The sequence below is a fragment of the Epinephelus moara genome, chromosome 9, assembly GCF_006386435.1.
Source record: "Epinephelus moara isolate mb chromosome 9, YSFRI_EMoa_1.0, whole genome shotgun sequence".
NCBI classification, from domain to species: Eukaryota; Metazoa; Chordata; class Actinopteri; order Perciformes; family Serranidae; genus Epinephelus; species Epinephelus moara.
In genome coordinates this window covers 28,807,177-28,879,265 of record NC_065514.1, presented here as the reverse complement: position 1 = coordinate 28,879,265, position 72,089 = coordinate 28,807,177, and the positions used below count along the sequence as shown (strand labels likewise).

The 72,089-nt window shown below is 40.1% G+C and overlaps 4 protein-coding genes across 5 annotated transcripts in view; all 4 read left to right on the top strand.

Moving 5' to 3' along the window:
• Positions 1–23,251: 23,251 nt before the first annotated feature.
• On the top strand, positions 23,252–37,538 carry ppp1r26 (protein phosphatase 1, regulatory subunit 26). The gene is made up of 5 exons (XM_050053638.1): positions 23,252–23,583; positions 28,518–31,821; positions 34,992–35,106; positions 35,955–36,040; positions 36,132–37,538. Exons 2-5 carry the CDS (start codon positions 28,589–28,591, stop codon positions 36,190–36,192), a joined length of 3,495 nt encoding a protein of 1,164 aa, XP_049909595.1. The 5' UTR covers positions 23,252–23,583; positions 28,518–28,588; the 3' UTR covers positions 36,193–37,538.
• A 112-nt stretch (positions 37,539–37,650) lies between these two features.
• Positions 37,651–41,582, top strand: mrps2 (mitochondrial ribosomal protein S2). Its single transcript, XM_050053635.1, has 4 exons — positions 37,651–37,729; positions 37,977–38,093; positions 39,815–39,935; positions 40,431–41,582. Exons 1-4 carry the CDS (start codon positions 37,705–37,707, stop codon positions 40,975–40,977), a joined length of 810 nt encoding a protein of 269 aa, XP_049909592.1. The 5' UTR covers positions 37,651–37,704; the 3' UTR covers positions 40,978–41,582.
• Positions 41,583–53,426: 11,844 nt separating this feature from the next.
• Positions 53,427–65,153, top strand: dipk1b (divergent protein kinase domain 1B). Its single transcript, XM_050053634.1, has 5 exons — positions 53,427–54,199; positions 56,453–56,587; positions 61,693–61,800; positions 63,452–63,628; positions 63,713–65,153. The coding sequence occupies exons 1-5, from the start codon at positions 54,134–54,136 to the stop codon at positions 64,523–64,525; spliced, it is 1,299 nt and encodes a 432-aa protein (XP_049909591.1). The 5' UTR covers positions 53,427–54,133; the 3' UTR covers positions 64,526–65,153.
• A 4,819-nt stretch (positions 65,154–69,972) lies between these two features.
• ttll11 (tubulin tyrosine ligase-like family, member 11) overlaps positions 69,973–72,089 on the top strand; it is a 40,918-nt gene continuing 38,801 nt past the window's right edge. The window contains exon 1 of one of the 2 annotated variants that reach the window (XM_050053633.1): positions 69,973–70,205. In XM_050053633.1, the coding sequence (XP_049909590.1) occupies positions 69,978–70,205 (228 nt within the window). In that variant the 5' untranslated portion in view covers positions 69,973–69,977. Of the gene's footprint in view, positions 71,248–72,089 lie in introns of both variants that reach the window. The other variant, XM_050053632.1, reaches the window with a different exon arrangement.

The window sequence follows — 72,089 nt, the reverse complement described above, 5'->3', positions numbered from 1 at the left end:
GTTTTATTAAAAGGGAATATGTGGCTGAAGCCCACCGGGGAGCCGTTTTTCTGTTTTTGGACTGGTGCAACTGCCACAGGATCTGTCCTATAACAAGAAAAATGGTTCATTAATGGAATTTACCAAGCTGCTGCAGGGCTTTTTTCTCAACCATAAAAAAAAGTTGATAAATAACTAGATTCGATGTTTGTTTCAGCTGAACCAGACGGTGCATTATAGCTGATTGTCATCTGAAGATAACGATAATAAATGGATGTCTCCTGTCAGTGTGGTTGTAATTTCTCCTTGAATACCTAGAATGAAAATAAACTCTTGAAAGCTTTTACCCTGGAGCCACACTGGATATTTACATGGCCTGACACTGAAGCAGGATGGAGCACTCAGGAACAAATATTTTCCCTGCACACAGCAGCTGAATTTATATGTCATCTTCCTATTGAGAATCCTTTCAGTAGAGATCTCATATTTTCACAGTACAGTACAGCAATGTCCTTACGTTTCTTTTTTGCCTTGTGTAAAGGTTGAGTTGGTGCTGTTATGCAGTCGGATAAATGTGGAAACAATGAAGGGCAGCGTAACTCAGCTGGGGGCTTCTGACTATCACTGTGCCTGCCAGGTACCTCTCATCCTGGAACTCCAGAAAAGAGAGTCCAGGCTCATCTGAGAGTTTTGATCCAGAGCCGCAGTTCTCTGTAGAGGTGAGCTCAAATGTATCACTCAGCTTCCTGCACTAGCTCTGGGAGGATATTCTGTGTCCCATCAGTCAGTTATAATCCAGGGATCAATCAGTCAAGGCCTCCACATTCTCCTGTCATCTAACACACTGCACTCCTTGTGGGTCATGAGCTCATGTGGGAGTAACCGCATGTTGTTTCAATGGGCTCAGCTTGACCTGGCCCCATGTATACAGGCTATAGAAGCAGATTCATCAGGGCCAAGGAGCCCCTGACCTCAGACCAGTTTATCTTGAGACACCCTCCGAGGAGCTGTTGCCCTTGACAACATAGCTCTCAAGTTCATGCGGGCAGGCAGGCCTCTGGAAGATATTGTAGTAATCTCTGCAGTTGTTATGCGCATTATCTGCCTATATCAAAATGCAACTGCAACGTCTATATGACATTTAAGCTGCACTGATTACAATATTTATATCAACAATCGATAAAATGAGCGTGCCCAAAGAGATCCCCCAGAGAATTATCATTCAAGTTGGCAGTTCCCCTCCTTTACAGAGCATTTTAGCGTGTCTCAGCTAATTGTTTTAGTTTTTTTGGCCTGCAGCTTTACTGTTTAGGTCTGCTCTCACCATTCTCCTTAACCCTGTTTAAAGCTGCAGCAGGCTGCTGTTTTCTACAAGTTAGCAACTAGCTGGTGAACCAGCCTGGTCTCACTCCCAGGTGGTCAAATACCCACGCTTTGTCATGCCACTCCGCTCCCTTTAGCATCTGTATAAGTATCAATGGGCTCTCAATTAAAGGTCCAGTGTGTAGGATCTGAGAGGGGTATATTGGCAGAAGTGGAATATAACATATCATTATTTTTAGAGTGGTCCTTGTCCACGAAGTCCGCTATGTTGCACCCCCATGTTTCTACAAGAGCCAAGAACCAAACACTGGCTCTAGATAGGGCCATCGGCTTCCAGTAAAAACCTCCAGAAAGTGTGGATCTTATGTTATCAGAAAAGAAGTCGAGCACACGTTAGCAGGTGCTGGGCTAGCAGCCAGTGTTGGGCAGTAATAATACTAGTAATACTAATAATAATTACAGTAATAATATTACTTTTTCCAGTAACAAGTAGTGTAACTAATTACTAAAAAAAATTCCCATTACTTTGATTTGGTCAGGTGGAAAGATGGTAAGAATACTGTTGCTACAGGTAGTCCCACTAAAACTCTTTCCACTGTAAAAACACGCCCTTAAACCCCTGGTCTGAAACACCGACTACGACTGACAGCACAACATCATGAAGCTCCAGGAAATATACCCCACCAAAGATGAGCCCTCCAAAGCCACAGGCGTTGGCTGTAGCTCCACACAGGCTGAACAACAAAACTGGATTTTACTCAAGTAGCTGCAGCTACAAAGAAGTAATGAAGCTTGTGGTTGAATATGTTGTGGAAAAAATTTTGCTTCACGAGTAACTCACCGTCTTTCAGGCAGATCTTGTCACAGGGACCTGAATAATTTGCATGCTATCTAGCCTGCGCTACATTTACTGGCGATTACCCTGACATTCTCACAGAGGCACACATCGGAATTTTGGGGAGATACGCAATAACCAGTTTTAGGGGGTGTAATAGAAAAGTAATATAACAAGTAGTGTAACGAATTACTGTTGGCAGGGAGTAATAAGTGACATAATATTCTTTTTTTCTTTTTTTTTTTTTTTACAAAAAGGAGTAATGAGTAGTAAATTACATTTTAAGAGCAACAAGACCAACACTGCTAGTGGCACATCCCCGACATGCCAAATAGTGCGGGAGAAGCACTGATTTGTAACATGGAACTGCTTTTTTCAGTGTTTTTACTGGTTTTAATCACCTAGTTCATTTGTTTTGGAGACGAGGAGACCTCTGCGGATAATTTGGCTACCACTAGAAACCTCCTGAACAATGAGCACTGAAAGAATCCTAATATAAGGTCTACATCCTAAAGGCCCATTTATGCTCAACGTTAAATACGGATACGGATACGGACGGAGCCTTCTGTCCGTGCTCTGTGTTCATTTCGTCCATATTTCTGCACGTTTCCATAAAGCTTACGGATACGGGCCAAACGGAGCAGTACCACCGGGAACTGTGGGGGCAGTGTTGCTGTCACTACCCGATACGCAGCTCTAGTGAGACACGAAGAAGAAATAACAATTCAATTTCTCTCATCGGCAGTACTAGAGAAAAGAATTCTCCGTCCTCCAGTCGCGATGTATTTAACGGCCTCACCGACCACCGCCTCCTACAACGCTGCATCTGTTTTTGTCTTTTATGTAAGAGGTACATTATCAATATCTCCTCCACAGTCGCCATGTTTGTTTTTGAGTTTGTTGTTGTCATAAACTTTTGATGCTGGGCTGCCTCCTGGTGGATATATTGGTTAACATCCATGCCAACGTAAAGGGCGCATGGAAGTATATGGGCAGTGAGGGTAACATCGTTTGAAACTGACGTATACATTTTCGTACGTAAAGGGAGCATAAATGGGCCTTAATTCTGAGTTTGAGCTTTGCACATGGGAGAAGTTTCAGTTGGTTGCAATCTGATGTCCTCACCACTAGGTGCCACTAAATCCTATAAATCCTACATACTGCTCCAATGGAAACCCATCCATGACAGTCTTAGATGGGGTTGGTCAAACACAGACCTTTACCTAAGAAGACTGTTTTTTGTGTCCTGTGTTAAATCAAAAGTTGACTTACTTTAACGTAACATTACGTGAGTCACATACATATGTCATAGACTGATGTCACATCTTTATGTAATGTTTTATGACTTCTAACCATAACCTTCAGTGATCTTTTTTCTAAACCTCACCAAGTATTTTTGTTGCCTAAACCAAATCTTACAACTGTTTCACCTAAGACACCACTGTGCATCTAATACAGCTGCTAAAAGTGCCTTGTGTGTCAGTATCAGATGTTGAGGGGGCGTGACAAAGCACCAGTATTTGACGAGCCAGATATTTTCCTCAGGAGTTGGTGGAGACCAAAACTAGAGCTAAAAGGAGTGTGATTATTGGATTACTCATCAGGTTGCCAGAAACGCAACTCCAAATAAATGCTACTGATGCTGTGCATTTGCTGAATATGTAAATTCACAACTGTTTGCTAGCAAAATTTTGTCAAATCAGTTAAAAGGGGAAAAGTATGTCAATATTATGTTTACAGCTTGTTGTCCCCCTGCTTTAAATATACATTTAAATTCATAGTCATTATTCAAAAACATTACTAGGAACCATCATGTCATTTAAAAGCCAAACAGGGGGTTTAACTACAGGAGCTAACTCTAATAATGTAAAATAAAGAGCTGCTGTGGAAGTCGCTGTGTGAGTAAAAGAGACGTGGGGGCTTTTACATCCTGTTCTGTTGTGCACAAACTGCTATTGTGGGTATGCAGGTTCTATTGAATTATGGCTGTATTATAATTCCATACAGTCACAGCATCACTCACAGAATGTGAGAGTATTTTAAAATATGGCTCCGGTTCTCAAGTAATACCTTAGCACTCCGCCCATCACACAGACACACAGAGAAAAAAACACACAGACTCACACTTACTCCACCACTGGCCCCTAGTGTGACATGCATATTTTATAGACAACCTTTCACTCAGATCCCAGTCCTGAACCCAGGGGAGCATTCTGGTTAAAAGTCACATCGACTAGGCAAACATTTTCTTCGTCACTGCCAAGAACTCAGCAGGATGTGTGTTAACTTCAACCAGTGGTAATCTTGCTGTTTTATTGGCTCATACAGGATCTGTGGAAATGTGTCAGGCAATCCAACACAGTGCTGATATTCAATCATATCTGATATTTGCTTTTGACAGTATGTGATGATAGAGTAGTGTTGAGGCCGCAGAGTTTTAATACACAAGGTTAAGCCTGTTTATTTTTATATATTATGTTAAGTGATATTTCATTTATCATCCTTTTTATGGCAGATTTTTTTGGCCAGGTCTGGGATAGGGGGCAGAGTATTTTGTTTGAGGACTGAGCAGTAAAATAACACGTACTTTGGACTGATCACTGCAACGTCATTGTAATGGTGTCTTGCAAACCCATGAGGGTTGGGCACATGTTTGTGTGCATGACACAAAATAAAAGAAAATCATCAAGTCATCATATATTGTTTGATTTTTCACATATGTTTCACATTGATTCAGTGTAAATCTAATTGTATATTTGTTACATTTAGGTTAGTGTATATGTCAAGTGATGACAAAAACTCTCCTGTGTTTATCAGTGATCCTGGAAACACTGTTCCATGCCGTGCCTTCAGGGAGAGATGATATGATGTCATTCTTACTTATAATGAGGTTGGGTGTAGTTATGAAAGCCCTAGAGGAGGGGTTACCAGAAAACAATAAAGGACACATGGGGGTATCATCCCTATGGGAGACATACGATTATACTTTGTAATTCACAAACACTCCCAAAGGCACTAGGTGTCAACTGCTAAAAGCTCAGAAAATGTAAAACTCAATTTTCACTTCTGGAACAAATACCCTTTCTGAGTATAAAGGTGAATGCCACTTTTTTTCAACAACTAATGGTTTCTCATATGACATCAGTTATATTGCAGAAAATTGATGCCCGTTGCTTCCCGGAGCAAAAACAAAAACAAGCACATAAGTCTTCGTAATGCACAACTTGGAAGACCTTTGTTGCAGACTAGATTCTACATTTTGGAGAGGTATTGTGGATGATCCTGGAACGGTTTTCAATAAAAGTTTTTGGTTTTTCTTTTTTGCATTACAAACCCAAAAGAGTACACTTCAATGACATTGTTGGACTTACTAAGAACAGATAAAAGAAATATCAACCAGAGCTATCATCTTTTCTATTCCATTGTTCTTCTGTTCTTCACAGGAGACCTGTGGATAATATGAACTTAGTAGACATGGATTGAATTACCTGTGCTTTCTTTATACATTCTGTTTAGTGCATTGTTAATGTTTTTTGGTTATATGTCACAATGGTATCTAACATCCTGGAAAAAATAAAGGTAAAAAAAAAATTGTCCTTGCGTTACCCGTACAAATACGGCTGTATTTTGCAACTTGCAGTATTTGCCCTTCAAAGCTATGCTAATGGTTGTGCTAAACGGGTAAGTCGGCTAATGCTAACTTCAATGCTAACTTGGTTAGTAGAAAAGGATTCTACAACTGATAACTGAAATCAAGTGATGTGAACGTGGCGAACATGGAGGCTCCTGCTCTGAACCAGAATGACCAAAGACAGCAACTTATTATTTTTCACACTGACTACAGCAGCACATTACCGCTTCCTTCCATTTTTTAGCTTTCACAATAAAAGCCGAACTGAAATTACCCAGAGCATTTTGCTAAGAGGTAACCCAACATAATAGCTTACACAAGTAATAAATACATATTTCCAGAGTTTACCATGTAGTCCTTTCACTACACTCACTTTTCTTCAAGCCCTCTCCTTTATTGTTTTGTCTCTGTACAGTACTGACGTTGAAGACAGAGTAGTTGTGCGCACATCCAATCCTGTTTTTGGTCAGGTGCTGGATAATAGGGGTCCATGCAGAAAGAAGGAGGAAATCTGCACACTGAATTATAGCTCCCATTTTACTTTATTGACTAAAATGCAACGTTTTGACCCAAATGGTCTTCCTCAGGCAACTTCTGAAGTTGTTAAAGGTCAGGGGAAAGCTCAGTGGGACAACAACGTAAGTTAAGGGGGGCAGAAGTTAAGTAGGATGGTTGGTGGATGTTTCCAGTAACCACCGACTTTCACACAGGAGGCCAGTGTTCACTTCCTGTAATGCCGGGTTCACACTACACAAGATTTTTGTCTGTTCCGACAGTCACTCTGTCAGATTAGGCGACTAAAACTGTGCCGTGACTTGGCCGACAGACATGACAGACTACACGATGGTCCACGACCAATCATCCCTGGCCTCCTTCAAGACGTGTATGATGTCATCTGGTTATTCTTGTCCTGTCTTATTATTATTATTTCAGTCACAATGGCTGGTCATGTCCCAAATGTAATGTTATTGTGGTAACTTAACGTAGCAACATAGCGCCACCGGTTGGCAGGAGCTACATTTGAAGCACTGCATGCAAATGGTGCAAGTCACTGAATCTTCCACACCAAGTTCCTGCAAATGTTTCACATTAAAAGCCTATTTAGAAAATGAAGGGACTCTCTCAACAAACATTATAAGGAGCTTTTAACTTTAAACAGATATAGTAAGTGTTGAATTTGAAATGACGGCATGATGCATTAACTTTCACAAGGCAAAAATAGAAAAATACAGAGGGAATAATAAAAAACTTGCTTCTATCTAATGTTGTCTGTTTCAAATGAAGCTGGTAGCCTCTGCAGTTGTGGTGAGTAAAAGCCCCGCCACTATTTGTGAATTGTATTATATTATATCCTTCTCCATTATGAAGAAACATTCTTAGCCAGCCTTATGCTAATGGAACCACTCACTGGGTTGCTAAAGTGCTGTGTGGTAACATCCCCAGAATAAAAAAATATAAAAAAGGCTGCGGTGTCGTTGCCATACACCTGTCCACGGGAGCAGATCGCTCTGTGTTTCTAGTGGTCAAAGTGACGACTGTGACAGTAGAAGTCATGAACGACAAAAAGAAAAATGAACATGCTATACTGTCCGTCGGGAGGTCGCGAGGCATCCCAGATGTGGCATCAGTCGTCATCTATTTTGACTCACTACACAAGATAAAACGATGGATTGTCACACTCGACACTCATTGTCACTCACAATCCAAGCCGACACTGTATGACGCTGTGCCAGGCTATAATCAGGCTGATATCATGTAGTGTGAACCCTACATAAGATTGTAAAGCCAAACCCTGTAATTTTTTCCTCAACACAACAACGTGCATTCATTCATGAAGGATAAAAATGTGAATTTGCAGTGTTGTACCAACGTAGTGCATTATTTTGAAAGAGACTGAATGCAAACTGTACATTTCCTTTGAAAACAGAAGTGTACTTTGAAAACAGACAATGCATGTAAGTGTGTGTGAAGTTGAGACTGCATCCCAGGATGTCAGCAACCAACACACCCAGCATACCTCCACGTCATGTTGACGTGGAAAGTCCATGACCAAATGTCGATATGTGACGAGGTTGGAGTGAGAATGTGTTGCACTTGAGGCAATTTCTCAGACTTTACACAGCTCTTTCTGGAGCTTCAAAAGGTTTTTTTTCGAATGTACACCAGCAGCACTCCCCTAGACCTGTAAACAGATGGTGGTGTGGAATACTGACACACTTTCCTTTGAAAGTAGCGATTTGAGGCATGTTTGTATAAAATAAATAAAAAGATACAGATGTAGACCTACTCCTACTGTCACCCAACTTTAATGCATACAAAGATATCAATAGATATGTCTATTTTATAATGGATACAACACAACACTGACCTAATATGTACACACTTCATGAATCTTTTTTTACTCTGTCTGATTTCATGGCAAAATACAAAATTATGCATTTCACTCTTTTCATGCAAAACACCCTTTGAATTTCAAAGTAGGAGGTTGTTGTCAAGGAGAAAGCCACTGCTTTTACATATTGTGGAAAGGAATACCACTTCATTTTGTTCCCTTTTTTTGATGCGATGTTTTGTTGAGCTTTTGAAATGGTTTCCACTGTGCTGGGGAAAAACACTTCTTGTTGAATGCAGAAATACAGATGATTTACCATAAGCATCATCCTACACAACAGATAACTCATATTCAAATGACAGGAGGAATGAGTGCCAGAAAAACTCCCCAGTGTATTACTGCCATGTGATTTCCATGACAGGAACTCATCAAATCAGCATTCCCTATGGAGTGGAGGTGTTGAAGGCACACATGTACTCGCTCTCTCTACTCTTTCTGGAATATTCCATTTGGGTGGAGAAAACAGGATCTGAAGGACAGCTGGGCCCAGCTAACCTGCTGAGAGAGAAATTAAATGTACTTTCTACACCAATCAATACCCCGCTGTGTGGGGATGATGGAGGGTTGTTGGGGTTAGAAATAGAGTGTTTATGTGACATGACATTGTCCTCCGAGCTCTGAGGGTCATCGCACTCAGCATCTGCAAACTGTAGTTAAAAACACACTGTATGTGTATGTTTGCTAAATCAGCCTTTATCTCATCTGTTTGTGGGTGACCTACAATAAAGTATTAAAAAATGTTGTGTTTTTGCATTCTGTGGTGCCCCCACATCGTTTGTTAGTTGTTGTTAATGCTACTCTTTTTTATCCTGTCTGCATATGTGTTTGAAATGTCAGGTTATTCTAGTTTATTTAGTTGCCTCCACAGTGGAAATACTATGGCAAAGAGTTACAGCAGTCATCTCCTCCCACACATGTTCAACCATGGTACACCTGACCATCACATTCCCATACTTCACATGCCCTCAGATGATTATAGGCAGCACAAAATACACAAATAATGAAGTGTGATTTAAAAAAAAAAAGGGAAAATGCATTAAAACAAACCCTGATTTGTCAAAATATGAAAATCCTACAAGATCTGTGAGAAAAACAGCAGTTTTGCTGCATCAAGACTAAGGTTGAGAGTAAAAAGTGGTTATGCAACATGGCCTCTGTGCGACATTGCAGAGCATCACAATGCCCCAGCTGGGGAAAAAAAGCAAGGACATAAACTTGTAATAACACAGAAGCATGCGGTGAAAGCCAGAGAACACTGCAATAACAGGAGAGCCAAATACAAATGCTCACGTTCACTTGTTGGTCAATAGCAAACATGCTGACAAACACTACTTCTCCCCGAGTGGGATACAAGAACAAATTAAACACTGCACAAACTCCGAGCTCAATTAAGCAGATTTCTCTCCCTGATTACGTTGGAATTTTTACAAATTCATTTGCGGTTGCTGTGGAGAAGGTCCCATAATACTGAGTGTAAACTGAGAAGAACAAGTTTAATTGCTTGATTCGACAGTTTGTGTTTTCATCTCAGACGTGGTGCCACGGCTCTACCATCAGGCTTGAAGCTGGGAGCAGGCAGAGATCTGGAGAAGGCAAAAAACAAACAAACAAAAAAATGGCAGAATTTGAAAATACACCCCCCTCCTGCAGCTCCCCCCTCTCCCCGTCTCTGTCCTAAGGCCCTCCCACCATACGACCATGGGCATATGCTTCATACATTAACCTAGTGTTTCCCTTACACTGATTTATTAATCTTACTTTATTCTTCTGTTGCACGCAGCTCATTCACTCAGCACCTTCTTTCTCTGTTTATCAGACCACAAATGAGACAAGAATTAGCTGCCAGCCACCTCACGGTCCCTCCACCTCACTCCCCAACGCTGTGGACTGTTTCCCTGGGAGGAGAGCAGGCAGTAGCTCCAGAAACAGACCCTTGTTTGGCAGCTGTAGTGTCTCAAATTCGGCCAGCAAAAACCCCCCAGCTCTGGGTGTCACAGCAGGCTGGTGGACAACAGCAGTGCTAAATCTAACCTGTGTAACAGCAGCAACATAAAGTCTGTTGATCCGAGCTTGGATTTGCACATGCTGGATTTCTGTTCCTGTGGCCGCTCAATGGGGGTCCATTTCTGGAGCTGCTGTCCCCTGGCAAGGTGGTCTGTAGCAGCGGGGAGTGAGGCTGAGGACATACTGTGGTTTGAGGCTCTTGCTAACGTTAGCTACATAAACATGAACTTGAAGCTGTACCTGTGAGCCTTTGGCTCCAGTTAGCAGGAGGCTAAGCTATTAGCAATATTTTCTCTCCATCTCTAAAACGCTTTGCACATATTTACATGTGTTTTGTTTTGCTTATTGTCATGTTGTTTTTTAGACTCTCCTTTTGATAAGTCTGTCTTACTTTATTGGGATGCTTTGCAGTGTCTGCAGTTGTTGCCGATGCTGGATTAGCAACTTTCTCTGCAGGATTCCACACCTTTGAATCAGGTTTTTACCCAAGGGACGTGCAGACACATCTGCATTTGTAGAACAGCCAATAGAAACACCCTCACGGCCGCTCGACTGTTCACCGGTTACCGTGTCACGTCGGTGTGTGTAGATGTGTGTAGAGAAGATCAGCGCCGGCACAAAAGAACCGATACCATTAGCGCTGATCAATACTACGGTCTTTAATAATTTAGCTCCGGGGCTAATTTAGTACCGGGTTTCGGTACCCATCCTAAATCAAAACAGAAACAAAGTGGAGCTTGTAGAATGAAATAAAGCTTGCAGCGCCTGCCCATACCAGGAAGTGCGGAACGCTGCAAGTGTGTGCTCCACCGATCAGTGTTCTTCAGCACACCGCCCCACCCCTCAAGAATTATGGGTAATCTGAAAAGTCCTACCCCCCTACTAGGTACTTTTTCCATGGTAAATTTGGGGTTGAGGGAAAGTTTTTGAGGTGTTTCAAAATTCAGGGTAACTGAGAAGGGGCAAATGTGCTCAAAATGTATCCGATTTCTTTTCCAAATGACGCCCAAATTAAACTGCCTGCTCCAGCTTTTAAGTCTGTGCTGTACATGTTTGGAAGCATTCATGTGAATAGTATGTCAGAGATAAGTGAATCACTGAATCATCCTATATGTCACACCTGACAGGCAAAATAGAGTTTTCTTTCTGCAAGGATTACATCCACTCTAAGAATAGAAACTCCCATGGGACTATAAACTGCCAGGATTTAAATCAATCAAAAAAACAATGTTATGCATTATGGCCCGAGCCCCTGGAGACTGCAACAACAGAGCTGAGTCGGTGTCTTTAATAAGTATTAATGCCTTTACATAAATTACATATTCAGCCACCAGGGTATGTATAAGACATTTAGTATTTCACTAAAAGATGTATATTGGCTATTGAAATACAACGTACACTCACAGAGCATCATCACACCTCAGCCTGGTAAGCTGAAGAAATACAATTAAATTGAATCATTTTTGTTTGACTTGCAGACTATATTAAAACAAAAATATTAGCTTTCTCAGTTGAGATATTGTGCATGATGGCTAATTACGGATTTAATGAAAATTTGAGAGAATGGTTCTCCACTGAGATTGAGTTTGATCATTCTGCTGTTTGTGCACTCAGTATATGGTAAGAAGAATCACTGGTATATCTTGTTGGCTTAAATATTCTGCTTTTTTTTTTTTACACAAATCATTGCTGGCCCACTGTGTTTGTGTGTGGGTGGACCTGCATATGTGCAAACTGTACATGTGTGCTGAGTGGGAGCAGGGGCACCGCTGGGGTCTTGGCTTTCTCTCTGAACACCATCTTCAAGCTTTTTTACATCTGATCGTGAAACCTCCCCTTACTGACTCTTAAGCTTGCCTTATTTCTGCAGCGTCTCTATCGGCCTCAAGCATGATAGTCCTTTTTCTTTGTCTCCTCTTACTACTATGTTGTTCATCTCAAATGTGTAGATCGTGATACCCCCCATATTTCCTTCTCCTTCTCTCTGACCCCTGGAAACTGACAGATCTACTAACAAGCGCCAGCAGACACCTGCACCCTCATCTGTACGGTTAACCTGGCGAGCTTTGCTGCCCGCATTTGAACTTGGAGAATCTTCATTTCAGCTCTGAATGCACATACATGCCAACAAGACATGTGCACTTTTGGTGTTTGACAGGCGCATTAAGAAAAATAATGGCCCTGCCGAGTGGCATTTCAAGCTCTGGAACCGTTTCATCTTGGTTAATAAACATCAGCCATCATGTCACATTGTCAAGCTGCTCTGAGGAGATGGTGCAGGATGGGAGAAGACGAATTAAGATTGAACTTTGTGTTGTAATTAAAGCTGTTACTGTACTACCTTTCTCTTATTTGATCACTTCAAATACTGCTGAGAAAAAAAGCTGAAGATCCACAGTGGGTCTCTGCTGCCCCCTGTAGGAGCAACATGAATTATGACTACTATTAATGTGTCTTATGATAAACCCAGTTTTATATTGGAGGTTTTACAAGAAATATACTAAAGATGGGACAGTTTTAATGTAAGAATGAAATATTATAATAACTGAATCTTGGTGCTGTGTAATTACCTCAGTAGAACATGACGACCAAGCTATTTTTTAGACTCTGTCTTAAGGTACACATGTTTTTACACTTCAGGGTTTCTCATAGAGTGTATACAAGTTATTATATCTATAGTTATATCTATGAATAATTAGAAATTAGTCAATCTGCTGTAGAGAAAAGGCATTATGTCTGGCTCAGTTGCAAACAAAGTATGCAAGAAGATGCAAAATCTTCCTGTTGTGTCTCCAGACACTATAAAGATGAAATGTGAGGCCAAGACAAAAATACATTTCTTATATGCGTATGTTCACCAGTCCCTGGACAGAGTGGCTCTAATAAAATATTTATTTTATGGTTCTGTAAGTAAGATTAAGTTCTATATATTACATATTCACTTGCTATTTATTTTCATCATTTTTCTTTTAACTATCCTCATGCTGCACTCAAACTAATGATAGATGAAGTACATGGGGTCTGTTTTTTCATGGGTTTACACTGCCATCTAGTGGTACATTGCAGGAAAACCTACTTTAGTGTAATGTAGTCATGTTTGCTATGACATTAACTGGAATTGCTTTATTATGTGATTGCAAATTAAATTTGACAGGGCTACAGAGTGGTATATTAATAACCCTACCAATCGAGCCTGTGTGTTCATAAAGTATCATATGTTAAAGGGACAGTTCAGCCCCTAATCAAAAATACACATTTGTCCTCTTACCTGTAGTGCTATTCATCAATATGGATTGTTTTGGTGTGAGTTGCAGAGTGTTGGAGATATTAGCCGTAGAGATGTCTGCCTTCTTTCCAGTATAGTGGAACTAAATGGCACTGGGCTTTTAGTGCTCAAAGCATCAAAAATAAATAAATAAAAAATACATTTGAAAACTCAACAGCAATGTCTTTTTCTAGAAATCATGACCCGGTTACTCAACATAATCCACAGACCTTGATGTGAGCAGTTTCTTTCTACCAAACTACAGCACCCAACCATATGACAGTGCAGAAGGAAGAGTGCATCTACTGCTCACCTAACACCACCAAGCTAGCTAATGCTACACCTCAGCAGAGGAGGATGTCACTAATGTTTACATTTGCCCTGTCACAAGCATGAGCCTCTTGTCCATGAGTAGATGCACGCTTCCTCCTGCATGGTGAAATGGTTGGTGGTTGTAGTTTGGTAAAAAGAAAATAGTTCCTACATGACAGCAAGGTCTGTGGATTATCTTGAGTAGCTGGGTCATGATTTCTGTTAGGACACATTGCTGTTAAGTTTTTTAAATGTATCTTATGGTGGTTTGAGCACCACAAGCTGAGTGCTGTCTAGTTCCATTATATTGGAGAGAAGGCAGACATCTCTACAGCCGATATCTCCAACACTCAGCAACTCACACCAAAACAGTGTAGACTGATACATAGCACTACAGGTAAGAGGAGAAATATGTATTTATGATTTTGGAGTGAACTGTCCCTTTAACATATGTCGCTCCACCTAAACACACAGGTTTGATTGTTAAGGTCGTGACTAGAGCACTCTGTAGCTCTGTCAAATTTGAGTCACAATCATATAATAAAGCAAAAACAGCACTACAGGCAAGAAGAAAAATATGTCATTTTGATTATGGGGTGAACTGCCCCTTTAAGCTTGAGGCAGACTGCTTCAGGTGTGTCTCAAGGTTAATCCCCGTTTTATTTTCTTAGTAACATTGGGAATCAATACAGCTTTGTAACAGGATGCGATTTAACTGCTCTGTTTTGTGTTCCACACCAGTCTTAAACCTCTCCCTTTGGACCACAGCGTTTCTAAAGACAGTTTTCATGTTCTTCCACAGGATGGTGAGGAGACATGCAATGAAATCTGAGCTAAGCCTCTTTTATGTCTCTTTACACTCTTTCAACAGAGTAGTATTTCCAGTTATTGGATGGCTTGTCCACTCTTGCTCAAACTTTGTGGGTATTTTAGAAGAGTTACTTTCTCTGCTGGCATTAATGGTATTAACTTGACTGCTTTTACTCCCTCCACCAAATTATGGACTTCATTTGATCCATCCCAGCTTTTATGAGCACTCCCGAGCTCACTTGCTAATGAGCACACAGAGAGGTGGTAAAAACTAATGTGCTATGACTTTTGTGACAACTCCCTACTCAAGAGTTAAGGCAAATGTAATGTCTGTGTAAAAAGCAGTTTTAACTATCCTAGATTAGTGCTAACATTGCTTTTAATTTTTGGCCCGTCTAGGAAACCACTTCGAACTTTTTGACAGTTTAATCGCCTTCCTCCACCATCTTCCTCTAGAATAATTTAAATGCTCCAACCTTGTTTATGTGCTATATTAATATTATACTGATTACCAGCAGCACATCAGCATGTTTGTAAGACCTTAAGGATACAAAAGTAGACTTTGACTACTCTCTCGAATGTTCCCATATTCTTTCCCTTCGAGGCTGGAGTGAGCATGGCTGCTGTCCATGGTGCTGAACCTCTTTTTTCACTTAGGTAACTTCTGTGCCCGCATGGCTGAGCAGCCCCAGCAGACAGCAAGTTTCTGGACAAGAAGCAGCAGGAGAGACACAAAGAGAGACAGAAAGTGAGAGAGCTTTGGATTTCCGTCACGTACCTTGTTTTACTATCAATTGGATGATGTTTGTTTGAGAACTGACGCAGTCCTCTGACGTCTATTGTCGGTGCAACGTCAGAGTCACCAAGTACCAAGAACCAGCCCATCAGCATCCTGATTTGCATGCAAATGAAAACAACAAATGACCAAGCAAAGTGCATTTCAAGGTCAGGGACGTACAAATATTTTGTACTGCTGCTTGTGCCAGTCTTTGCCATGAAAATGGGGCCAGTTGGTTCAGTCACATTACCATTAGTGCCACTCAGATCACTTCATTTCCTGCAGTGAGGCAGAATAGAGGATCTCAAACAGTATGCATTTAGAATAGTGTAGGTCCAGTATATCAGCTCCTTGTGGTCCAACCTTTTCCTATAGTCCGACAGACATGTGAGGAGACAGACTGATGTTGACTGCTTGATTATAACATGTGAACAAAGTCCTTTAATAGAGAGGATCCCAAGTCACTTGTTTATAGATTATAAGGGAGTCAGATTACTTTACTTATTGAAAATAATGATTAAATGTTTGATAAACTGATTTATAAAAAGGCATCTTCCATGCATTTATAATGGCAGTCAAAGGCAATGTTGACCATTAACCATCATTTGCACCTTTCACAGGCCTCTTTTTCAATGATACATGTTTCCATCTGGTTGACTGTGTGGGAAGTTGACAGTGCGGCCGGTGAAAAACTCACAAATAAATGAAAAAAATATAAACCCCGGCTGTTGCCTAACTCAATTTCCAACATGAATGTCTATTGTTTTTCACACTGTTGTAAATATACTCTGAAATTCAGTGGACAGAGTAAATTTACATACTCAGCACTGCGGGCTGAATATCATCACTCTATCTATGTAAATAAAGGGTGATCGGAAATAACTGGCACGGAGCCACACATTAAGAGCGTAGCATAGCATGCATCTGTTTAACACTTTTGGTAATTATAAGTAATGTTTACACGGGCAATGCAACTTGTTACCATGTTAAAAAAAATTGATCTCTTTTCCGTGCTCAGTGCAATACAGTGTAAGAAACAAAACTGCAAATGGCTGTTTTGAATCATATAATACACAACATCAGATCCACAGAATTACATTTATTCCATTATTGACCTATGAGTGTTTTTATGTTTATGGTGATTAATACATGTGATTAAAACACATTGGACTCATCATAAGTCAAGACACGAGATGAGGATGAGTAGGTGTGTGTGTGTGTGTGTGTGTGTGTGTGTGTGTGTGGAGAATGTGAAGATGATGGATAGCGATAAAAACTGAATTCCATCCTGGAGACGTGTAGTGAAATGTCAAAGGTGAAGTGAGAGCGTTTCAGGCCTGAGAATCTGGTCTTGCATTATGTGGATCACTGCACAGCCTGACAAAAGTCACAGTGTGGGTGAGTCACTCTGTTTCTGTTACTGGCTTGCCGTAGTTGATTTATACTGACCTGAGCCACTGTCTTAGTAACTGGTGTAGGAGAGACCGGGAATGGTTGTAACACAGAATTACTGTAACGCTCCAAAGCAAGCTATCTGATTCACTCTGCAGACACAGCCAGGTTTATAAGGAAAAAAATAATACTTTCAATGTAAGAAAGTATTTTTTTACTTCGTTTATTTTTGCTATAGCACTGCCTGCTTAGTAGTTAGATTCATCAAACTGCAGTCACGTTTATATCAGTCTATGTATGTCTTTCATGCAAATTGTTAGTGCTGATGTTTTAGCCGTTAGCTGTGAGGTAAGCTAGTTTGTGGCTACAGGAGTCTGAGTTAAGTTGTAACAATGTATGTAAAAATCTAACATGTCCCAAAGAAAATTTTAATATACTTGGTTCACACACACACACACACACACACGCACACACACACGCACAAATACAGTACAGACAAGCACACATAACCAGACACTCACACACCATAATTTTCATAATCATTTTTTATTAAAGGACAACTTTGGTATTTTTCAACCTGGGCCCTATTTCCCCATGTGTATGTGTGCGTATTGTGCGTATGATTCATGGGTACCACTCGTTCTAAAATTGGTTCAGTATTGAGCTGCGAAACGAGCTGAAACGGTAATGGGGGCAAATGCGTCCCGGGGTGTTGTGCGACATCCTGTTCTTGCGTTCGGGAAAAAGGCCCGTTTATTTGAGCACTCCAAAAACTCCGGTAACACTCCAGGGGGTAGCACGTAAAAGACTCCGTCCTCTGACTCTTCTAGCGTAACACACACTTCACACACACATACTCATTTACAATACCGAGCGGGGACAACCAACACTGACTGACAGCTGACTCTACTCATTCACACTCACCACTGCCCCAGGGCCGCTACCATATGCTATTTACAGAGATAGCACTGGCGATCTGAACCGGTCAGTGGCGAAAAAAAGCACTTTTATACGGGACACATTTGCCCCCATTACCGTTTTAGCTTGTTTCACAGCTCAATACTGAACCAATTTTAGAACGAGTGGTACCCATGAATCATACGCACACATACACATGGGAAAATAGAGCCCAGGTTGAAAAATACCGAAGTTGTCCTTTAATGTCATATTTTACCCCAAGCTATGCCACAAGTAACACTATGTCCTAATAGCGAGCAAGTGTCTGACTATCACAATGGATGCTCTCCAGTAACCACTGAGGAGATGGGTGAGTACATACTTCCTCATTATTCATATTCACAACAATACTATCGCAGGTAACTTATAGACATCATTGTTGTTCCTCCCATACAATACTATTATAATACCACCATCTCCACTCTGTAAAACAAGCTGGCTCGCCAGCACAATACTTACCAGTAACTTTCAGCTCCCTGGCAATTTCCCTCCAGACAGAAGCCAACTCATTTAGGTTTTTGTTGTAAAATGAGGATGTATGATATAATAACTCTTTATATCAACCTTGTGAATCAGCCATTCCTCGTCCATTTCAGTGCTTTAAATGCAAGCATCAGGAATAAAATAGATAAGGGGCATCTAGCAAATGTTTTGCTCAAACACCAGTTTGCTGTGTCACTCGCAAACAGGACAGTCCAATAGAAAACAATACAATCAAAGTGATTTAGTCACTGACATTCGCTCGTGTCGCATCCAGTTAGGACACAGTGTATTTCTATCCTTGTGTTTGAGACTAAAACCAGATATATTCAGTCAGTGTTACAGAGATAACAGCTCCACCATTGAATAGCAAAAACATGTAACTAGTTGGTGTCACATTTTTGAATGCACTGGTTTAAGAGAGCTCCAAGATACAGAGAGAAATGTCAAAAAGGTTACAACCATACCCCGTCTCCCCTACTCATCAACAGCACACTAGCCATGGGCTATAAAGCAACCATACAATTTCAATAAGTTGCCTGGGCTGTTATTTGCTTAAATCACTGAACTCAACAGGCTTATATTAGGGACACATGTCTATATGGAACAGGCCTTTAATTCCTTTTACACAGAAATCAAAATTCAATTATGTGTTATGTTATGACTTTTGTTTCATGGTACCCAAGGATAACGACACCTGGTATACCGACACAACATCATTTTATCCTGTTAAAACAATATTCATAACTTGGATTAATTGTTGTGAAAAAAAGCAGCTTTGATTCTTTGGATTGGTGGACCCTTACGAACTAAAGGAATAACTTACTGGGTAATCGAGGAATACACACATATTCTGACTTTATACAGCTTCAGAAGAAGGGTGTCACCACTTGATTTCTCATCATGCAGGTAAATCTGAATGACTTGCGGTCCTCTCTTGTGCTCATGGTTTCAGTGAAATGAAATCAACTGAGCTAACAATGTGCAGCATGTCCATATTGACAAACATTTAAACATTTATAATTGTATGTGTCATCTTAACAGCTAACTAATGTTAGCTCAAGTGGGTAGTCAACAACCTGTTTTTTTTTTACATCCAAACAACTTGTATAAAAACTGAGACAGGCCTTTATTTGTAAAACTGTGTAACTACACCCGGCTAGTAAAAGGGACTGGGTTTAATTGGGACTAGGCTTTTAAAGCTACTCTTACCTTACTTGCATTTCACACAGCATTCAGAAAAAAATTGTTGTGGATGTTATGCGAGCGGTTACGTCAGTTGGAGGCCTCCATGTGGGGAGGACAGACAGGACGCTTGGTCAGAGTTTTCTTAAAACCATATGAGAATGGTATAATTATGAGTTTTTATCTCTGGTGGAATCCACTTACATTATAGTGTGCCATCAGCTTATTAATAGCATTTTAACCTAAACAAAGAAAAACGTAAAATTTCCAGAAAGGTAAGTGTCACTTTAATTGAAGTTCTATGGTAAGTGTATATTTTTGCAGCTTTATATATGTTTTTTTTTTTTGTTGTTGTTTTTTGTTTTTTTGTAAATTGTTTTTATTAGGTTTTGCAGTTTTTTCACTGTTCCTCCAATGCTAACTTGAACTGAGCTTTGATGAACTTTGATGTTTCGAAGACTAATCAATTATTTAAATTAATCAATAATTAAAATACTAGATGGTTGCAGCCCTAAATCCCTCTGTTTACCATTAGAAGCATTCATGAATAACACAAATATCAAGGGAAATCCTGGTTTAAACTAGCACCAATTGGATGAAAATACTAACTACACTTTACTGACTGACTCAAAGCCAAACAGAACTGGATGTTTACTTACAGGAGGCATGTAGCCAGACACTTTAGTGGATTAATTGCCTCTTGAGAAGCTGTGTTGCTTTTTGGGATCAGGATCAGAGGAACAACCCTGGAAAGAAACCCATCAAACTGCGGCATATCCCAACAGAAACAATGGAACGTGACTCAGAGCTCCTGTAACGGGAAAGGATGTGCGCCAACAGGAGTGGCACTGGTAATAGTGCAGCATGGCGACAGCAATCCTAAGTCACAGATACATCATAATAGCATAAGGTAACATGCATCAGGGCATATATATCTGCTCTGTATCCCTCTAATTTATTAAGATTAAGAAAATTTAAAAATAGGACTTATAAAGACATTTTTTAAGGCCTTTTTTCCTTTATTTCCTCATTCGATACTTTTTTTTCAGAAATGTATCCCACATTGTATTCCTACATCCCATCCTAACATGTTTCAAGAGGGCAAGACAACACCCATATCATACTGACTAAAAAGCTATAATATATTTGTTATCTGTGTGCTTGTTACCTTCTATTTTGCAACTCCAAGATGGCTGCTCAGATGTTTTGGCTGAAAATATATTCTGAAAAACATTTAAAATATTTTCGATAAACAGGGGCATGGCTGAAGTCTATGGGTGACGTGCTGGTCCTGTAGGTTGTCACAAATACTTTTACAAGCTTAGATATTGCACACAAGGCAAGACTTTAAATTGCAGTAGCCTGAACCGTGCACAAGATAAGCTTCTATTAACCCCATTCAGGGTTAATGAGAGAGAGGAGAGTGAGAGGACTCTCAGTCAATGTGTTGGATGTAAGATATGAGTTCATCAGGGGCTGCTGGTGTCTGGGTGTAAGATTTGAGCTCATTCGGGGCTGCTGGTGTCTTGAGAAGAACTAAGAATCCAAAACGTGAAAGTTTGAGAAATTTGTAAGGCAAGTGAAAGCAAGTGATCAATTTTGGATGTATAGCCACAGTGTTTCAAATTACATTTGTGTAAATAGTTCATGTCAAATGACAAAAGGTGCTACATTTTTATCTCAGAAGTCATTTTGTACTGTATCTAAAGAGGTTTGCATCGACTTAATGTCATTTTCATTTCATTTCATTTATTTGTTTATTTGTACAGGGACAGTGCACATTAATGAACATTTCTGTAAATGGGCCAGTTTTAGCTGAGTAGCTAGTTTCCAACTGCAGTCCCCAGGCAAGGTGTTAAATGCCAGCTAAAACATTACAATCGACATTTCATAATAACAGTAAAATATACAGCACAGCACGTATAAAAAGCAGGCAAATGTATGTATTATCTCTCATGAATAGTTTTAACACAACTTTAAATCGGTAAAAAAACAATTTGTTTTGGGTCTGGGCTGGTAGGGTCACTAATGCATTGCATTTAGTATGAATTGCCCATGTGTTGACATTTTAAATAGTACACACATTCCTCTTTGTAATAAGGTGTAATAAGGAATACCTCACCCACAAAATGACCATTTCTATATCAGTAAGTCATGCTGTGTTATTTTGAATTTGTGAAGAAAACTTCATTTCGCATGCCTCCTGTAGAGCGTACTTATTCACTGACTGATTCGGGACCACGTTTAACAACAGTAAAACTCATCCATTTTGGCTAGCAAACTTTAGCATTAGAGTCTCGATTAAAGAGATTTTAGATAAGTTTCACTTTCAGTTTAGTTTTTGTTTTTTTTTAAGTTTTACCTAAATGCATTTGGTTAGGAAGTACTGAGCATATGGCTGAATAAATGAGACTTGGATTATACGTTACGAGTGGTGGGAGAGTTTGAGTTTGTGGAGCCAATCCCAGCTGACATTGGGTGAGAGGCAGGGTACACCTTTCAATTTAATGTATTTACTGGAGTTACAAGTATGTGAGTAAATTTTAGGCATCAGCAAATCTGATTTTTTCAACCTTGCATAAAGTACCTATATCCATTTAGATCAAGCCACAGGGGATGAGCCAGAGTGGTGTAGTGGTACTTGATGAGGTGGTGTACTACTATGTACATGGGTAGGTTACAGAGGAGGAAGTTTAAATGCTTTCTTATATATTCCAACTGTTCTATGGCTGATAGGTGGGTGTACTGTGAAGGGTCAGTATTAGTAGCATAAGGTAGTTGCCATGGGCTCCAGTGCACACTAGTTACTAGTTATCAGGCACACACACACACACACACACACCGCAGGCAACTTTCTAGAAAAAAGCCAAGTGAATCTAATTTAGGGAGCTTTGCTACTTTTTCCTACTGTTGGTTTCTCTCCTCCTTACAGCTGCTTTTCTGTTTAAAAGACATGACTGCTCACTGGACTTGTTGAGGTGCTCAGCTTGAAAGAGTTGCATTTAAACTAGTTACCAGATTGTATCATCTTGTACATCTTGATCAAATAGAGACTTGACATTAGACAACGAACATGTTACCAACAATCATCATTGCATACCTGTATGTCAAAATTAGAAAATAAGAAATTATTTATTTACTTTAACAGATTTTTAAATAGTTCATTCATAGTTTATGTAGAATAAGTTTATAAATTGATGTAGGTTGCTACTGACTATTTCACCAAAAAAAAAAAGTGAGAAAAGAAAAAGAAAATCATGACAGAGATGGGTTTATATTTTTGAGGGAATGTAGTCTATAGCAAATGGCACCATTTATAATCTGAGCTCTTCTTTGAACACAGGGGTCATTCCACAGTGGCAATTTAGGTCATTCGTGAGGTCCCCCACCCTCCCACCCCAGGGGCCCCAGTGCAACTGCACTGTCTGTATGTACACCCCTGCTGCTTATACCCTTCACTACACCAGTGGTGGACCCTAACTGAGAATAAGAGCGAAATGCAACAAAAAACAACTCTATTTCCTGGATCTTTAATGCAATTAAAAACACACTTAAAAAGTGGTTATACTCTATTAAGGTGGTAACACACTATTTAGCTGCAACCCTATAGACACATCTGGGCTGCTTTACAGAAAAACTTGCAGGTATCAAGTCGAAGCTGAACTAAATATTACTGAAAATGATATGGTAGGTCAGTATTTTGTAGGATTTTACTCCAATATAACATGGTTTAAGCATACTTGGAGTTGTCCCTATTTAAATAAATAATTTATCAAACTACTCTGCCGTATGGGAGTTAAAACTTTCTAATAAGAAGGCGTATGATAGTGACAGTGTCGCAAAGTCCTCTGGGATACGCATTTTTTTAAAAAGTATTTTTAAGGGATATTATACATTGTTCCTGGAAAAGCCTGTTTCGTGTATTATTGCAATATTAACAGATACATTAGACATATCACTGTTTCGTCGTGTGATAATGTAAAATATAAGCGTAGACTACACATTTTCCGGGTAAACTACCGATGTCACATTTGAAAGGGTCCGTGCTTGGCTGGACTCTGGGTTGAAGGAAGCTTGTCCGCCCGGCAGTCGGAGCGGAGGGGGACTCGGCTGAGGGAGCTTCAGGCGGAGAGTGAGCTGGCGACGGACACCGAAATATCTCCACGGCGGCTTTCCTAACATCTTAAATCACCGGAGCGATGAGCATACTTTCACTGTAGCGGTTTCGTGTCATATCCAGGTGAGTTCAACTTGTGCACTGTGTTTTGTGGCTGTAGCTGTGTGGAAAATAGCCGAGGCGAGGAGGGCAAGCTGTGGCTCAATACAAAGGCTTTCTTTGCCGGAGAAAATGCCGGGGCTGCAGCAGCCGGGAGGCCCGCCTGTGTCTTTCAAGTCACCGACTAGCCACGGTTATGCCTCCGATGTTTCACACCATCTCGCCTATTTCTTCTACAAATGTAACCATGCTGTTTTATATATAAGTGTTACCTGGCTACAATTGCATTTGGCGCTGTTATCGACCGAATATCGAGGGTTTTGACAACCATGGCCGGTACCAAGAAACATGGTTGCTCTGCGGAGTCTCCTAACGCTGCACGCCGGGCATCGGTGCAGTCCGTGCCGCTAGAGGGTTACGGGGACAGCCGGGGTTTCTCTGTAGCAACCAGGAAAGCGTCCGGGAGGGACAAAACACGCAGCACCACGGTTGCTTATGTAATACAGAAAATTCTACCAGCTAATGTTGGCATGTCTGGTGAAACTTTGTTCGTACACATGATATGTCAAACAAAGTTGGCATACGACTACGTTATGCTACGTTTTTAGCTCGGTTTTTGTATTTCTCGGTATTTTTTCGGCGGGGCGTCTTTGGTGAGCCACACTGGTTTCCTGTAGTTATTTTCCACTTTTCTACCAGGTTTAGCGGGTTACAGTCACCGAGGAGGATGATTAAGAGTTGGGCATATTGTCTCATGGTGTCACGCTGTAGTCGGGTTGCCCAGTCCCCCTGCAGGGTGCACACACAGTCGGAAGGGTGGCTTTACAATTTGGGTAGGACGGCTAGCAAAGGCTGATGCATAGCGACTCCTCGGCTGGGTTAATGCCCAAAAGCATGCCTGCTCACGGGGGCACAGTACTGGTTGTTGCAGGGTTTAACTTTGGACTTTAGGTTACTCACAGGACAGTCTCATAGTCGTGCTAGGTTCAGGTGCCACATTACCATCCTATATCTACGGAGCCTGGCAGGTACCATTTCGATTCATGTGCAAGAATTGTGTTTGCATCATATAACCGAGCACAAACGAGCTGCAGTCAAAACATGTTAAACAGCGTTACTTTGCGCTTGTATCAGTCCAACGTAAGGATAAACCCAGTGGTGGAAAGTAATAAGTTACAGTTAGTCAGGTGCCACAAAGAACTGCAGGTTAAGGGACTGTTCGTAACTTATGAGGGGGGAGGGGTGGTGCGAGGGGGGGGGGATGTCAAATAATTTTTTTAAGCACTAGAAATGGACTTGTTTTTTTTATTTTGGCTTATGGGAGGGGCATACGACTTAAAATTGTTTTATTTTGTATTGATTTAGCACAGATTTCTTAAAAAGTCATCCCTTCTCAACCTGAAGGCATGATTTCCTTAAACATGACCAAAGTTGCACTATTTGTTGTAGCCAGAAACGGCAAAAACTGAAATTATTAAATTATTACATTAAAAAAAACATGAAAAAATGTCATCAAAATAATTTTATTCTGCCAAAATGTGACCAAAAATAAACCATTTGCCCTAACTAAATCCAGCATGCATGACAAGAGTGTCATGCATGCTGGATTTTGTCTTTAACTTTTATTTTTTATTTTTCATACACCAAAGGGTAAGTTTTAAGAATTCAATAACTAATTTGTGGTGGAGGGAGGGTCATGCATTTATCACCAAAAATATCTGTACCTTCAGTGAGGGTCAAAATGTAAAAAAAAAAAGTAAAATTAAAGAAAGGAAAGGAGTCACATGCCATCCACCCCCTCATCTGATAAGTTAAGAACAGTCCCTAGGTTACTTGTATTTTATAGCATGTTACTAGTTACGTTTCAAATTAGTATTTAAAAATCTATGAGCATATGAAATTTGGGGTTTTCAAAATTCATAAAGTGGCTCAAAAGTAGCTCATTAAACTTCTGTTTACACATTGCTGCATCAGTAATAATAATCTAATAATGTAATAAACAATTGTTAAATAATAATAATAATTGATATGGACAGGTGCCATTCATCCTGCATAAGGAGCAATTTTACTTTAGATAATTTAAATACATTTTGCTGATAATACCTATGTGCTCTATCTTAAAAACTTGAATGAAGGACTTATACTTGTATTACGATACCTTTAAATTCTGAAATTGCCGCTTTACTTGCATGAAAAAGATATGAATATTTTTTCCACCAGTGACTGAACTCCAGCCGCCCAGCTTGCTCATGACGTGATAATGTTCCATATTTATTCTGCATTGCATTAAACAGTTGGACATGTGCACAGTCGAATCTGTCCATCAGTGAGACCTTAAAGAACATCTGATGTAGCGTTAAAACAGAATGAGAGAAAGGGTGTTGAGGGGACAAGGACCAATTAGATAAACATGATGATTTAACACTGTTAATTTGAGGGAATTGATATAGTAATTAGAGGGCACATTTGTATCAAAGCACAGCTATTAGCATGTCACAACAACCTTTAACTTCAGGTCCTACTTCTACAATATCGTAACAGTAATAATTAGGAGGGCTAAATTAAGTAATTCAAGGGCATACTTTACTCATTTGTGCGCACAAGTGATCCAAAATGTTTCCCGTGATACCTGCCAGGCTCAGTAAATTCACATCAGCTGTTCTCAAAAAATACAGTGGGGCCAGGGGACCCACAGAGGCCCTTTAGTGGGTTCCGTGGGGCTTCCAGAGTGGAAAAATGTACAAAAATATTTTGTTTGTACTCCATTCTGAGCATTTTTAAACCTGTTTCTCCCAATGCCACAATTAAATCATCAGCCCAATCACCAGAGGCAAATGTTGGCATTGTGCATTTCTGCAAACTACGATTACATTACATGTGTACATTTAATATGTGTCATCAGTGTTCCTAAAGTGACATAGTTCTGATTGCATATGAGCTGACTTTGTCATTAGGAGGTGGAGGGAATGGTAAATGGTTTGACACTTAGACAAGATAACTGCTAAGCTGTCCGTTGTCTTTTGGACATCGTGGCATTTCCAGCGGTGTTTTTGCCACCAAAAAGCAAGTATTTTAAACCAAAACATGATCTTATCCTAACCATAACCCAGCGGTTTCTGTACCTAAACATAACCACATGTTAACCACAATATTGTCAAAATGTTAAGTTTCAACATATCCAGTACATAATAATGTACAAATATTACATATCTGTGGTTTGCATAAACATTCAATACTTACCATTTATTCTGGTGATTGGGTTGCAATCATACATGACGACAAAAAACAAACGGATCCAAGAATATACTGTGAGAATAGTGGCATTACATTTTAGGAGTTAAATATTGTTACATTGTTTTATTTAGTATTAGTACTGCAATAAAATTCACATTACACTCCAGTCACAGCTTCAGGGCAGCCCTCAAGGCTGGATCACTTACTTGGCAAATTGGACAACTGCCCTGGCACTCCACCCCCTTGGGGGCCCTGAAAGCCCCAGGTTCACAGTGTGGCAATTACTTTGTGGTCATTTGATTAATTGCACATTTGCTCGGTCATATGCACCATATTAGATGGCGAGGGCCTTTGGTTACTCTTGCTTTTTTACCTAATCTAAAGCTCTGTCTTTTAGATGGGTGTCAAAAACAACTTTTAATACTTAAACATTGCACAACAAATAGCCCACAACGTACTGCCGAGTGGTCACATGGAGTTCCTCCACAGGATGGCAGCATAACATTGAAGTTACCCATTGTGCTGCATATTCAGGATTTGCAAGGATATATATAGTGATTGGCCAAAGTGTAGGCAGCTGACAAAATGACATGTTCAGTAGCAAGTGCTAATACAGAGGTACTTTTTCTACATTAATATTTATTGTGAAACCTCATGTTTGCCTGTGTTTGTCAGGTGAGAGATCAGCAACAAGGGCAAATATAAAATGTATAGAAATAACAGAGACAAGAGTAGTAATATATTGTACCATTTTCTGTAGTATTGAGAGGCAATATTGTAGTTCACTGAAATAAATTTGTATCTGTGTATATGTTAGCTGAAAACTAACAAAATATTGCTATGTACAGACATGCTAAAATTGTGTTGAGGTAATTTAGAAACCACTAATTCGAGAGAGTCTTGATATTTTTTAATGTTCTGCGTAGAAACTTCTGGGGATGTTTTGGTTCCCAGATTTAGCTGCAGAGTGTCAGCAAGAAATGTTTTTTGCACATTTTCAATCTGTCGTTAGTATAGTTAGTTTTTTTTATTATATAAATTAATTATATTACATATACAAATAAAAGTTTCTGTAGCCTACTTGAATAATACAATCAGTTGCTTTTTCAGTCCACTACATACATTATACTGCTGCAAAAAAATGGCATAAGTGAGACGAACAGACTGAAAACTTTATCTTATTAGATAAAACAGATGTTGACAAAGGTTTCCTTTGGGGACATAATTTACAGTTGAAAAAAGGTAATAAATCGCAGCATGTCACAGTACATTTTATCGCAATACTCAGCATATCACAGCATTTTTAAAGTCACAGTAATATTGTATCACAACCCAAGTATTGTGATAATATCTTAGCATAAGTCCTCTGGTGATTGCCACCCCTAATAGCTAGCATGCGTTAGCTTGGAGGGCTAACTTGGGTTGTTTACTATATTACATGAACTTTGCTGTCATCTTGAATGTTCTGCTGAGCCTTGTTCAAACTCTCCATGGACGTAACAGTTGAATGTTCATATTGAACAGCCAAATGTGATTTGACTGACATAATTCTGAGTTGGGTACAGACCTAGATAAAATGTACATTTTTGGGGGGATTTCTTTGGCAGATGATTCAGTTTGCAGTATTCCAGCGACTTAATGGAAAATTCCACCAGGGGGGCTTTAATTATCAGTGTAGTCTGACTTGCTAGTTTGACCTGACTCTGTTTCTGTTTTCTTCTCAGATTGAACAATGTGATTGTGATCGGAGGCAGCTGCACTCCAATGGTCGAGGACCTCTCCTCACTTCACTAGAATGTACTTGATGAATGTGCCTCCTGTCGCAGCGACGCAATCGGAATGGAGAACATGTGGTCCACCTGGAGGCTATAGCCTTCCAATCTGCTTCAATGACTCTGACACTGAGTTGTCCACTAGAGGCGCACCTATCTCCGATAAGGTCCAGATGATCATAGAGAGCCTTAGGAGCTCCCAGTCCTCACTCGAGATGGGCGACGAGATCGAGGGAAATGTGCCACCAGGACAGGAAAGTCACCCCCAAGTCTGCAAGGTTGCAGTGGGCTCTTATGTGGGAGCCAAGTCCAAAACTAAAGGTCCCGCTGAAAACCAACATGTAGATGTTTCCTCCCCAGTCAACCACAAGAGCACTGACTCTGACAGTGATGATTCTGTGGACAGAGGAATTGAGGAGGCAATCCTGGAATACCTGAAGGAAAAGGATGATCACAAACGCAAGGGGGAACCATGCTTCACCTTTCTCCAATCATCCAAAATTCCAAGGAAAAGCCCACCTATTCCTGAGGTTTCCAAACAGAACTCTGACAGCAATACATTTTTGATTGCCAGTAGCCAGTTTCCCAAGAGTATCAAAGTTGAGACTCCTACATCATCAGCTGTAATACCTATAAAAAAGTATATCAAAAACAAGGCTGCCCTAAATGACAACACAGTTAAGAAATTGGATTCAAATAAAAGTACAGCTACCAAAAGTTTAGTCTTGCCAAAAGAGCAGACAAAGAGCCCCTCTAAAATAATTAGCCCCTTCAACAAAGTAAAGTGCCCAGTCACCATTAGGGTGGAGGAAGACTCAAATGATTCCAGCAGTGATGACGGCATCGAGGAGGCCATTCAGAGATACCAGTTAGAGAAAAAAGAGCAGCAGAACAAAAGGGAAACTTTTAATCCACACGCATTCAAAGATGAGTCTGACTCTACAAGCGATGATGGGATTGAAGAAGCTATTCGCTGCTATCAGCTTGAGCAACTCAAAGAGAAAAGCACCCTGAAACCATTCATACACAAGCAAAAACCCTTAACTAAGTCATTAATTCATAATGTTGGAAGTACAAGCACGGAAAACATGAAGAAACACAAACTGAGAAAGAAAAAGACCAGAGACGAGAGAGAAGTAAAATCTGTTCAACTTCCTCCTCCATCTGTTTTCACACCCAAGAACACACTTTCAGAGAGCTCAAAGGGTAAAGGAAATGGACTGCTTTTGTTCAAAGTAGAAAGTTTTAAGGATCAACCTACCCCTGCCCCTCCAAAGGTTAATACAACTGCAGAGCTCATGTGTGCTGAGGCAATACTGGACATCTCAAAAACTGTTATGCCTGGGGCCTTCCATCATGGTGTCAGTCTTAGCACTTGTGCTCTGACCGAACCTTCCCTGCTATCTTCACCTCCTGACAACTGCCCAGATGAAGAAAGTGATGCCAGTTCTATTGATAGTGAAGACGGAATAGAGCAAGAGATCAGGAAATTTCTTGAGCAGAAGGCCCAAATGCACAAACAGCCACTCACTGCCATGACTCAAGAGCCTCCAAGTGTAAATGAGCCAGAGAAAGTAAAAGCAAAACAAGTTGCAATCCAAAAGAAACCTCAACGATTGTCTTTGCTACAGCAAAGAAAACACCAAGAGGAAAATTGTAGCATCTCCAACACATCAGGGACAGATAACAATGTTAAAGAAATGGCCCCTAAACCTTCACTTGAGCATGGAAAAGAATCCAGCCCATTAGTGCTTTCACAAGGAAGTCCAGCACATCCAATAGCTGGATTACACAAGAGAGAGCAAAGTGGAGACAAAAGCAGCTCGCTTGACAGTGATGAGGACCTAGACACGGCTATAAAAGACCTGCTCAAGACAAAAAAGAAGTCGAAGAAGAAAACGAGGGATTTAAAGCGGAAATCAAGGATGTGCCTCAAGGATGAAGAACCACTGCTGGGGAATGCTTTAGAGACCAAAAAGTTGAAAGCTGATCCTATTTCAAAGCGCAGTTCTTTGAAAAAAGTAGAAAGGAGTAAGGATGACATGAAAGACAAGTGTGGATTGAGTAAAAAGAGCATTTTACAACTTAAACAAACTAATAAGAGTAAAGAGCATGAAGGTCAAACAGCAACTGAGCGTCAGGACCCCCCGTTGCAACACAATGCTCAGACTGCTCTTGAGATAAAGGAAGATAGCAGTTCAGTAGACAGTGATGATAGCATAGAGCAAGAGATCAGAAGGTTTCTGGCTGAAAAGGCCAAAGCAGAGAAAAGTAAAGAAGGAGATGTATCGAGAAACGGTACCATCTTGGCTTGTACTCCACTGCAAGATGAAGACATTAAACAGGAAAATCAGCTGGCTGAAATTCCGAGAAAAAGTATCAGTCCTCTCCCTGGACAATCTCCCCTGAGAAGTCAGCCTCTTCCAGCACCACAGAGTTTGCTGCCAGATGTCTCCACGAGTGCACAGTCCCATCTGCCGTCAGTCCAGTCCTGCAGCCCCAGTCTTTTGGAGCCAGCAGACGGGGCGGGGGCTGCTAGAACTGAGCAAAGGAGGCCTAGCTCTGGGAGAGGTGACGGCCAGGACGCCACCCCACAGACGGAGAGAGTTCGGCCAGTTCTGAGTCCTAGCATTGCTCATTCTCGCTCAGAGTCAATCAAGTGGCGCCAGAGCTTTGGACTCCCTGCGACTGACACTAGGACTCTCAGTCGAACTCCATTCCATATCACCTCATCTAAAATCAGCGAGGCTGCATCAGCAATTCCACCATATCAAAGCGGGGGCCCCAAATCACAGACTCCAGTCAATGTTTGGTCCTCTGCACGGACCAGCAGAGCACCTTTCCCCTGCTCTGCAGAGACAAATGTAAATACCACATTCAGATCCCCTGTTTTGAATTTTTTGTCTACTGCCAGGCATCCAAGGATGTCCTTTGCACGGAGCCTTGCGCCTGGCCACAGGTCACAGTGCCCCGTAGAAGGAGAGACTGAGAGCATGGTACATATACCTAAGGACAAGAGTGTGTTTGTTGAACTGGAATCTAATAGGACCAACCATGTGCAGGTTCGAAGCAGGGAAAGGAACGAGGGAAAGGAGAGAGTGGACTTGCTAAGTGAGAAAAAAAGAGAAGGCGAGAGCATGAAGATAGATAATAAAGAAGTACATCCAGAAAGAACAGAGGAAGAATTTATAGACGAGGCAGATTGTGAGTCAGGCAACAGGAGAAATCCAGACAAGAAGCAGGGCTTTTCCACAGTGTAAGTATTTTCTTTGGCCTTTATGTCCCATAGCATCATAATCCAATTTTATGAGTTCATTTCTTGATTGCGCCCTGCTAATGAATATAGTGTAGGTAATGATCAAGCTTATTCACTTATAGGCTCGAAGGGAACGCTTGTTAATAAGACAAAACAGGCTTTTTTTTTTTTTAAAATGTGTTTGTACATTTATACGGCTATGTAACACAGTGACACCATCATGACTTTTTTTGTGATCTGAGGTTAATTCATATCATCAAACCCTTGAAAAGCAATACAGTGACATTTTGCTACAAGAAGCAGACAGCGTCAGTAATACCACCATCAAAATGCAGCATACATTCTTGCAGAAAATGACATCATCCTAAATATGTTTCCCATTTTATGTAAAAAGAAAAACAAAAAAAGTGACCAAGAAAAATAATCTCTTAATATGATGAAATAAAGATTTAAGTTTAAGACCAAATGCGTAAGATTTGGATGTATCTTTTTAATGTACCAAATTAGCAATGTTACTCAGAAAAATACATACTGTTGTTACATAATCTTACCCAATTTACTGTACATGTGGTATGTGGGTTTACTTTAAGAAGACATTTTATGTGCAAAAGTTAAAAAGTAATTATTGTTGATGTTGTAGGTTTTTATGTTTCCGTCACTGCGTTCATTAGAAATATCTCCATAAAAGCAGGAAGACAACATATATTGTATGATTACATCCATTTCAAGCAGCAACCTCCAAGGTAACGAGTAAGTGCCAAAAACTGCAGTTCCTTGAATGGCCACTTGAGGTCGGCTCCAGAAGCAAGTCAATCCCCATAGATCTCCATATTAAAATGCCCAACTTCACAGCAGAAATAAACATGTTTAGCCAGGTACAAAAAAAAAGGTTTTGGTAGCTAAACATCCATGACAACTGTGCAGGGGGTGAATTTATATATATCTCCCCCTTTTTTTTATTTTTTTTTATTAAGGCTTAAAGTTGCACATATTCAGGGGCGGGGCTACCTGAGTGACAGGCTGTCTGTGGGACATTGGTACAATCTATGTGTCAGATCCAGTTCCAGCCTTTCCAAATATTGTTACTTCTGGCTCCATAAAACGAAGATGGCGGCTACCAAAATGCTGACCTCGAGGCTTCAGACTGGGAGTCCACAAACAAGTGGGTGACGTCATGATAGCTACATTTACTATACTTATACAGTCCATGATCAATTCATGTTCTTCTGCACAGTAAATCAAAATGTCAAATCTGTACTCAGCGAGTGAAACAAAAAGAGACTTGTGCATGTGAAATGCTGTTAGACCTTTGTTGCTTTTTTGTCATACAGTAATTCAATCAATTGAGCAAGAAAATAATAAGTTAGTAATAAAAATAAGCATGTGTAGCAGCCCTAAACACTGTTATTGGAAAAAACTCATGAACTTGAGAAATATGTGCTAGTCAAATTTTCTGTAATATGCAATTACATTTATCAAAATCTATGCTAAGTCTCCTAGATGCTTATTTTTTTAAGCTGCTTTCGCATGATAACCACCTGTCTGCAAGAGCATTCCCCTAAAAGCAAAGCATTGTTAAATAAGCTGCCGTTAGCGTCCACTACTGCAATGACAGGCAGGTCTTTCAGTAGACACTGGCAGAAGAAGTGCAAGCTAGCTTGTAGCTGCACACTGTAGCAAGACAACGGAAATTTCTACAATTTCCCAGTCATCTTAAGTTTGATGGAAATGTTATACCAGGCCCAGTTTTAATTCTGGTTGTCAAGTTGCTTACGTTGTAACTCTGGGTATTCAGATACCAAAATTATCAGCTCCTCCATCTTGTCACCTTCTGCTTCCGCGATGCCTGCTGTTTGATCGGCCATAACCAGGCGGCAACCACCAGAAGTTCAACATGGTGAGGTCAGCATGAATGCGCAAAATCTATGTGCGTTCACATGTATGGCAAATGCACCACCATGTTCAAAACCGCTTCCCCTCTGCTGCCTTCCCCTCACTGAAATGACCACAGGCTGCAAGTCATAGCACAGTGGTGTGAAAGCCCCTTTAGATTTATAATGAAAAAGACCAGTCAGATGCCATCTAACCTAACATAATACAGTTCACCATGACTTTACCTGCCCAAATTCATGCCAACCATTTATCATGTTTATCTCTGCAGCTGGGTCTGCTTGTCTACAGACCACTCTCAACTCTGTCCTCCATGTTGTACCTTACCAATCAAGTCCAGCAACCAAGGGTCACTCTGTATCATCAGCGTCAACTTAAAAGCACTTCTCCTTATGTCACCCTTCGCCTTATCCCTCCCTACCCGACCTCTTTATGTTATTACCCCCCTGCTGCCGAATCTCTAAATCTAGGTTGTTCTAATCACAATAATTCCAGAAGATGACTTCTCACCTCACCCGCAGATTGAGGATGACCTTTCTAACTTTTGCACATAAATAGAAAAGGCCAGGGTACATGTTGAAAACACATTAAACCATTGACCCTTAATAGGCACCATTTTAAGAGCAATTTTAGAACACCAGGTGGTACTGGAACAATCTTCTCTCGACTACCATGGAGATATCATAACACATCTTCCCAACAACATTTGTTTTTCAGACGCAGTGGTTTCAGGTCACTGTACGGTTTAAACTCATAGATGGGAATTTAAAGCTTAGTTGTTGATGAAAGCCACTATAACTTGGACTTATTACCTCTATCACTAAATGGTTGTTCCAGATTCCACAGAAGCCACATAGTTACTCCTCTCTGTCTTGCTAAACTTGATATTTAGTGTGTTCATTTGTTTGTCATGTTGAAGTTTCCTTGAATTTCCTATGTGAAAAAAAAGGCTATTTATTTTTGTTTATAAAAAGAAAAAGTTACTGAACATGCTGTGCATCGCCAGGTTTTGTAAATATTTTGTAAGAAGTGTTTTCTTTTTTTCTTTTACTCTTTCAGAAAAAAACAAACAAAAAACCTTTGCTGTGTCTTTTAAGTGCATCTGTGTAATAAAGAGTGGAATCCGAGCAACAGTGGGTCGTTCTCATTAATAATGGAAAATACATCATAGTAACGCTTGCTTATGTTCACTGGCTTGAAGATGGACTTTGGGATGAATTATTAGCATTAAGTAATTGTTGGAAATTGGTCTGATGTGTGTCCCGCTGTGCCTTGCCCAGGTCTTTGTCCACTGCCATTGACCCTGGCTTCACCTTCAGACCTTGCATAGCTCTTACCACAGAGGAGAGAAGCAGCATGTTCAACAGGAGGTACCTGACTGAAAAATGCAAGGAGGTACAATTATGTAGAAACACGAGTGTTTGATGCTTCATTATTTGTATCCCTTTATGATGAAACCAGATGTTCATTGACATGATAGCTAAACTCACCAGCCCCATCAATGTGGACAACTGGGGTTTTCATGCCTCCGCAGCAGCGATAGCTGTACCAGGAGGCATTGTGTTTTCGGGTGGTCCGTTTGTTTCTCGTGAACTTGGTATCTCAAGAATTTCTTTAAATCAGGCAGAAACTACAACAATGAATTGATTAGATTTTGGTTGTCAAAAGTCAAGGTCACTGTGACCTCATCTGTCTCATTCTTGTGAACGTGATATCTTAAGAACACTTTAAGGCGGATTTCTTCAAATTTGGCACAAATGCTTAGGCCCTAACTCAAGATTTCATATGTTAATGATGAAAAAATGTCACATAAATGTTTAATTAGATAAAATGATGAAGTGATGACAATTTATGTCCAAAGGGTCTTTAAAAAACTCTTTTTTGGCCATTATTCACTCAGGAACAGAAGGGGAGACATTTGGATTGTGAACTGGTGACGCTAATCTTGAGTACCCACATTGAGACTGTGGTGATTGTGTAGATCTTGTGTGCTGCCGAGTTGAAGATGTCCAAGTTTTAGAATTGGCACCTTCTTTGCAGCAACATCCATATCTGAAGCATTGTCTACTGTCACAGTTACATATGAGTCTGGACAGACTTGGATGTAAACTGTAATTGCAGCTTCACTGGTTTGCGGAGGTACACATCAGCAAGGTGGTAATTCTAATTTTTTGCTGTTGTTGTTTTTACTTAAATTGTCTGTATCCAGAGAGTGTGAGATCTGTATTACTTGATGCTTGCAGGAGGTATCTTCTCACAGGAGAGCTCCTGTGCATAACAAGACTTTGAAACATGTCAAAAGGAAGCTTCAGTTTGTTCCAGTCAACAGGTATGTGATTGGACCCAAATGGTTTTATCTCCAGTGAGCGATCACAGTCAAATAAAAGCCCATTCATCTTGGATTCTCATCTTCTTTTCAGGAGCAATGAAGCACCCAGCCACCACAGCATAACAGAGCAGAAGACTGAATTCTGCATTTGAGCGATGCACATGGATGATGTGTGATTGAACAGTATTTTGCACTTTATTGTTTATTTATGTAAGGGTTGCTGTCAGTGTTTATATTGTGGGCTAGTGGCAATTTTATTTTTATTTTATTTTGGTTTTTGGCCATAGTACATAGGAACAAGTTTAAGATCACGTTTGCCGATGCCAGTTAAGGGTATTTCTTGACAGTGTTAAAGAACACAGCCCCTAAACTTGCACCTGAATATGGAAAAGAATCCAGCCCATTCACAAAGAAGTCCAGCACACCCAATTGCTGGATTACACAAGACAGAGCAATAAAATAAAAGACCTGCTCAAGACAAAAAAGAAGTCGAAGAAGAAAACGAGAGATTGCCGCTGCTGAAAAATACTATAGAGACCAAAAATTTCAAAGCTGATCCTGTTTCCAAGTGTAATTCTTTGAAAAAAGTAGAAAAGAGTAAGGATGACATGAAAGACAAGTGTGGATCGAGTAAAAAGAGCATTTTACAACTTAAACAAACTAATAAGAACAAAGAGCAATATATGTATGAATGTGAAACAGCAACTGAGGGTGAGGACACCCCTGTTGCCACACAATGCTCAGACTGCTCTTGACATAAAGGAAGATGGCAGTTCACTAGACAGTGATGATAGCATAGATCAAGAGATCAGAAGGTTTCTGGCTGAAAAGGCCAAAGCAGAGAAAAGTAAAGACGGAGATGTGTCGAGGAACAGTACCATGGCATGTACCCCACTTCAAGATGAAGACATTAAGGAAGGAAAATCGCTCTCTGTCACTCTCAATCTCTCTGGACAATCTCCTGAGGAGTCAGCCTCGACTTATTTTTAAGTAAAGGGTTGCTTTTATTTTTATAGTCAAGGCAATTGGCAATTTCATATTTTGGTCTTTGGCTCTTTTTTGTTTGTTTTGTTTTTACCTTTTTCTTACAGGACAGATTTTTTTTTAAGTTGAGATGTTTTGCAGTGTTGCAGTGTTCTCCAAAATACATAACAGTACATGGAGGAAGGTTTAAGGTCACTTATTTGATTTACTAGTTAAGGGCATTTCTTATTTTTTTGCAGTTTAGACTAAAACGTAAATCTGAGTATTTTGCCATTCTTTACTCATGTTTCTCTTGATTGTGTTTCATGCTGTTACTAAATAATTGTAATTACAGGTGTCATAGTTTGAGTGAGTTGCTGTTCTTTAAAATTGAATTTGAGTTGTCCTGAAGAAGATAGCTGCCATGAATTCTTATTCATACTGTTGTCTTTCTAAGAAGTGCCATCTTTATTGAAAACAAAAAGGACTTATTGCTTTACATGAATGTTGTTCGTTTGTACCTGTTTGAGCAAAACAACACCAGAGCACTGATGTATTTTTTTTTTTCAATAAAGTTGTGAGTAAAAACAACTGTGTGGCATCATGGGTATTGTAGTCTAATGCAGAAAGCTGTCACGACAGAACTTTACGACAGTCCGTGAACGGCAAACACGCAGTCGCAGTTTGACCTTCCAGCAAGCATGGCAGCCCGGGCTATCACCAAAGGTATGTGCACAAAATATATTTAACTGTCCGTCACAGTAAGTTGTCGTCTTGATATGTTTGAGTGTATGTCACAGGACCTTGAGATGTGTACCGCAGTTTTAGCATTGCTTTTTGTATGCTTGTCCTACCTGACAAATTAGCAACTTAGCTTACAGCTAGCATCCGTAGCTAGCTGGGAAGCTAGCCGTAGCCGCTTGTTACATGTTCATGTCGGATGTCTTGACTGACATTTGTGTCTTATATTTAGGGTTTTTGGGGCTGCGACACTCCCGGGCTGGGATAATCGGATACTCCTGTGGTGGACATCACTACGCCACTGCAGCCTCCATCCAATCACCCCAAGTCCTAAATGACGAAACTTTAGGTGAGCTGGAGCCTTTGGCACTCCTTTTCTCAATGTTTTTTTAATTGAAAATGTACAGAACAAGTATGGCAACATTCATTTTAATTAAGTACAGTAAAGTACAGCGAAATTGCCAAAACAATACAATACAAGAGGTAAGATTGATTACATAGGAAAGTGCTTCTAACTGTACGTTTTAGATGGAAATGTACTGTAAGACAACAAAAAAGGGGAAAGTAAATAAAATGAAAAACATACAAGGGGAAATAAAAAAAAATCTCAGTTATTTGATAAAGAAGGAAACGTTTTACAATATCATAACTGCTTATTCCTTTTAGCAGTTGTAAAGATTGTATGTACGGGTTAAATTCATAAAACAAAATGTCGGGATGATTTCAGGATGCTGCTCTTATGTATAAAATATTTTTCCAGACACATGGTTGCATTACTACTGAGTTAATCATTTTAGTTTTTCAGGATCATACCAAATGTAATATTTTCTCTAGAGACAGAAGCTGTAAATGATGAGATATTTTAATTTATCCATTTGTGAATGTTAAGCCAAAGTGTATTTACACATTACATGAGGAAAAATATATGGTCTGTGCTTTCAATATCTTTTTCACAAAACCAACATATATTATTATCAGTATTGAAATGCAGCCTAAGTTATTTCTTAAGCAGGATGAATTTTCATGATTTTGAAATGTGTTTTAGGTTTTTGGGCGCAAGTTGTGTTAGATACATAGTTCTTAGGCCTTTTCCAAACCACCACCTACACCAGCGTGTCCAAACTTTTCTGTGGGCCAGATAGATAATGTGAAAATGCCTGGGGGCCCGTTGCTTCTCACATCATACGGGTTATTTAAAAATAATAATAATAATAATAATCACATACAAATGAGACAGACACAGCTGTTTTATCTTTAAGTGTAAAGGTATTCAAGTTTACATCCCTCCTGAAGGTGCGTCCCCTGGCATGTCAATAGTGAGTTTACAGCATCCTTTCGTCCTGATGACAGGACGCAGTTAGTTTCGACCCCTGCTTTTCAGTCTGTGCTAAATTGAAGTGACACAACGGAAAAACATCGGCCATTGCAAACGGTGAATGTCATCTTATTTATTGATAGGCTGATTCCAGTCAATAAGGGGAACATCAGCCGATACCAATACACGGTAGATAAATTGGTGCATCCCGAGTTTGCAGTTTACAGGGACTGTTGCAAAACCAGGAAGTTTATTACCATCACAGTGAAAACCAAGGTGTTTACAAAAAAAGAAAAGAAGTATTATCGATGAAGCTAAGGAGTAAGTTTTATTTCTGTTTATTTATTTGTATCAATACATTTATTTGTTTTAATGCCAAAACAGTAATACTCAGAACTTCAGGTAAACCGTAGCAGCACATACAGATCAAATAATGCAAATACATATGAAGAATGTAAAAAATGGGACAGAGTTTTATCTCTCTTCAGTTAGGAAAAGTTGCAACAGTTCCTTCCTCTTTCCAGCGCAGAGAGGGAATCATTTTCTAAAGCTTGCTGCTGTATTTATACCACACACCCTAATGAAGGTTACACCATTCAGCTGTGAAGGTGGCTACAAACTGTGATGGAGTGGGGAGGGTTTGGTTTGGGAAAGGCCCCTAACATAACAAATATGAAAAAAGCAGCAGTGTGTATGAGTGAAGTCAGTTTTGTTTTTCTCCAGACATTAATCGATATTATTTCTTCTTCATGCAGAAAAAATACTAAAAAAGCCACTTGAGCATCCAGACTTTTTCCGTGTGTCGGAGTTCTTCTCTTTGAAAGACCTGTTCAACGCCAGAGTGCATCTTGGTCATAAAAGCACTTGCAGGCACAGGTTGGTATGAATTCCCACAGCCCTTTAACTGTTTAAGTTTTTGCTCTGATGCTTTGAGTCAACCCTGTTTTTGAGTGTGAGGAATAAGGCTGCAACTGATGCTTCATTTCTTTGTCAAGTAATCTGCTGACCATTGATCGATTATTGTTGTAGATCCTAAAATAGTGAAAATCAACTTAGTTGACTATCACAATTTTTTAGAGTTTAATGTGTCATCCTCAAATCACCTGTTTGGTCCGACCAACAGTCCAAATAAAGAAAAGATGTTCAATAAATTATCAGAAAAGATTATGAAAGCAGCAAATCCTCAGTCAAGACAAGAACCAAAGTGTGGGGCATATTTGCATGAAAAATGTCTTCAGTCATTAATCAGTTATCATGATAGTTGCTGATTAATTTTCGGTTATACAACTATTAACTATTAGACGACTAATTGATTTATTTTGAGTTTTGATAAGACTTTATGTAAGCTAACTGTAATTCTCTCTGTCTCAGGCTTATGGTGCCGTACCTCTACGGCTGCCGTTTGGATCAAGATATAATTGATCTTGACCAGACTATGGAGCTCCTTCAGCAAGCCCTGAACTTCACAGCCCACATAGCATATCGTGGCGGCGTCATACTGTTTGTCAGCCGCCGACGCCAGTTCGGCCACCTGGTGGAGTCCACTGCTAAGTATTGCGAGGAGTACGCCCATACGCGGTATTGGCAGGGCGGCCTGCTTACCAACGCCCCCATCCAGTACGGCAAAGGAGTCCGCTTACCAGACCTCCTCATCTTCCTATCCACTCTTAACAATGTGTTCGAGACGCACGTTGGAATCAGAGACGCGGCAAAGATGAACATTCCCACAGTTGGTGTGGTGGACTCAAACTGCAACCCCAGCCTGGTGACGTACCCCGTGCCCGGGAACGACGACACTCCAGCTGCAGTGGAGTTGTACTGTCGCTTATTCAAGATGATCATCAAACGTGCCAAGGAGAAAAGGAAACAGATGGAGCTACTGCACGGCCTGTCGGCACCCTCCACCCCAAGCTTGTGACAGAATATATTCTCAAATAAGAGACGCTAAGAAATGCATTCTAAAGTCAGAACCGTCTGCTGCTCCCCGTCACCATTCATCTGCATTTTAGAGAGGCAAAATCTGATGCTAGTGCTCAGGGGTGGATCCACAATACTGTCTTGTGTTAAGACCGGAGCTGTGTGAATATTGCTCTTGAATGAATCTTGTTTCTGTGACATATGGTCTTCTGATTCTAATTTAAAGGAACAGTATGTAAGATTTAGGGGGGCTGAAACTTCTCCCAGCTTCATTGTTTATTATATATATATATGCTCAGGAGGTTTTTACTGGGAGCTGAATTATCCACAGAGGTCTCTTTCTCTCCAGAACAAACAGACCAGGTGATTTAAAACAGTAAAAACACAGAATAGCCAGTGTTTAGTTTGTCCATTTTGGGCTGCTGCAGACACATGGCAGTGCATCATGGTGTTGATTATACTCTGAAGAGAAGACACTTCTTATTATATTCCATGTCTGCCAGTATATCCCCCTAAACCCTACACACTGGACCTTGAACATTTTTCTTACAGTAGTTTGTTCAAATGTATGTTATGCACCACTGATAAAACATTGACTTATGTTAACACGGACTGCCAGCACTCTGTCTCACTGTTGCATCCATATTTAACAGTCACAGGTTCCTATGATAACGCTGCCGACCCCGTTTCAGTTTGAAATAGCCGGGGTACAGAGACTTTTTTGTGCACAACGTGTCAAGCCAAAACATTATAGGTCATTCTGCTTACCTTTAGTGATCCTTTTTGTGTGGGTCTGCCTTTCCCAGTCCCACAGCTACATCCCACTACTGCTCTAATGTGTCGCCATATTTGCTTTGGAAGAACTCCTAGTATGATTTCCACTGTCTTGACCACCTTATACTCAGAGTTTTACTTTCAGTAACAGTTCCACCTCGTCTTCAGCCCAAGCAAAGAAATCTCTCTTACTTTTACTCTGCCTTACAACCTTGTAGTATTTTCTGCAACTAAGCAACCAACCACTGTATAGACAATCTGCCCTGTTTACACCAGCACACACATGCTCAGTGTGTGTGTGTGTTCATGTGAATCTAAAATGCTCCACAGTTGTTTAATAGAATTACTAAAAAATACCCGTTATAAATTCCCACAGCCCAAAATGACAGCACATCTTAAAATGCTTATTTTATCTTACCAACAGTTTAAAATCCAAAGGCATTCTGTTAACAACAATATAAACCCACCACAAGCAGGAATCCTTGCGTTTAGGAGGATGGACCCAGAGGTGAAGCATTTTTCTTGACAAATTATTTAAACAAAAACGGCCATCAGCATAGTTGCAAATTGATGTCTTTCATCAACAGTTGCAACACCTGTACCTATTTTGCAGTCTATGGAAAAATAGTGTTACAATATGAAATTTATATCTGTATGCAAGAATAATAGCACTTGTGGTGAGAATTAGCCAGATGGTCTCTAAGATAAGATGTGCACTGCACTCCAGAACATACTTAGAAAATACTGAAAAGCCATTTTTAGGAATATAATTCTGTTCATCCTGTAAATGTTTAATTCAGGCCACTGTTTATGATTCTTTTAAAATGAAGAGTTGTCATGAATGGTTTGAATTGTGACTTTTGCTCCTATAGAAATACCTGGTAGTGTCTTAGTTTCATAAAATACAAAGCCACTTAGTTCAATTTCACTTAGTTCAATTAGTCAGATTCTCAGCTGAACTTAAGAGTGACCTGATCTAACTGACTGAAATGTTCTCTGATCAAGAAGTCTGTCTTGTATAACATCCCTGGTTAAAACACCAACAACAAAATTGTTTTTATGGCACCATCACTTTATTAGAAAACTGTTAAGGCAGTCAACTTGAGTACAAACAAGGCATGTTCTCAAGTCTTACTCATCACAGAGCTTTTGTCTCTGGTTGAGCAAGATCAAGACCAGATACAAAGTGATAAAAACAGAACAAAATAAAATAACAGGGCTATATCATATCTTGAAATGAATGCAACTTAAGAGCTTTCTCGTCCTCAACAAGTTTGATAGGTTTACTGAAAGGTTTTAACTCATTCTTCTATTGTTTCAAACTAGGTTTTGTCTTTAAATATGCATTTATGTATGAAAAACTTCCCCAATAATAAGACAATATTCAAAACAAAGTCCATGTTCTTAACGCAAGCTCCAAATTTGACTTTTCACTGTCAAGGGTCACAACTCAATATGTAGACTGTAGTCAGCACTCCATGTCACTCTAGAAAGACATGTTCCAAACATTCAAATTTCCTGTCATATAACGCAGTTATTCACATGGCAATTAAATCTTAATCTTTAGATTTCATTCGTTGGATAAATCTCACTTAAAGTTTTCAAGTTCAGCTCTTTTAACTTAGGAGTTAGAGGAAAAGGAAATATATATTTTTTACTTATTTGCTTACCCTCTTCAACATCTTATTCCTTGATAATCCTTGATAATATAATTTCTACCTACTAGGTTGGTACATTTACTGTACAAAATTTCAAAAAAAAAAAAAAAACCTTTTCATGGCAGACATTTGACACGTCAAACTAGACAAAGCACAGGTGCATTTAATAACATGAATGATAGCTGCATTCTATTTAGTGGAAGTCCTGATATCGAACATGCTGGCTGACTGGAAGAGCTCACTGGGACACTGAATGGAGCTGAACCATAATTACTGTTATTACATTCACAAGTGCGTTTCCTGCTATGACAAGTTAAAATGTCTGCTTTTAAAAAAAATAGTCTCAGCTCAGGAGAGACCTTCGAGTACAAAATGTCTTCTTTAACCACTGACCTCAGAGAGCCTGTTGTAGCTGGTACTGGTCTATTACCAGATGCTGTGAAACATCCTCAACGTCTCTACAGTGTGCGGAGATCGCTAAGTAGATGAAGTTTGGTCGCTCTCCGTTTCCGTACTTTGACAACAAGTTCCCCTGTATCGACGTGTTGTGAACAGCAGGGGAAAAGCGCTGCAAGGACAAAATGGTGAGTGATATATATAGTGGTTATAATAAAATATATCTTAAAGAAGTCCATAGTTGTAAAATTGTACTGTTAAAACACAAGTTTAACGTGTGACGTAAGTCAAGTATTTGCATACAGTTTAAAACTGAACGCGACTTCCTGGCAAATTTCCACTCCTATAAATTACGTTAGCTGTAACTTACAGTGCTAATATTTATGTAATGTTAATCACAGCCGAGGTTTATTTTGAGATAAATGCTTGTACTAAGTGTTGTTTCTCGTTTTTTGGTTTAGTTTCCTGCTTTAGGGAACCCGCCTTACATGGTGAGCAACAGGCTATTTTTAGTTTCAAGCTGTCATGTTCACGATGGCACCCCAAATTAAGAGTTTAATTTTTATTCAATGTGCTTTTTGAGGTATTATCACAAGCTTAATGCCATACAAATTAGCCGTTATTAGGAGATTATTGGTGCTATGTGAGAACGGGTGGGGCTGCATGCTGAGCATTTGAAAGTCCTGACAGTCGTGTCAAACCTGTAATACAGATACATCCAGGTGCATACAGGCGGACCTCTTGTTAGCTAAGTGATAAGAGTAGCATAATGACCCTAATTTTAGTATGAAGAGAAATGTCCCCAGAAATTTTTAATATTGTCTACACATAACTACTGGGACACAAACTTTTCACTATTTTTATTCCAGTAAATGACAAAGGGAGGGTTAAATAATCTGACAGTACAGACGGTGTGTCAAACTCTATGAAAATAGGATTGTAACTAATGATCTGGTCTATGTGGTAGTCCTTTCATTGATTAAACAAAGTTATTCCAACCAAATACATTCAGTCAACTATCATATAAGAGTTTTAAAGCCAGAAATCCCCTTTGAGAAGCTGTAACCAGTAAACCTTTGTTATTATTGCTTAAAAATTAAATTATTATCAAAACTATTGTTGATTAATTTTCTCTGAATCGATTTAATATGCAAACACGTAACTAAAAAAAATAAAATGTCATTAACAGTAACGTTTTTGTCATTGTTTTTATTGTAAGGTCCAGTGTGGAAGATTTAGTGGCAGCAGTGAGGACTGCAGATTGCAACCAGCTGAAACGTCTAGAATTTCAGTGTTCATTGTTCAGGAGGTTTGTACCGGGAGCTGAACTATCCGCAGAGGTCTCCTCTTCTTCAAAAGAAATGGACCAGGTGATTAAATGAAGCAGTTAGAAATCAGTGTTTCTCTGATGTTGTTTGGCACATCAAAGTCTGCTCACCTGTCATCTATGAAAGCTTAAGCTCCAGACTTTCAGATTTAGTTATTTATTTATTTTTTACCAGTAGCTGAATTATGCACAGAGGAGTCTTCCTCTCCAAAACAAACGGACATGGAGATTTCAGCCAGTACAAACATTAAATGAAGCAGTTTCATGTAAAAAAAAAAATGTGGGTTTTCTGATGATCTCGTCTTGGAGGGGCCTCTAACTACAGTGGCCAACACAAAAACATGAATGGCCATATCTAGAGCCAGTGCTTTGTTTGTCCATTGTGGGCTATTGTAGAAACATGGCTATGCAACATGGCTATCTCTGTGGATGAGGACCTGCTCCCTGTGTAGATGAACAGTTCATTCTAACAGTACTTTTATACAGGTGATTATACACTTAAGAAAACTTGTGTATTATATTATATTCCATTTCTACCAATATATCCCCCCAAATGCCACACACTGTTCACTTAACAATTGTTGGAAGATAGAGGCAGTACTGGAATTATGAGTTTGTTTTTTAATTGAGTCACAGCTGGCTAAAGCTGATTGTACCTTATATGGGTAAATTTATTTCTTATTTATAAATGTGGCTTTCAGGTCTGTCTCATGATACCAAACATTAAAAGACCAACGGACAATGATCTTTGGTATGTAAAATACTAATGGTTATGATTTTGTATTGGAATACTTGTAAACAGTCTTGTCTGTCTTCTTGCTCTTGTTATGCAGATATATGCACAGAGAGAAGATGCCTGGATTTGCCTCATGACAACAGCTGATCAGATATTAAGATGACTGCATCTCAGAACATGGTAACCAGTTTTGTTTGAAATTCCCGTTGTAACTGGACACATTAGGTTTAATATTTGCCCATGAGACGCAACTCTGGCTGCAGTGTCTCTGTTGTGCAACAGGTGGGCAGACAGTAAGTGACTGGCTCTCGATTACTCGATTTCCACTGTTCTGTGGGCTTTGGGTATGGAACCGGGCCAGATACTTAGATACTCAGTTCACAAGTACGACATATTCCCGTTAAGTGAAACCTGAGGAACAGTGACTTGAATACATTTCTGTTTCTGCACTTAATCAGTTTTCTTTTGACTTGTTGATTGGTTATAATGTTTTGGTAATGAACTGACACATTTGACACCTTGAGAACTGTTTTAAAAAAGTATTTTTTCTTTGTAGGCTAACCCAACATCTACATGTGAATATGATTCATTAGAAATCTTAACTGCAACTGTTGACATAAAATAAATCCCTTTTTTTTTTTTTAAATAGTCCTGGTTTGCAAACATAAATGAATGTGCATTACATCTGTTTGAAGCTAACAGGAGTTTTGAAGAGGCAATTAATAGAACAAAAAGGCAGTTAACATTTTGCCTTGATTGTTTCCTACCAGTGGAAGTCTTCACCATATAGAGGCCCTGTGTTCACCTCTGATAGACCAGATGAACCTGCGGAGCAGCAGCAGAGTTTCTTGGAAAGGTGAGAATTCATGCTGACTGAACTCCTCCTTTGCTCTTATCAAGCATACTTTTATCAGTGGGGATTTGAAGCGATCACTTTTTGAAAGATGGTAAAATATGAAACGATTGTTGAATTTGGGAACAAATATAACACAACACCTAATTGTGATTTGTCTTCACAGTGTAGTACCTGAGCCTTGGGGACGGACATTTGGAGCCATCTACAGATAACGTATGCATTGAAGACGTTTGAAAGTGAGAGTTTTGCATCTGAACACTTTGAATAAATGCTTCAGTACATGTCTGAACAATATTGGGGCATGTGTAAAGACAGCAGTATACCTTTGTGATATTTTGTTGATCAGATATTCAATAAAAGGTCAAATCTAAGTGAATGTCTTTTATTTAACTACACTAACAGTGGGACAATCTGACCAGTACATCTTTGCTGACATTATAACAGCTATTTATTTATTTATTTGTTAGTGTGTTCACTTAATTGCCAATTATTTCAAAATCCTGTTGCAATGAGAACACTAAAGACATTGTAATTTTGTTTGTCTTGTAAGTTTATACCTACATCTGAATTAATGACAGGATTCTGGTTCATGCTATAAAATATCATACTCACTGATTCATTCTGTGGAATTTCAACAAAACAAATTAAATTACAAAATCCAATAGATGCTATATGACTGCTAATGCAAGATACCCCAGGTAACGTACAGTAAATGGATAAAGCAGTCATTGCTGTTTGGTAGCATCTATGTGTCACTTTGCATAATTAGTACTATAATCACAAAAGTAATCAATAAGTGTGTCATTCTTTAGGAAGATGTAAAAAAAGACATATAGAGATAGAAATTGTTCATGTATGTTGAATACCACCTCAATGAAACTGTCAGATGTGAACTTGATAGATGGCAGAACATCAGTTCAACAATCTGCAGAATTTCACTCGGGTTAATATTCACAGCCCTTACAGTGAATTACAAGTGAGATAAGCAGAATTTCATTTATTTATGCATTACTTTAGAGTCACGTCCTGCCCCACATCGAGGTCATTTCCTGCCCCATTTGTCTCTCTTTTTATGATGAAGGTTAGAGGCCAGTGGAGGAGACAGTAACCTGGATGAGAGGCAGGAGTGGAGCTCTTAATTACATTCATTTTGAGGGGAAAAAGAAGCCCCAGACTATTTTGCCTTAAAATGAATATCACATTCATTCAATTCATTTAAGTTTAGTACAATATTTTTAACTTTTCTATGGACAAAAAAATCCATTGAATCTAGTCAAAACAGTCCTGCTAATGTTAGGAAGCATCATTTTCCAAAAGTAGAAAGGAGTTGGGACACTGACTTTGAAATGAAGTAAGCACACGTCTGATATGAGCATCATCAAAAGAACATTTTTCAAGAACCTTTCCACCAAGTCAAAATCAGGAGTCATGCTATAGGCACTGTTGTGAGGACCTCTGCACAGCCCTCCTGTCCTGGGCTGTGCACATGCCAGTTTGTCATGTTTCAGTCTGTATGGATAGCTCCTCTGTAAAAGGTACCTAGAACTTTGCATGGAAATGTTGCCTTCTTAATTTTCCTTAGGAAATACAGCTGTTTCTGAGCTTTGTGTCTCACAGGAGTAAGCTGGAAACAAAAGTCAGAAGGAGTTTTCAAAGCAACTCGCTACAGCTGATTAAATAACCCAGCAACAGTTTTCATTTCTGCAGCAAAAGCTGACTGAAAGATAAAAAAATAAGAGCCCCTGTTTCTGGTTTTTAGGTCTTATGCGATCCAAAAATCATTGGTTATTTAATTTTCCCCTGTGGAGAAAAAGAACCTCGGCTTCTTGGCCTGAGTTACTGTAAGCTGTGCCACGAGCAGCTGTTTAAATACACCTGCTAATTATTTGGAGAACAAAAAGTTAAGCTATTTGGCTTTTCATCAATTTGATATATTTAGCTGAAGCTGAGGAAAATTGTGTTCTTTTTGCACAAGAATTATATCTATGCTTTTCTCTGCACTGTCACTGTGCTGACACATCAGAAAGCAATTTGATTCACAGCGTGCAGTGAATTAATCTGAATAATGAAATTAAGTCTAGTTTAAATAACTGTAATCCATATATCCAGTATTAAGTCAGTCTATATTAAGTATGTGTTGGGTGGAGCTATATTTGGACAGAGGAAATAATGCTCCACTAACATTTGCAGTTGTAAATTAAGTGTCACAAATGGTCACAATATGAATTTCTGTTGATGGGACAGACAAAAGAATATTCTGTGAAAGATGTTGACTGCTCTATTTTAAAAACTAGTTATGTACATGCTAAATTATACAAATAAGTTAAGGGAAGAGCCCTTAACGGGTTTTATCTACTGTTTCATACAGTATATTTATTGTTGCAGTTTCCTGTAATCGAAGGACGGTATATTAACCACCATCCTGAGGCCAGAGCAAGGCCACTGGGGCCAGAGCCTGCAGGTAATGAGGCACCTGGAGCCTGTAGAGGGAGCTGTGGCACACATGTTCTGTCACATACAAGTCCGTGCAAGACCTTTGGGCTGTGCTCCCTCTCCTGAAACCTGATCTCCCACCAAGATGCTCAAAGATGCCTGCTCACTGAGGTTAGCCTGCAGGAATAACGTTCATGCAATATGGCTATTGGGTGATTGGTGATTCCTCAGCTATTGTAATTCTTGTGTCTGTCACAATTAAGAAAAACAAAAAATGTCTTTCTTAGTCACACTTACTTGACACCACAAGGACTGTAGAAAAATGAAATGATGGATCAGTTCTTTATTTCTTCTCTTGGTGATCTTGGTGACCACTGCAACAGTCGTGGCAGGAGAGCACATGGCTGAAGGACAGATAGCTTTATGAACTGAAATAAGAAGAAATCAAGGTGAATATTTGTTCAATCAAGAATATGTTTATTGGCTGTCATTTCCAGACAGCTCATATTTCCTTAGACGATACAAATAATAAGAAAAACAACATTTATAATGTGTATTTTGTGTATATTTGTTGCTAATGCTAAAACTGACATTAGCAAGCTAACATACCATGAGATTTTTTAACAATGTGACCAAATTTCATTTCCACAAGTAATTTCCATTGCCTTGTTTGATGTGATGGAATAGGCATGTTGCAATGGAAGTCACAATAGCCCACTGAAAACATTGTATCCATACATTCATACATACATACATTCTCCCTTGTCACCAACTCTGTTTTTGATATTCATGGACAGGATCTCGAGGCACAGCCAGGAGGAGGAAGGGGTCTGGTTTGGGGACCTCAGATTTGCATCCCCGATCTTTGCAGATGATGTGGTTCTGTTGGCTTCATCACACCGTGACCGCCAGCATGCACTGGGCCAGCTTGTAGCTGAGTGTGAAGCAGTCGGGTTGAGAGTCAGCACCTCCAAGTCTGAGGCTGTGGTTTTCTGAATTTCATGGATTACCACCTCTAGGCTGGGAGAGAGTTACTGCTCCGGGCAAGGAGTTTAAGTATCTCTGGATCTTGTTCACGAATGAGGGTAAACTGGAGCATGAGATGGGTCGGTGTTTTGGCTGCTGTTCCACTGTATCTGTTTGCCGAGGTGAATTGCACAGTGACCCAGAGCTACACCTAAAATTATTGTGGGGGATTAAAAACACAGTTTATTTTAGCTGGGCACAGTGAGACACATTTCTGCTCAACTGGAACTCAACAGATAGCCTATATAACATCAGGTAACACGAGGTGGTGCAGTTTCAAGATGAATGCTAGCTGTTAGCTGAAAAGACTGGACTAGCACTGTCTTTAGATAGCCTCAGTATTTTTATAGTCAAATTTCTTACACTCAGTTTTAACTCTTCATTGACATATTTAATTATGCTTCGACTTGTCTGATGATAACTTCTTACTACATTTTGTCTGGACTCTTACCCAAATGTGTGTCACACAAGGCCATAGCCATGGAGTCAACATTGGGGAGACCAAATCTGCCAGGGGGTCCCCCTCGTCCTCAGGAAAAATCCTTAAGTTGAAAATCCGTTTCTTTATTCATCATAAGCAAGTCCAGCTGTACAGTACTATATGTATATGCAATAAATGAAAGCTACCGTCTACATAAATCACACATGTAGCATGACTATTCTAGTTTTCCACTTTTAATACTCTTTTAATTTTAAAGTAAGGAATCAGAGTTCAGTAGGCTGCAGTGCTTGACATTCTTCATACCTTCCCACAGCAGTCAAGCAACAGCTTCTGCTGGGATATGGCAACACCCAGGGGCGTAGCACCAAATTCTCAGCCCTATGCTGAGATGCTTAAGGCCCCCCATGCTTTCTCTCTTGATCCATGTCTCTTTCATGCTTCTTTTAGATTATTTTTTTTATAAAGTCAGATTGCTTTCTTTCTTATTTTCTTTTATTGGAATCCCAGTTTCCCTTTCTTGGGGAAAGACATGATAGTGTACGTTAGTGCGTCTGCAGCAAAGGCTGTCACTCAGCTTGAGCTCCGTTGAGATCCAGCTGGCCACAGACATTGGTATTTGGTTGAATTTATGTTGTGACCAAAATTCAATGTCTAATGCCAACATCAGTTTGACGTAGATGACAGATGACATCTATTTAGTTGGTTTTAAGTTGTGTTGTAAAGTTACAAAACTCTTTTGTAACATCATCAACATCTTCCAAATGTCTTATGCCAACATCATCTTGACATTTAGTCACGGGGTTTAGAGAACAAACCTAACGTCTGCAAAACATCATGATGTTAACATCCACATGATGTGAAATTCCAACGTTGTATTAGGTTTAAATGATCATCAGCCAGTATTTTATTCCAACCAAAATTTACTGCCTGTCTGATGTAAGAGTCCAATGTCCTTCTGATGTCATATTGAGATCAGGTGCCAGCTGGGAAGACAAATCCAAAATAGTGTAGGGGCGGACTAAACCATTTTGTGCCTTTAATAATAATAAACTTTTATTTTATTGACTTCCATTTATATATAAGTAAATATGCTGAACCATTGCCATGTATTCAGAGTTTGCAGTGACGCCAATTATATTAGTTCACCGCATGGACCGTTTAACCTGGCAACAACTGCAGCCGGCTCAAACGTGATTGGTCAATATCACGCGGACTACAAACAGCCTACAACCGGAAACCAGGGCTCTTCCGCTCTTCTTCCTGAGGCAAGATCTCCGGGGTTTGCCTACAGACTCTACATTCACTGAATGTAGAGTCTGTATATAGAGACTAGGGAAGTCTTGTTGAGATAGAGATCTCATTTTCCAGAGAGACCTGAGTACAGAAATAATGACATAAAACAACCCATTTTAAAAAGTACAAAATATGTTTAATATAATATAATACAATACAATACAATACAATGCAGTACAATATGATATAATATAAGGGACCAGAGTATCAGGCTTCAAAGCACACTGCAATTTGTTCGAGGTGTGAAGTGCAAAGAATCGACAAGCTATCTTTCCAACACATTCTCACTCTGACCTCGTCACATATTGACGTTTGGTCATGGACTTTCCGCGTCAACACACAGCGTGCAAGGTACCCTGGGTGTGTTGGTTGTTGATGTTCGGGGACACCGTGTCAAGTTCTGCCTGTTACATGCGTCGTCTTCTTTCAAAATACACGTATGTTTTCACAGGAAATTAGCCATTTACATTTAAATTTTTTTAATTTAATTTTATATACTTTATTAATCGCTCTGTTTGTCAGTTACACACAGGTCCAAACACACATGCACAAACTGGACCTATACATGCACTAAGTGGAGAGATGTCAGAGTGGGCTGCCCATGACAGGCGCTCTGAGTGGTTGGGGGATTCGGTGCTTTGCTCAGGGGCAAGTCGGCAGTGTCCAGGAGGTGAACTGGCACCTCTCCAGCCACCAGTCCACGCTCTATATTTTAGTCCGGATGGGGACTTGAACAGGAGACCCTCCGGTTCCCAACCCAAGTCCCTATGGGCTGAGCTACTGCCGCATACAGTTCCTTTCAAAATAAATGCACTACATTGGTACAACACTGTGAATGAAACACACATGGTTGGGTTTAGGCAGCAAAAGCATGTGGTTAGGTGTAGGAAAACGGGACAGGGTTTGGCTTTAGAATTTTACGGGACACAAACGTGGCTCTCTCAGGTGAATGTCAGACACATCCACCACCTCTCCTGCCTGCCCCAGTTGGACTTTTGCTGCATTAACTTTCATCCTTGTCCCACCATGTTTCCCCCTGACGCTGCCTGGCGCCATTAAACTATAGCAGCAACCAGCCGTGTGTCATGCCAACATTAAAGGACACCTTTTTATTGGTTTCTGATGCTGCAAGTTCCTGCCCAAGCGCCGGATTTCGACAATTTCGGAGTGAGATGGGGCTCATCTTTCCCATATTAAGGGGTGAGAGCGCCCTCAAAGAGCTTCCACTATTTTTGATATAAAGTTCAGTCTTTCAGCTAATTTTTGCAGCCAGTTTTAATTCAGTTGTGGCATTAATTACTTGGAAATTAAAAAAAGAATACACATAAAATGAAACTTTTCATCCCAGGCTTTTTGTGGGGCCCTGAGTGATCGTCCCCCCTCTACAGCGCCCCTGGCTTTATGGTCATATTTGCAACTGATTATTTCAGACAACAAATGTAAATAAATATTTTTTTTATCAATATAAAGAGGGGGGTGTTCCCATGTGTCCCCCAAAATATCATAATTACTGTCTTGGTGTCACGTGTTTATCCTTTCCACAGTTCTGACTTTAAGAGGTGAGTGTTATAGCCATATAGCAGGCTGTGCTGTTGACTTGTGTTGTGTCCTCTCAGGGAGAATGACAGGAAACAGGCGAGATTTATGTCGGCGGTATAAAAACATCTCACAGCTGAGATCCCGCATCTTTGCCTTTAAAGGAGCGCAGTGGTGAGTCGCTGGGAAACAGAGGTTGTGTGCTCATCGGGAAACCCGCTGCTTATTTCTGTGTCACATTTTTGTCCAGTTTAATCTGATGAGATAACAGAAGAAGATGCTTTTATATTAATCGCATATGCTGGTGATGGCGGCTGCGTCCAGAGAGGGAGCTCTTTAATCCAGGGCTGGAGCAGCGGAGATTTTCTGGCCCATATGGAGCTGAAATGTGAAATTGCTCAATTTCAAGGACGCACTCCTGATCATTTCTGTCTCCGGCGGATGATTTGTGTTGAAAAATAGGATCACGACACCATCAGGTCACATCTCTTGTTGTGTCAGCTCCGTGTCGTTGCTGCAGCAGAAGACAAGCTGAGGGAATTATTATGGCTGCTGCGCGTAATAATTAGACGCGGGTTTTGGTTATTTGCGACTCATGGCGTAGGTTTGCCGTAACGATGTGATCAGATAGGGATCCCTGGTTTCTCGCTGCGCTGCCTCCTCCTCCAGAGTCGCTCATAATGCCGAGGGCTGTGCGGAGACTGGTCCATATGGTGCTGTTTTGCCCTCTGTCCAAAGGTCTGCAGGTATGTATGGACAGCATCATTTCAGTCCGCCTTTGTTGCCACAATAGGGTCCACACAGCAAATTACCTGCATGCATGACAAACTATACCAAGGCAATATCTGCATCCTGCCCATAAGAAAACAATAAAAGAGAGAATAAGAGGGTGAACCAACAAAAGGCTATCTTTGTGTTGTCCTGAGGTCAAGTGACCAGCTGTTCATTCATTTAGTCTTGTGTTGGCCTCAGTGCTGAAAAGTAACTCAGTGCTTTTATCCAGGTGCTCCTTTGTTTGAATGTGTCCATTTCAAGCTACATTATGCCTCCACTTCACTGAATTTTACAGGCAGTTATTACTGTGGACCCTCCATTTATTTTAAAGCTGGAGTTACTTTTCAGCATCAGAGGATTACAGAATAGGCCTACAGGGCACAGGCCCTGGGGCCAAGGTGTAAGGAGGCCCCTGGCATTCATTTGCAAAGTGTCTCTCAAATTACCGACCAGGAAGAGACTCAAAAATGACCACAGAGAGACACAAAAACGCTAGAAAGAGATGCAAAGGAACTGCAAAGAGACACGGAATAACTACAAAAATTAGCAACATTACCACAATGACACAAAATGACTAAAAAGACAAAATTACCTCAGAGAGACACAGCGTCACAAAAAGCTGTATAACAACTAAAGGAAGACCAAAGACAACAACTGAAAAAGATGCAAAACCACAAGGAAGTGTGTGTGTCTTGCTGCAGTGTAGAAGAGGTAGTGGGGCCATTTGCATATCCGTGCCCAGGGGCCCATTGTCTTATGATGCACTCATGCTTTTCAGATGGTTTTTCATAAAAAACAAGAAGAAATCTAAATAAAATACAGTGCATTTTAGAAATTTAAATCAGTGGTTTCCAGCTTTTTGTAGTTTTTTTTTACGACCCCTTACAGCAACAACAGCAACAATGACAACAACAACAACAACAACAACAGAAAATCTGTATCTTTTTGGAGTTTGTCATGTATCATATGCCTAGCAGTCTAACAAGAGGCATTCTTCTTCTAGACTTCTTAGATGATTTCATTTAGAGATAAAATTCGCCAATTTTTAAGCAAAGATTTGAGAAAATTCCAAAACAATAAAATTTGTGTAACAGAGCTTTGTTTTTTCCCCTTCTTTGATATCCCATTTAAAATCTCAAACTCCCTTAGATTTATGTATTCTATCTTTTCACCCTCAGGAGGGCTAGTTGACGCCCATGTAAAAAAACGCTGGACTATACTTTGTTACAAAAGTGGTTGAAACTAGCTCCCTCAGGACCAGCTGTAACACTGAAATACTCTGCATCAGTACTAACAGTATAATGATGGTAATATATCAGACACAGGGGCTATTTTTTGCAGCAGGAGTACTTTTACTTTTGTATGGAAGTACATTTTGCTGAAGGCTATTTTTTTTTGTTAGAGGGATTTTGAAAGCACGGCTTTTACTTGTAATGGGATATTTTTAATGTGCTGCTACTTTTGTTTAAAGGAACAGTGTGTAAGATTTAGGGGGGTTTAGTGGCATCTAACGGTGAGCATTGTGGACTACAACCAACTGAAACCTTTCCCAGTTAGAATTCCTAAAGTGTTCATTGTTCAGGAGGCTTTAACTGGGAGCCAAGTTATCCTCAGAGGTCTCTTCCTCTCTGAAACAGACAGACCAAGTGATTAAAACTGGTAAAATCCATGAAAATCAGTTTCACATTACAAATCAGTGTTTCTCCTACATTGTTTGGAATGTTGCAGATGGGCTGCTGGTCCAGCACTTGCAAATATGTGGTCACCTTTTTTTCCCTGATAACTTAAGATATAGACTTTTAATCTTTACTGTAAGCTGAATTATCCACAGAGGCATCTTCTTCTCCAAAACAACCAGGTGATTTAAATCAGTAAAAACACCAAATAAAATAGTTACACATTAAAAAAAAAAAAAGACTTTTGAACATGGCGGAGGACCTGCTCCCTTTGTAGATAAAAGGTTCATTCATTCAGGTCACATAAACACATTTTCAGGTGATTATACACTGAAGAAAACATGCTTATGATATTATTTTCCATTTCTGCCAATATACCCTCCATCAATCCTACACACTGGACCTTTAAGAATGCCTATTTCACCACTACATATCAGATATTTTGGTTTCACCCTGAAGTCAGGTGCACAGCTGGTCTTTAAATCATTGTGGTGAAGGCCAATTTTATGATCAGCTGTCATGTCTCTCTTCTCCTTCTTCCCTCCAAAGAGTCGTCTCCCAGCCATTAAGGTGAAGTACCTTCTCCTGGCATGGCTGGGCATCCTCATCGCCAGCTGGGTCATCTACATGCAGTATGCGTCTTACTCTGAACTCTGCCGTGGGCATGTGTGCCACATGGTCATTGTAAGTATATTCTCTCAGTGCAGTGACAGCCTGTGTCATTACTTTATCAGTGTGATGTTGGTCAGGAGGTTGCCAGGAGGCATCATGTTGTCACATTCTACATATTGGAATAGAATACAATATCTTCATTGTCAATGTACATGCACAACAAATTGAATGCAAACCCCCAGTGCAAAAATAAGTAACCATCTCTGACAGTAATCATACTTCCTCACTGATTAAATATTATGTTATTGGATTGGTTTATGTGGGATCTTTCACACTGGTATGGTTAAATGTAAGATCCATATAACAAGTGCATTACAGGCCAGTATGAGCAAAAATAATTTAGGCGGTACAGATATGATGTTTGTTAAATGTTGTGGAGATGCAGGGGGAAAACCTGTTTGAACAAATTCTAGTCAGTACAGATTTGTTTTGAGCCAAGAAAAAAAAGAATGCAATGCTGCATGTTTTATGAGTTTCTGGGTGAAAAACAAACTGGTTTTATGTGCTATGGTTATATATACTCACATTGCACATTTTCTAATATTTTTACTATGCTTTGGGTGGATTTGAAACTAGCTTATTTATTATTGCTCTAGCTTTGTCACACAACTGCAGATAGTCCTAATGCAGAAACAGAAAAATAAAGGCTACATAGAACTTTAGACTCGACTGCAACTTGACTTGGCCTTTAAAACCAATGACTTGTGATTTTACTTGGACTTGAGCCTTTCGACTTGATAAAACTTGATACCTTCCCTCAAGCCCAAAGATTACAAAGTATGTTCTTTAAAAAGTGTGCCACAAATCACTTCAGCTCCCCAATTTTCTGAATACACTTGCGTTAAGTCAGCACTTATTTCCTCACATCCACTTTGTTCAAACCGGTCTGACAGCATCTAGTCAAGTTGCAGGGGAGAACTACGAAGACCCAATGCCGATTGAAAAAATGATACCAAAGATATCTCAAGGCAATTGAATCGAACGCAACTGGACTTAGTTTTGTCTTAGAAGACGTTTCACCTCTTATCCAAGAGGCTTCATCAGTTCATGCTTGTCTGACTAGGCTGGAACTAGTCTGACAAACTGGTGTGGTTGTGGTTGTTCTGTTTCACCAATGTACAAGTCTGGGCATTCCTACATTGGTGAAACAAAACAACCACTAAACAAACGCATGGCCCATCACAGAAGAGCTAACTTGTCAGGGCAAGACTCAGCTGTCTATTTACACCTCAAGGAGAAAGTACACTCCTTCGAAGACAGCAATGTGCACATTTTGGACAGGGAAGACAGATGGTTTGAAAGAGGTGTAAAAGAAGCCATCTATGTGACATTGGAAAAAACATCTCTCAATAGAGGAGGAGGTCTACGACACCACCTATCCCCCACCTATAATGCTGTCCTTTCATCCTTGCCCAGAAGGTTTAACAACTTAACCTCTAAAAACAATAGTCGTTCACAAATGGCCCCATGTGACTCTAACGACTCCAACGACCACCGCTGCAGCAGGAGTTTCAACGACCGTTGTTGACACACCATTGGAGCACTAACAAACCAGTGACATCATTGGTCTTGTGAAGACCTCCCCAGAGGTTAAATACCTGGGTTGTTTCCACACCAGTTTGTCAGACTAGTTTCAGCCTAGTCAGACAAGCATGAACTGATGAAGCCTTTTGGATAAGAGGTGAAACGTCTTCTAAGACAAAACCAAGTCCAGTTGCGTTCGATTCAATTGCCTTGAGATAACTATGACCTGTATAAATGAGAATATCCACAGGCATGATACCAAAGATAATTTCGTTCACATACAAACACTACACGGTGGTCAACAGTGTGCAGGTCGAAAATTACAGATCAAAACGCAACAACTTCCAATTTTGTTAAACCTTTGAAATTGCACAAAGAACAGTAAGTGGAAGCTAATATTGACATAGTTAGCAAGCTAAAGCTTAGCTAACGTTAGCTCAAAAGCTAAGTAACTTCTTAACAAACTTGTTGAAACAAATAAATGCAAATTTTAGAAAACATTTATGATTTGGTAAATTTAATATTGGCATTACATTTGGTGGAGAGCGCATTATGATTTGTTAAGGACTTGAAAATCAAAGTTTAGGACTTGGGACTAGTCATTTTTGACTTGAGACTTGCCTGTCTTGACTTCAACGCAAAGACTTGCGACTTACTTGTGACTTGCAAAACAATGACAAAAATGTACCTGCGGCTGAAGTGAAATGTTTGGACACCTAAATAAATGGCAAGAATCAAAAACAAAGGGAAACATGGCAGGACAACTGGACAGAGGACTGTCTTTTGAAGAAGAGGAGGGACAGCTGGGGGCTGCTTGGGCTGGCCTCTTCCTTCATACATGGCCTTCAGCGCTATAGCTTAACAGCTCTCCTGCTGTGGCCAGCTGTTTGCAGAGCGTATGGCTGTTGAGAACAGAGCAGGCGTTGACATTTAATGAGTCACCAAGGAACAAAATGGCGATTAAGGGGAAAATCACTCAGAGTAATTGATGCACAATGAAAGATCAATGATGTAACCTCATCACAACAAATAACCAGCTCTGCACATCAGTGTGTGAGCCTGTGTACGGTTTGTACAAGTTGTTGTACCTCAGTATTAGACATGTAATAAATACACATTTCATGCCACTAGAATTAGTGCTAATGAGGTTGGATTTTTGTAGGGCGCACAAAGGTTTTTGATTTTCCATTTGCTGCTTTGTATTTTGGTGACATATCAGAAACATGACCCCTCTGAACTGGGAGGAGAGGAGCAGTGTGGTGGTGTGTCAGTAGATATGTGAGGATTTGTGCCAGCTCAGAGGTGCATAGTGCATGACGGTCATGTTCTGTGCTGTTTTTGTGGCCTCACATGGCAAAGAGGCGTGCACATTGGATGTACGCCATTAGACTACTCCATACTGCCTCAGGGTTTACACAGTGCAAACTACAATGAGTAATCTACATGAGTAAGAACAGTGGTATCATGGGAATACATTCATTTAGCTGACCACACATCCATGAAAGATCTTAAAGGAATTATTTGACATTTATGGAAATACACTTATTCGCTTTATTGCCGGGCGTTAGATGAAATGATCACTACTACTGTCACAAACTATGGTTAGCAGTAGGTTAGCTTAGCAGAGCTGAAATTCTGGAGCGTCCTGGCAACATGACGGTGATGACAAGACTCTATAGAGCCACTTTGCCCGGCCAAGAAATAGTCGGGCAAAGAGCCTGCTGTTAACCCAATGTTTGTTTTTACATGACATGTTAGATTGTGCATTGTCAAGGTGCTGGTAGGCATATTTTGTTACCTTTGGAAAGAGCCAGGCTAACTTCTTCTTCCAGTGTCCAGTCTGTATGCAAAGCTAAGCTAACCGGCTGCTAGCATAGCTTCATATTCATCATACGGTGCCGACATGAGACTATGACCACTTTCTAACCAGAATGGCACTATAAGAGACATTTTTAAAAGTTGCTGTCAAAGTAAAAATGAAATGAAAATGCCTATATTGTGAACCTAATTAACAATATTTTTTTAAAAAGTCAGTTTCTTTGTATTATTATAGTAAACTCCAATCATGTTTTCTTCCTGTGAAACAAAGTATGTTTTGTGCTTACATAAGCTAGTACCAAACAATTTCATCCAACAATATCATGACATCCACCCATCAATCAATTTTCAATTTTCAGCTGCACAGAGCTAAGATTAAGTTAGCTAGCTAGCAACAGAATGCTACGTAGTTGTGTCTTCATTTCCCCAAAATGCCGTGGTTACAAGCCCCCTGGCTGGAATTTTTTCACTTTGAGGAAATGCTAAATTTGGGGGAAAAAAGGCCCAATTAACTCCCTGGAATATCTATATGGAATATGCTGTTTACATGACCCGCATCAAATCCAGGATATTGCCATATTTGGAATAATAGTAAAATACTGGTGTGCATGTAAACATAGTGATTGTTATGACACAGCCAATCAAATTCCTGCCAATGTTATATCCAAGGCCCAAAACATCTTCCAGGTCTGTCACATAATGCCATTGGGCCCAAAAACACTATATCCCATAAACTTACATTGGGAAAGTGACGTCTGTATCTATGCATATCTTACTTTGGAGCATCACAACCCCCGCAAAATGACCTGTTTTACTTCTTGGATTTGATCCATTTGGTCCGATAAGATGTAGAAAGTCCAGAGGAGCAGCAAGTTTAAATCATTTTATCCCAGGTTAGCGGAGGGCTAAACTGGAAGTTAGCTGCTTGGCCAGCGAAGTCTCTAGTGCATTTGTTCTATGGGCACAATAATGCAGAAGATGCGGTTAATTTTACACCTGAGAAGTCAAACTTTTTGGCTTTATGCACCACTGAGCAACTTTCAAAGGACTAAACGGGGCCACACTGTATCCAGCTCTGTTTATACATCCATCTATATTCCGCCCACTTATCCTCACTCGGACATACGTCACCATACCAAATATAGATGCTCTCGAATGCCGTTTCATTTGGACTTTAACAGAAGCAAAGGCTATTAATACCTGAATTTGACTGCTGTGCATGTTTTATATCAATAAATAAGACTCCAAATAGGATGTTATTGCTATCTGATACTCTGTGAGTGCATCACTGTGTACCTATTGGATTTTTATCCTTGTAAGCACTCACAAACCTATAATCATCGCATCACATTACAGGAAATCAGATAGCAGTGTATTCAAGTGTGTTGATATTTTAAATGCATTCAGATCCATTGGATCATTCATGTATATTTATAGTCATCTTACTAGCTAAGTTGGTTGCTGACGAAACTCAATCACAGTGTCTACATCTAGCTTTGCTGGATTTGTATACTAGTTAAATTGCTGACAATGGTAGTGCTACGTACATGCTGTATAAAAGCACCTAAATGAAGCTGTTCTTCAGTGCATACTCTGGTTTTTGACCACATATAATGGACCATAAGCGTGCATATTTAAATGAAGAAAGCAGAAATCTTAAAATACTCTTTGTTTAAATGTTGGATTCAGTTTTGCAAGAGGATGAGACACTTAAGGGGGATCAACCTGAATGTTTCCTCTGTTTAAGGTAGTGCATTTCCTGTTTGCTTTTGCAGTGTGATCACTACAGAAGGGGCATAATATCAGGCTCATCCTGCAAGGCACTGTGTGATCAGAGAACTTTAACCCTGCAGCGCTGCATGTCCACCTCCTCGACACATCAGGTAAAATAAACACACGCGCACACTGAAGAATTTCTGGCTGAATAAAACACTTTCAAACCAGGCACACTTTGCGTTTATGTCAATGATAAGCAGAAACACAAGCATTTTCTACATTTAGAATATTCAAAACAGTGGCACAGGTTTTATTTATTATTTTAAAACATAAGTATACCCTTAAGGCCTTTCAATATCAAAGCAGTATCACCCCCACACACATATTCCTTAAAACAGTTAATATAATGTTAATATGATATTCTCATTTAATTAGGGAATGTTTCTAAAAGAAATGAAGTGCCTCATCCATTTACAATTTAGTTTGAAACAAAGATTTTTGTGTGTTTTCTGCTAATTACAGTGGGATAAATCAGTATGCAACACGTGAAAATTATTATCATTAAACATATTTCCAATGCAGCAATTCACATGAAATTTGGAACAGGCATTGATTTTAACTCCACACAACTAAAAATTGTACCATTTAAATCCGTAAATAAAGTTATGTGCAATAAAGTGGAATAACACAAGAGAAATATATTTTACATGCTAACTAAGATGTTTTTAATGCTTGGTGAAGCTTTTTACAATGCCGCCTTCAAGATGCTTCCAGAAATTAATGTTTCTAATTTCTTCAACATCGCTCGGTGCATTGCAGAAGGACTGCTAGCTCAGCACCTGTTAGCTAACCTGCTAACCAAATTATCCGCAGAGGTGTCCTCCTCTCCTAAATAAGCAAAGCCGGGGATTTAAACTGATAAAAACACTGAATAAAGCAGTTTTACGCTACAAATCAAAAGTTCTCCAATGCTGTTCTGCATGTCAGAGGCACCTGCTAATGTGTGCTCACTTTTTTTTCGTCTGGCAACTTAACTTACTTACTTAACTTACTTACTTTATCGGGAGCCAAATTATCTGCAGATAATCAAATCAAACAAACAAACCAGTATAAATAAAGCAGCACATTTAAAAAACAGTGTTTTTTCAAGCTCTCACTGCAGAAGGGCTTCTAACTATAGTGGCCGACACAAAAATGTGAATGGTGTCATCTAGAGCCAGTGTTCAGTTTGTCCATTCTGGGGAAAAAAACATGGCGGTGTAACATGGCAATCTCCATAGACGAGGACCTGCTCCCTGTGCAGACATAAACAGCTCATTGTAAAGTAACAAAAACACAAATTTGCAGGTAATTATACATTAAGGAAAACATACTTATTATATAATATTCCATGTCTGCCAATATATATTCTCCTAAATCCAACACACTGAACTTTTAATCTGTGTAGTTTTATTGAGTTTATAGCAATGTCTGGTCTAAATTTCATGTGAAATGCTGCATTGGAAATATGTTTAGTGAAAAAATGTTGACGTGTTTAATAGTTATATCCCCCACTGTGTCATCCTGGAGGAAAACAAAACCCAAGTGTAGGGCTTATAAAAAAATATATAGAAAATACATACGTCAGATGTTTGGAACACTGGCAAACTGTTTTGACTACATTTAGAATTAGACGTGACAGGTTAACTGCATGTTTTACTTCCATCTGAAAAGGTTAGTTTTATGCTCATTTGTATAGCAGCTAATGATACATCAGTGTGAAAAAACAATCCTATAGACAGTTCAGCTCTTATTATTGTCACATTTTTTTACTCACAGGTGTACAGCGGACTGTGGAAGGAGAGACCTGTTGTGATCAAGTGTGGTATCGAGGACCCAGTGAAGATCGATGGCGCTCCAGACTCTGTACTGCGACAGGAGATGAGCTTATTTGACAAACCCACTCGTGGAACCTCTATGGATGAATTTAAAGAGATGCTGCACAGTTTCCTCAAGGTCCTTTTCAGCAGTTATACCATATAATATATTATAATGTATATAATAATATATATGTCACCGTATAATTTCTCCTTCTTGCAGGCTAACCTTGGTGAGCAGCCATCTTTGAGTACCTTGGTGGACAGGGTCATTACACTAGCTGATGTCAACCAGGATGGCAAAGTGTCTTTAGCAGAGGCCAAGTCCATCTGGGCACTTCTCCAGATCAATGAGTTCCTCCTGATGGTGGCGCTGCAGGAAAAGGAGCACACCCCCAAGCTGCTAGGTTTCTGTGGAGACTTGTATGTGACAGAACGTGTGGGTCACAGCTCCCTCTACAGGATAGAGGTGCCTCATTACCTGCAGGCTCTGGTTCCAGAGGCCTTGAGCTCCAGCCTGAACCACTGGCTGGCACCAGCCTGGCCCCGCAGGGCTCGCATCACCATCGGCCTGCTGGAGTTTGTGGAAGAGGTCTTCCACGGCTCCTATGGAAGTTTCCTCATATGCGATGCCAGTCCTCGCCACGTGGGCTACAATGCAAAGTACGACTGCAAGATGGCTAACCTGCGCAGCGTGGCATCTGAGGCAGTCGTGCGGGGATTTTTGAGGGGACGACGATGTGAGACTAACGCAGACTGTACTTATGGCCGGGACTGCACGGCCACCTGCGATCGACTGGTGAAGCAGTGTAACACTGAGGTTGTACAGCCCAATCTCGCGAAGATGTGTGTACTGTTGCAGGATTTTCTGCTCTTTGGAGCCCCTTCAGACCTCCGTGGGGATCTGGAAAAGCAGCTACGCACCTGTGTGACACTCAGCGGTCTGGCAAGCCAGATGGAGGTGCACCACTCACTAGTCCTTAACAATCTGAAGACATTACTGTGGAAGAAAATTTCTAACACTCAGTACTCTTGAAAACAGGCTGAGATTACTCGACCTGTTCCTCTGCATAATGAGTGAATTATTATATGAACAGGAGTAGTTTTTGCTTATGAAGCTTTGCCAAATGTTCTAGAGGATGGTGATTATTGATGTATTTCACTCTACATTGACTGTGAATAACAAGAAACTGTGAATATACAATATAAACAGCAGATGGAGGAAACTTTATTTTATTCTTTTGTTTTCCAATGCATTATTTTCAGAAGCACATTCATCTGTTTAGACATAATATTCTCAGGGCACTGCCTATAACTTTATTTGTAAAATAACCTGTGAGTAAACTTAGTTTTTAAAATAGTTTCATAGTATACTCTTTTGACTATCCCAACTGAGGCAGAATGTCAAATTCGACATGGCGTGATAGTTTTTGTACAACTGTAAATATTGGTGGAACTTTGTTGTTTCCTGTGTATAAATGAATCTTCACGTGAAGCAGAAGACACAAATAATGCATATACAGTAGCACTAAAATGTCCCTCCTGGTACTGATCTGATATTGATAATGTATTTAAATCAGCCTGAACAGACTGGAGTTGTAAATGATGATCAGACATGATTAAACATGAATGAACTTCTAATCCATCAATAAAAGGAAATTGGTTCAAACAACTGATTCTCAACTACTCTTGCATTCATCTGAACTGTAGCTGGAGTCAGTGCAGAAGGAGTCAAACATTGGAGAAGCCAGTCAGATGTTCTCTGAGATACTGTGGAAACATAATCAGCTTTACTGACGGACAAGAAGAACTTATTGTGGTAATTCATTTTGAAAGAATGATTATTTGATTTAGGGCACCAAAACCATCTTGTTTTTAGTTTGCTTTTGCGTCTACAATGACCAGAATATTTCATTTTCTGTAGCAAGTTGGTATGAAAACTCCCTCTGAATATACTCTTACATATTATATACTGAGAAAGGGGCTATTTGTAAGAGAATTTCATATTGCACTTTCACAATAAGGATTGTTTTATGCTCTGCGCCAGTGACAGCTGTGGCCAGAGGCATTAAAGGGATAGTGCACCCAAAAATGAAAATTCAGCCTTTATTTACTCACCCATATAGTGAGGGAGGCTCAGGTGAAGTTTTAGAGTCTTCACATCCCTTGTGGAGATCCCAGGGGAGAGGAGGTAGCAACACAACTCCACGTAATGGAGGCTGTCGGCGCCCCAGATTCAAACGTCCAAAAACACATATAAAACCAAATAAACAAAGTATCTCCATACTGCTCGTCCGTAGTGATCCAAGTGTCCTGAAGCTCCGACATAAAAAGTTGTTTGGAAAAACGTCACTTGAACTCTGTTTTTAGCCTCATCGTAGCCTGTAGCTCTGACTGCTTCTCTGTGCACCCAGCTCACGTGTGCGCGCTCGCGTGAACACACATGGAGGCGGTGCCCATGTCTCACGGTCTTGCGCAAGAACACACACAAGTGAGCCCGGTGCACAGAGAGGCAGTTAGAGCTGCAGGCTACAATGAGGCTAAAAACAGAGTTCAAATGACATTTTTCCAAACAGCTTTTTATGTCGGGGCTTCAGGACACTTGGATCACTACGGATGAGCAGTATGGAGATATTTTGTGGTTTCAATTATGTGTTTTTGGACGTTTGAATCTGGGGCGCCGTCAGCCTCTATTAGGTGGAGTTGTGTTGCTACCTCCTCTCCCCTGGGATCTCCGTAAAGGATGTGAAGACTCTAAAACTTCACCTGAGCCTCCCTCGGCATATGGGTGAGTAGATAATGGCTGAATTTTCATTTTTGGGTGCACTATCCCTTTAAGTTTTCGAGTTTTCTCTTGGTCAGTCACATTCTTGTGAATGCGTTATCTTCTGCAGTGGTGCAGTGGTTAGCATTGCTCCCCAAACCTGGGGTTCGAACCAGGAACCCTCCTATGTAGAGTTTCCATGTTCTCCCCGTGTCAGCATGGGTTTTCTGTGGGTACTCCGGCTTCCTCCCACAGTCTTAAGACATGCAGGCTGGGTTCATTGGTGTCTCTAAATTGTCCGTAGGTGTGAATGTGAGCATGAATGGTTGCCAGTCTCTATGTGTCAGCCCTGTGATAGTCTGGCGACCTGTCCAGGGTGTACCCTGCCTCTCACTCAGTGTCAGCTGGGATAGGCTCCAGCCCTCCACAACCCTTCAACAGGATAAGGGATTACGTTAAATGAATGAATGAACATATCGGCAAGAGTAATGCAGTGTCAGAGACACTGAATTGTTCATTTAATTAATGTGCAGAGTGAGACTGAAGTTCACCGTACAGTGATATTGAAAAATGAAATATTGATATCATGTTAATAATACACATATGATAATATTGTGTAGCACCTTTTCATTCATTTCGGCTTCTTTCCATTCTCACTTTGTCTTCCTCCCCCAACACCATCTGGTTGCCTTTTCACTTTCCAATGAGTGTGATTGCTTTTTTTTTTAGTATAGCTATGGTTACAGTCTCTCTTTCCACCTCCCTATACCCTGATTTGAGGGTAATTCATTGGGAAAAAAAGAGACAAAAGGCACAACTGACAAAGTTAAAGATGAATTTGACTGAAAGCATTATTTTCTTTCCTCTGATTTTACGTAGATACCACGATAATGTTTTTATCATGTACTCTTTTGTCCATGATAATAGTGTTGTGAAAATCTGATATCGTGCCAGCCCTAGTATGGTCAGTATGTGCTAGATGAGGGCAAGTATGTGTAGAGGACTTACGCAACACCTCAGACAAATGTGTTATCTGTGCCCTCTAGGACAGTGCCTCGTCTACCGTAGGCATTGCATTGTCTGCCATTAGGCAAGGTGCTCTGTGGTCCTGTCCTGGTTTGAAACTTGTAGAGGAGCTTTCTGTTTGATAAGTGGGAGTACTGGCTGTGCAGATCTTGTATCTTTCTGATGGGGAATCTTGACTGATGATACCCAGAATGCCTTAACTCTCTCCATGTGGTGGTGATGGTACTGGTCTTGTGTTTTTTTCCTCAGCAGTTAGACCCACGCTCTCCTGACAACCGGGAATCCTGACTAAAGACACTCTGTTCTCAGTCTCACCTCATGGGGAGGTGATACCGTGAAGGACATAGAGGATGTGCTGGACACACTAGATGCAGGTGAAGGAGATTCATCTGCAGATGGTTTCAGGATCTCTCTTCTGTGCTCCTTTTTAAGAATGTATTCTCTGCAAAAATCAATAAAGGTCAGTGAAAAATAAATAAAGGTCAATAGATCAAACATGGTATGGAGACAGTACACTGACTGAGAAAGGATATACTCAAGATGTTATAAACGTAGAAAGTCCACAACAAATCCTGATTAAGAAATAACTTGATAGCGCTGTCTGCTGTTTATTTGAATTTAAGAGTTTAAATAAAGAAATGATAAGAAATAAATCAGGCATCATATGTCCAAACTGATAAGTTAGCTACAGATGTGGGCTTTGATCTGCCCCTCTTAGTTATAAGATAAAAGAGAAGCTGAACCTGGTAAAAAAAAAAATGGCAAAATGACAAAAAAAAAGGCAGTTAAGAGGAACTGTGCTGGTCAAGTTTAGGTCTGGAAGACTGAGAAAACTTTCAGAGACAGCTGCTTGTGGAATAGTTTGAAAGGCAAATCAAAAGCCCTGTTTGACTGCAAAAGACCTGCAGGAAAGATTTAGCAGACTCCAGAGTGGTGGTGCAATGTTTTACTGTGCAGTGGCAACTGTACAAATATGACCCTCACGTACGAGTCATCAGAAGAAAACCTTTCCTGTGTCCTCAACACAGAATTCAGTGTCAGAAGTTTGCAAAGGAACATCTAAACAAGCCTAATGCTTTTTGGAAACAAGTCCTGTGGACTGATGAAGTTAAAATAGAACTTTCTGGATGCAGTAAGCAAAGGTTTTTTTCGGAGAAAAAAGGATATAGAATTTCATTAGGACACCTGTTCAACTGTTAAACGTGGAAGTGGTTTGATCATGCTTTGGGCTTGTGCTGCAGTCAGTGGCACGGGGAACATTTCACAGGTAGAGGGAAGAATGGATTCAGTTAAATTCCTGCAAACTCTGGAGGCAAACATCACACCATCTGTAAAAAAGCTGAAGATGAAGAGAGGATCGCTTCTACAACAGGACAATGATCCTAAACACACCTCAAATTCCACAATGAACTTCCTCAAGAGGCGCAAGCTGAAGGTTTTGCCATGGACCTTACAGTCCCCTGTCCTGAACATCATTAAAAATCTGTGGATAGACCTCAAAAGAGCTGTGCATATAAGACTCTCACAGAACTAGAAGCCTTTGCAAAGAAGAGTTGGTGAAAATCTCCCAAACAAGAACTGAAAGACTCTTAAATGGTTACAAAAAGTGTTAAGAAGCCTGATACCTGCCAAGGGGGTGCTATTAAGCATTGATAATACAGGGTGCCCAAACTTTTGCTCCATGCCCTTTTCTTTTTTTGTTATTTTGAAACTGGAAAAAGATTGAAATTAAAAAAGTAATTAAAATATTGAAGAAATGTGTCATCTTTAACTTCATGCCTTTTGAAGATCAGTTCATCTTCTACTTACTTAACTACTCACAGTAAACAAAATTTTGACCAGGGGTGCCCAAACTTTTGCATGCCACTGTATTGATAACACATTTTACCACAGCCAGAGACTGTAAAAAAAACATAAACTATCATTAGATTTTCAAATATAGTCCTTCGACACATAATGTGCGACTAATCCTTCTGTCAGAAAAAAAACATAACCAAATCTGAGCTTAAAATACTGATATTTCATTAAAATCACTTATTCCGTGTCTCATTTACAGTTTGGCCTAAAATAAACCATTTGTAACATCTAACTAGTATGAATAAAACCTGATGCTTTTATTCAGCTCCAGCATTTCATCCTCAACTTTTAACTTTTAAACATCAAATGCTAAGTTTTAAAAACCTAATAACTGTTTTGTGTTGAAGGGAATGTCATGAATTCTCTGCTTGTGCTCAAGGGAAAATATTTGTGGCTTTGGGGAGGGTCGAAATGAAATAAAAAACGAAGTCACACCCTAGCCACCACCCGTCCTCAGACAAGTAACGAACAGTCCCTATTAGGGGGACACAGCCACTGAAACATGGCATCCTCTTATTGCCTTCAAGTGCTGTCGGAAACAAAAGCTACATCTAAGCAGATACCTATTGAAAAGGTAAATAGTACAGGATCACCCTATTTCATTGCTCACAATGCTCTTCTAAAATCAAAAGATCAATAAACACGCAATACTGGAATTTGTCTGATGTGGTATCAATATGCTTATTTCAGTTTCTGATATCATTGCTGTAGATTTTTTTCTTCCTGCAATAAAGGCATGCCATTTGAATCCACAATGGCGTACAAAAATCAAACACATTTAAACGTACACGTATAACACACATTTGAAACACAACCAGAGCATAGTTTCTATTTATAGTTAATGTGCGATAAGTCCAGGAGCCAACACGCCTTTCCAAAGTCGGAGGTTACGAGGAGCTCAAAAGGCAGCATCAGCTGGGTTCAAACCAGATGGAGGCTGGACAACGGGCTGCTCTGCCTTCTGCTGCTGCCGAGACACTGCTGTGTAACAACACACAGAGCACAGAGGACCGTCGGCATCACCACAACACCGGCCACCGTTAGAAAAGTAGATAACGGTACCCGTAAGGTAAAGTCTGCCATAAGTTAGCGTGAAAGCGTAGTTTCGCCAACGGCAAGGACCCATATGTTAGCTAAATGAAGTTTGACAGGCTAGCGTCAGGGTTAGCTATCTTCAAGGAGCTAGCTCCAATGCTGGCTACAAGTGCTGCCACTAGCAGCTCGGTTATGTCAGCGGCAGCTTGTGGACGCCGCTAGCCTTTTGAAGTTGAATGACTGTGGCCATCTGGCAAAAAGGCGTTAGCTAGCGTTACTTGTTTAGCCTGCGCTGTCAGCCGGTATCTAGCTGGATAACGTTAAAGGCTGTGAGCATATCTCCACTGTCTGCTCACTCACTCTGTTTGGGAAACGACCGGACAGAAGCAAATGGCTTTTACTATTTAATTAGCCATTTAAGCTAGCAATGCGTACTACATTATATCAGAATAACGTTAGCTTGCCACCGGCGTCGGATTATTGCACTCTGTGGTACAAGTGTGCCCTGCCCAGCAGCGTCACTCATAGCATTTCGCATAATGAGTGATCATTATGCTGAAGTCAAGATTCAGCTCGAGCAAATGAAATCATTAGGCGAGGATGCCAAAAAGGAGGGTGTGGACACTGAGGAGCAGGTGCCAGTGTGTTCTCCCCCTGCTTCTGTCTCACCAGACCCTCCCAGCATCACCATAGCAGCCAGGGATGCTTCGAACACCTCCATCACTTGTAAACATAGGGGCAAGAGTCGAAGTAAGCTGGGAAAAGATGACAAGAACTCTTGTGGCAAGCACACCACAGATGTGTCAGTAGTGTCTGCTCAAATTGGGAAAAATTTAAATAGACTAGGACATGAGCGGATACTTCACATTAAAGGAACTGGAAAGATATTGCAGGGCAAGTCAGAGACTAATGGGAACTATGTAACCATCCATCCATCCAAAAACATTCAAGAAACACGCCGTGAGGATGGATTCAAAGTTGCAAGGAAGAGAAGACCAGTGACGGTGGATACCTCGAAAGCCAAAACCTCGTTGGAGGCACTGAAGATAAGCATCAAGCAGCTGAAGTGGAAAGAGGTGTGCTACATGAGAGTTTTCCTTCTGCTTTTTTTGCTGTTTGCCTCGTAGAAATGTTACTCACTCGTGCTGTGTGGGTTTTATTCCCATGAAACACTAGGGTGCTGGTTTCACAAAGTGGTGCACGGCTTGACCCAAAGAGGATCCCTGATATCAGCTGTGTCAGTGTTTCATTTAAATGACAACCATCTTAGCTGTTGGTCACAAATGTGCATGGATGGAAACCTCTGTCTTACTGTTCTCCAACTACAATATGTGCTATTGAGAACCATGTGTTTGCAGACACAGGCCTGGGGGTGTGATGAGCTGGCTTTGGGTTGGAGAGGTCACACATGAGCAAAGGCAGCCTGGAGTGTCTCTGTGTGTTGGAAGAACTAGAAAAAAAGGACAGCACTGTACATTTCCTAACGATTTTTTAAGAATATAAACCTGCATTGCACTTCTATAACCTGAGATGACTTTTCTGGGCATTAAGACAGTCGCTAAAAGACAGTAGATTCTTAACTGCTGCAGCCCATAAACATTAGGCCTACTGTAATGGACTATTAAGCGGGGTTAAAATCAATCTAGTAATGATTACATCAGCCAGCCTCCCACTGGAAAAACCTATTTTATGTGAATGGGGCTTCAGATTAGATTATGTAATAGTTTGCCAACATCTGAAATTTTATGAGAAGCAGTATCTTTGACTAAATGTGAATCACAAAGCTTTTCAGATGTTGGAAGTGAAAATTGAGTGTGTGTAGGAGTGGTATGTTTGCAAGAACTTAGATTATTGATTTGTTTTTTGCTAAATTTTAGGCATGGACATCACGGGCGGATTCCGATTCAGAGGACTAAAA

Coding starts and splice junctions, on each gene's coding strand:
- ppp1r26 (XM_050053638.1), top strand. CDS start 28,589: ATGTACTTGATGAATGTGCCTCCTGTCGCAGCGACGCAATCGGAATGG. Junction 31,822..34,991: donor AAGCAGGGCTTTTCCACAGT/GTAAGTATTTTC, acceptor TGCCTTGCCCAG/GTCTTTGTCCACTGCCATTG. Junction 35,107..35,954: donor TGACTGAAAAATGCAAGGAG/GTACAATTATGT, acceptor TGATGCTTGCAG/GAGGTATCTTCTCACAGGAG.
- mrps2 (XM_050053635.1), top strand. CDS start 37,705: ATGGCAGCCCGGGCTATCACCAAAG. Junction 37,730..37,976: donor AGCCCGGGCTATCACCAAAG/GTATGTGCACAA, acceptor TCTTATATTTAG/GGTTTTTGGGGCTGCGACAC. Junction 39,936..40,430: donor AAAAGCACTTGCAGGCACAG/GTTGGTATGAAT, acceptor TCTCTGTCTCAG/GCTTATGGTGCCGTACCTCT.
- dipk1b (XM_050053634.1), top strand. CDS start 54,134: ATGCCGAGGGCTGTGCGGAGACTGGTCCATATGGTGCTGTTTTGCCCT. Junction 61,801..63,451: donor CCACCTCCTCGACACATCAG/GTAAAATAAACA, acceptor TTTTACTCACAG/GTGTACAGCGGACTGTGGAA. Junction 63,629..63,712: donor TGCTGCACAGTTTCCTCAAG/GTCCTTTTCAGC, acceptor TCCTTCTTGCAG/GCTAACCTTGGTGAGCAGCC.